The following is a 72,089-nucleotide window of genomic DNA, read 5'->3' as shown; positions in this document are numbered from 1 at the left end:
CATTTTATATAATTTATTTATTATAACATATATACATATTATATTAACATAAAATATAATATATATACATGTCATAAATGTTCATTATGACCATCCACTTTAAATGAAACAAGGGCATAATTGCTTCTTTAGTCCTTTTAATTTATTTCAATCTATAATTCAACTTTTAACCCTTATGCAATTTAGTCCTATACCTTAATAACTCCTAATTTGACGAAATTTACTAATCCAAAAATTTAATTAACTAATAAGCTAGCTTCGTAAATATTTAATAAAGATATCTATGGGTCTGGTATACGAAAATAGAGTCCCGAAAATACACTTTCCGACACTCCTGACTATCGGGTCATTACAATTCTCCCCCACTAATTAAATTTTGTCCCCAGAATTTACCTGAAAAGAGGTGGGGATATTGAGATCTCATCATCTCTTCGGGTTCCTAAGTTGCTTCCTCAACATTATTTCGCAATTCTTTCACCTCGCGAGTGAAAATTTTGACCAGTTATTCTTCATAAGACAAATCAGGTTGAATCTCAATTTCTTTTCTAGAAATAACATGAGATGGAACCAATCGATACCTTCTAAGCATTGGCACATGGAAAACGTAGTGCATTTTCTATAATTCCTCTGGTAATGCCAACCGGTTTGCAATTGGTCCCACTCTTTCAGTGATTTCATACAATCCAATAAAACGAGGACTCAACTTACTTTTTTTGCCAAATCGCAGAACTTTCTTCTACGGTAACACTTTTAGAAACACATTGTCACTAACAGCAAACTCAATATATCTACTTTCAAGTCTGCTTACGATTTTTGTCTATCAAAAACTATTTTCAATTTATCTCGGATCATCTTAACAATGTCTTCCATTTCTTAAATAAATTCTGGCCCAACAACTTTTTTTTAACACAATTCCATCCAACAAACAAGTGTTTGACACCTACGACCATATACGGGGCCATTTGAATACTCAATTGGAAACTATTGTTGTATACGAATTAGACCAAAGGAAAATAACGTTCCCAACCTGATTCAAAATCAATTACACAAGTGCAAAGCATATCTTCCAAAATCTGAATAACACGTTCAGATTGTCCGTCTGTTTACGGGTGAAAGGCTGTGCTGAAATTGAGTATTGTAGCAAGAGATTCATGCAACTACTTCCAAAATATCAAAGTGAATCACGGATCTCGATAAGAGATAATCGACATGCAACCTCACAACTTCCTAAATATACACTTCAACAAGTTTTTGAAGTGACCAATCTGTCTTGACTGTAATGAAATGGGCCGATTTCGTAAGTTGATCAACGATCACCCACACAGTATTTTTCTTGCTTAGAGATAAAGGTAATCCCGTTACAAAATCCATTGTGATGCGTTCCCATTTCCACCCAGGAATAGAAATAGGCTGAACTAATCCTATGGGAACTTGATGTTTTGCCTTAACTTATTGACAAGTTAAGCATTTAACTACTATTTAAGTCTCATATGATAATACCATTGACATCACTTCTCCTTAAAGATGTGGTGTCTTATTTGAAGTAAATTGTTCCAATGCATTAGCAATCTCACCAAGTTATTCACCCTCAAATTTATTTTGTTCATCAATGACACTTCATTGAGTATTTTTTCTTTTATGTTTAGATGTTCCAGATGAAGATACTTTTGTTCTTACTTCTTCAACCTCTTCATTATCATAGTCTACAGGCACTAAATCTTAGTTACTATCATCCAAGTCTATGTCAGCAAATATTCTAGCAAAACTCTCTATTGTCATATCTTTGCCAACAACCAATGCCATTTCATCATAATGATAAATGCTTTTGTTCAAAAATGGTTCATACTTTTTTTATGTCTGTTGGATATTATAAACAATTAGAATAACAAGTAAAAAAAAAACTAAAATATATTTGACATATATATGCATATATTACCATTATTACTGCATCATATGTCACTCCATCACATGTGATCATTTTCATGTTATCACCCTATACAAAACCATTTTCGGCCCGAATTATGCATATAATTTGCCATCGAATTTTTACAGTCCTTAGATGATTTTCCACATGCTTAGCATCATATTGAACTTGGAATCTTCCAAAAATAGCTATAGCGACTCGATTAATAGAAACTGCTTTGAAAGAGTTAGAAAGCTTATTTCCTTTCTGGGCCTCATTTGCTAGAATTTCGAGAAAAAGATGTTCCATCAGTTTTGTCCACCTGAATTGTTTTATTTGTCCCTTCTTTGTTGCCCTTACCCATTCTACATTAATAATTTTCACTGCCAATAATTTCAATATCCAACAAACTTAAAACATAATAATTTCAATATCCAACAAACTAATTTCAATATAATCCAATCAACCTTTAAAAAACTAATAATTTTAATACTAAAACATATATAACATAGAATCAATCTACATAGTTTACACAATTTCCTCTCTTATAATAGACCATTCTCTTGCTTCTTCTATTTCTTCTCACTCCGTAAGAGTTGGTATTATCAAATCAGATTTAGGCTCCTCATACAATCATTGGTTAAGTAAATTATTAGGATCAACTCCCATATATGATTATGAATGATCCAACAAGCCAACACTATATCTACTTGAGTTTGAAAATTCCAAATTGGTCCAGCATCTAACTCACGAAACATTTTCTTCAAAATCCCAAAAACACGTTCAACAGTGATTCGCAATAATAAATGACGAAGATTAAAGAGTTCTTTTACATTTTCGAGCCTTGATCACTAAACTCCTTTAAATGATATTGGACACCACAATATGAAGTAATATATCCATTTTAAATGCCATATCCAGCATCAGCAAGATAATATTTACATACAATTTTACAAACATAATTATTACTAATAAATTATGAGCTTACTTGAACTATTTGGTATTTAATGTTAATTCTTACATTCCAGAATTCTTAATCCTCTTGGGAGTGAAAATGTATGACTCAAAATATGGAATCATGTGCGCTATCTTCCCAACTACCTATAATATAGGAAAATTTCAAAGCAAATGTAATGGCAACCAATACATTTTGTGTCGTCCCCCCTTTACGGCTATGAAATCTTTCTTGAATGCTAAGTGGAACGGATGCATGAACATGAGTTCCATCTAATGCTCCAATACAATCTTTAAGATGAGGACAAAAACTTGGATTGTTTCTAATTTTGCTAGGAGTTGATTCATCAGGTAATCTAATAACTAGTTTATACAAATTCAAAATAGCTTTCAATACAACCCTTAAGTAATGTTGAATTGTCTCAATTGATCTAAAATATCTTGATCCAATCACTTAAAACCTTACATTATGAACAATTATATGTAAAAATATAACTACTTGCTCCCTAATATTCACTGATTTAGTTTATTGTAACAAATTGTTCCTACTAAGAATGTCATACAAATTAAAAAAAAACAATCAGTCTCATCCTTATCATATCAATACAATGCTGGTCACTTCTATATAAAATACTATTAATATAATTTTCTCTTTCATAATCTCAATTCATACAAGGGTAAGAAGCGATTTCCTTCCTAATTTTAATTTTTTAATCCAAAGAGCCTCAAAAGCTAAAAGTGAAGCCACAACTCCAACAATTGTATTATGATCTTTATTATGATCCATCTACACAAAATAATGTCACACAAATATTTGATCACTACAAAAAATAATTTCAAGTTGTGTTTGAGCTCAAGAACTAACAAAGCCAACATCAACAATAAATAATACAAACCAAGCAAATTTTTAAGCTCTGTAACAAGTTAAAACTTCAGAAAAACATAAGTGAGCAATTTATATTTCAATCATATGATGATATAACCTTCCTAACATGAATAAATCCATAAAAAATTTAATATATTTAATTATCTCTACATCTAATCCTCTCATCCAAATATGAGTAAATTAGATTGTATCTTCAAATTAACTCATCATGTCCAAGACTAACAAATTAAAATAAAATATAAAAGACCAAGAGCTCTTTATCATCACATATATGAAACCATAAGGGCATAAAATATATGGCAATCCAAAGATATCTTCAAGGAAAAAGGTAAAAGTATAAGCTATCCACTAATTAACTAGACAGTAACAACTAGCCTTCATCTTTACCACATTCAATGCTACCCCAAGACCCTACTTTTGTTTATGGTCCATAAGACATTATTATAGCCACAAGGGACCTTACAACTTCATGGATGGAAACAAACAATTAACATAAAAGTACATTCTTCTTTTTTTCATATTTTCTTTATGGATTGCATTTCATCACTCCAAAAGGGGCATTACTATAATCTAGCAAGTGAGTTTTCTTCCTTAATTGATGTAGTGAAATGAGGGCATGAAATGAATAAACAAAGCATGAACGAAATTGATTGCATTTCAACTCAAAAAATTAACTTTTTTCAATCGGTTTCAAAAGGAAAAAAAAGAATGCCAAAACCCAAAAAAACATGAGAACACAACACCATAAATACGCAAGGGAAACCCCACTTTGAACATACAATGGAAAAAAAATTTATTGTCTTTCCTTGAAAGCATTTCCTTGGGAACTTAAAGAAATAAAATAAGAAGAGCATATGATAAAGTGAAATTACCAAGTGTAGCAAAGTAACAACTAGTATCAGTAAAGGAAATGCTGAAATGGGTTAGCTTTGTAAAAAAATCACCAAAAATAAAAATAGACAAAACTCAAAAAATCACCAAAAACATGCTCTCTAGCAGTATCACACGAGCATGACTCATAAGCACCTTAAAAGAAACAACTCCAAACATCTAATCAAACCAAGATCAATCAAAAGCCAACACCCTTAATGTCCCAAAACACTAACAATAGCATAAAACGGTTTAAAGGTGAACAAAACTAACCTGTAAAAGATTCAGGTAAAGTCAACACCCCCTTTTTTTTTACAAAAGATTTTTAAGCTTTACAATGGGAGGTAACACTGTCTTCTATCCCATTAAGCCTACCTCACATGTCCCAGGATTTCAAGCCTATATTTCCAAAATGATCTATGAAGTTTAAACAATTGTAATAACTTAAAATCACTAAACAAAAAGCTCCTACCATCATATTCAAAATGCAAACGAACTTAGTACTTCCAATATCAAATTCTAGTTTTCAATTAGATTGTTCTCTGATTAATGCATTTTCCAATTTGATTAAATTTTAAGTAATGTCATAATAAGTTTACAACCAATCAACACAATTTTAAATCTTGGACTTCTGATAATGAGAAATTGTACTTTCAACTCAGTCACTAATTGCTTAGCTTTTGTTTTCTTTATATTCGATCCTAAGCCCCTTAGGTTAAAATGTAAACCTTATTCAATACAAAAAAAACTTTAGTACACCAATAGAGAAAAATTTGGAACAAAAGTAATAGAAGCAAATATTAATAAACTGAATAAGAAACCAACTAAGTGAATCAAAGCAACAAAGTCGACCAAAACGCCACCCAAAGCACTAAGAATAGAAAGAAGGAAGCTGTACAAGATATATTGGCAAGCATTTACTTTAATTTATTTACGCAGATTAGTTTAGCCAAAAGTAAAAAAAAAGAAAAATAATAATAAATTCACTTGAAAATAAACAAACCCATTTCGGATGAAGTAAATAGCTTCCATTTCAATTAAAAAAAAAGTTAAAATGTAAAACCTTGATAAGAAAAAGATAGTGATATATCTTAATAGGACCGAAAAGATTGTTTTTGTTTCTTAGGATTTCTTTGAAATAAAGACTTGGTAAGGATGACGACCAAACGACAAAGATGACAAGACAGAGATGAGGAGGTGAGGCCAATAGACAAAGATGAGGAGGAGAGGCAGAGGTCGACGGACAGAGATGACGAGGAAGGAGGAAAGACCGTTATTCATGTTAGTGATGAGAGTGGAGGAAAAGGGAAAATGTCTTATAGGATAAAAATCGGTAAAACATTTTCCTTAAGAATGCATTGGTTTTACCCTGTTTGGAAGAATATTTTCCTTTGGGAATTCATTTTCCACCAAGCAAACACTATAAAACAATGAAATATTTTACGAAAAATATTTTACTAGCATACAAACGACCCTAAGTGTTGTTTTCCCCAGGAGAAGTTAATGTTTTCAGATTTGATGTTGTTGCTTAAGATGCTTCTAGAGCAAGTTTTATTATCGTGATATTTAGTTTACTTTATAACCAGTACAATACCCAATAGATTTGTATTAGGCCTTGGGTTTTTATTTTAATAACAATCCAACTTATATTAAAAAAAAAAGAGATTGTTAGTATCAAAAGATGGAATTATATGAAAAAGAATCGAGTATTAAAGCAATAGTTTTTCCAAAATGCAATATCTAATCATATTTGAACAATATGACGTTGAAGACTGATTGAACATTATTTTAATTGATAATAAAGTAATATGGTATTATGGTATTTTTTTAAAAAAATTCTATAAGTTGTTTATATTGTGTGAATCAAACACTTTCAAAATAGTTTCTTTTTTTTTAATAAAATATTGAGCAGTTGCCATTAATTCTTTAAAGAAAAGAACAAAACTGCATGATCAACATGTGTCCTGAATAGTCAATCACCATATTGGTGGCAGAACTCTAATTAACGAAAAAATAGTAACCATAACTCATTCCCAAGAGACTTTAATCGTAAAAATTAAAAAAACATATTTCCTATTAACTGAAACCCTAAAAACTATCTATCATCATAAAACATTAACAAGAAGAAAAATCCAACTTAAACTATCATATAATTTGAAAAAAAAAACCTCGCAGTTCAAATTGTCTGGCATCCCAACCCTTGTTTCTACTGCCATAGTTCTATCTTCAGTTGCTCTATATTATTGTTGCCCTCGATGGAGATTTCATAGAAATAGAAACCATCGGAGTCCCTTTGTTTTATTTCCTCCAACTCATTTCAAAGGTCACTCAAAGATCTTTTATCCTTTTCGGCTGCTGATTCTATTTTTGGAGGATCCTCCTCGATCCAAATCCTTGATTCTATCTATTGTTTTCCTTCCTACGCCATCGTATACGCTGCATGATTTACCTTTCGTCTCACAAAATAGCAACTAAAGCTTTCAAATCTTTGTGCCCTTTCTTTTATTTCTCGTACAATCGTCACGATACTTGATTTGTTCTCATCTCTTGTTTGGATTTTTTTGATAACTATTAAGGTGTCCCTTTTATCATCAGTTTATGAAACCCCATTTCTTCAGCCACTGTCACTGCTTGTAGACATGTTTTCGCCTCTATCGTGGTTGCATTGGCTATAAAATTGTTCTATTATATGCCATATCGAAATTGTAACCCCTTAAACCCAGCCTAAACGTTATGGTCGAATCTTGAAGATCACATTGGCCATATTGATGGCGCAAAAAATCATTTAGCTATTTTCTCTTAAAAATCGTCGTTTCTAAAAACGTCCTTGTTGAGAAAATTGAATTTTGTTTGAAATTGTTTATTTTAGAAAACTCAAGTTCTGATATTTTTTTCAGAAAGTGCCGTACTTGAATTAAAACAAATAATATCCATATCTAAAACTCATTTGTCATTTTCAAAATGTATATTTAATATATATCTCATAAAATATCAATTTTGTGAGCAGATAGTGTTGAGTTTTGAAAATAAAGTATTGAATTTTGAAAACACCCTTGTTGGGCATTGTTTGACTTAGTTATGAAAAATCCATCATAAATTGTCAATTTCACATTCTTTTAAATGATAATTTTAAAACCTAAATCATGCAGGAAAATCCAAAATCAAAATAATCTAAACTCCAAAAGAAAATCCCAAGCAAAAGTCCACAATAATAAAAAAACACATCCCCAAAATATCAAGTACCAAAATAATATACCTTTCTAAAAATGACTGAGAGCACCTCCGTAAGCTGAGCCCGACCTAACCTCAATTATTATATGAAAAGCCAAAATTCCAAAAAAGAAAAAGAAAAAAGGGTGAGCTTTAAAAGCCCAGTGTGAGATCAACACAAATATAATCACATGTATATCAAAATATCAATCTCATCATATCAATCATCATAATAATCACGAGTTCTAATACTGATACTTATGCATGAACATGTCAATGCATGTTTTAAAACAATGCACATTTTATAAAATTTCATACCCATCTCTGCTACACACCAATATCGAGTTCTCTAGAAGTCATCCATCCAAAACAGCATTTGTAAACATAAACTACCACTGATTTGTAGATAAATTGATACTGATAACACTGATGTGGACAAGCCACCACTGAATTTCAGATATACTGCCTCTATTGCCACTTTTTACAAAATCCTACCCCATTCATGTGATATGGTGATTTTCACTTATAACACATATAGATCATTTATACACTTATGCATGTAAACATGCCCTCATAATGTTTAACACATAATATTCACTTTAAACATGTTTAACATGATTTTCACATTAGATCATAGATCTTGATTCATCATACACATATACATAAATCGCACTTGTTTAAAGTATCACATATAACACATAAGCCATATGTCACATATCACGAGCATGAGATCTACACATACATCATAATAAAAAATATAAACATATCGATTTTCATGCGTTTCATAGAACCACTTGTTGGTATCCATCTCGATAAGTTATACAACTCTTCACGAATATTTAGAGTATTTATATTTTTAATATAATTAAATTATTAATAATAAAATATCAATTTCACTCAAATAAATAATATCAATCCCACACCTTAGATTGTAGATTTGATTTGCCGTAACTCTTATTAACGGGTTCACTTGATTTATCTCGCAAGACGATCAATTACATAAGTACCATGTATTAGTGTGGATCTTAGAAAATGTTTTGTCACTTAAGAGATCTATCACATATAGTCTTAACATCACTTACCCCATGGTCTAAAATTCTCGAAAGGAGAATAATTTCTGATGCGAAGTCAAGGGTTTCCCCTAAGATTATTATTTGGCCCTTCAAAGTGATACGCAGTAGTGTTAGTACCATAGTACATAAATAAATAAAAAAATATCACTATGACTAATGGAACTATACCATTCAACCATGTTAAGAAAACAATAGGAGAAGGGTTTTTACGACCTAAAATGATCTTTACTTACACTTTATTAATTCAAATGGATCAATGAATCGAGAATGAGTATTATCAAAAAATCGATTGATCTAGAAAGGACCATTACAATGGAAGAAAGAGTTTCATTAAATTAAAAAGAGAAACAACTTAAGAAGAGGGAAAGGAAAATAAAAGAAAGATTTTTTGTCACCAGCAGTAGTGGCTCGACGATAGTCCGGCAGTGGAGGATCTATGTCTGACGGTGGCTAAGCGGTAGTCCAACGGTGGTAGAGTTATGTGGTTTGACTAAGGAGAGGGGAAGAAAAATAGAATAAAAGTGGAGGAGAAGGACTTGCGATGATACACGGCATTGACCACAATAGTGATGGGAGGAGAGAGATAAGAAGAGTGAAAGTGCAATGACCACGAGAGGTCGTGATCGGTGGAAGGAGTTTTGGGTCACGATGGAGGAAGAAAAAGATGATTACATGAGTGGTGGTGATGGTTGGCCAAAATGGAGAGAAAAGAAATGAAAAATAGAAGAAAATGAGATGGAGAAGGAGTATGGATGGAAATGGAATGGTGGAATGCTTGGTCAACCTTGGTCAGGTTCAATGTATCTTGCAAATAGGTAATATGTGAGGTTGTGGCAATGTAAGGGACATTGAGTAAAAAAGGGATTATGCACCCTTTAACTATGGCAAGTTTGACTTATATTGGAGGAAAGGAATCCTCCTATTTATGGTGAAAATAGGGTGGACAACAAGCACTAAAAGCACATGGAAATAAATGTTTAAAAATTAAATAGAAGAGTATGAACATTAAGACTTAAACCTTAGACCATTATGATAGCTAAGGAGTTAATAAACCACTAAACTAATCACTTCCTTGTTCTCAAACATGCTCAAATAATAATAAAAATATAGGATGACCTTTGCTAAGGGTTTAAAACAAATTTGCACCAAAAAGAAATTAATGAAAGGGAAGGGGTTCAAATTGATATCATCAAAGACAGCTCCACCACTACTCAATCACTATAATTTATATTTATTTATCAAATGAGCAAAATATTATCTAAATAAAAATTCAATCGTGACCACTCTCGATTCATTAACCCAATTTCTACTAACTCGATTTTTGGGATGTGACAGAAATTGCATTTTACTTCATTTTCTCTCGGTGGTTTTCAAATAGAATCTTCTGTCATATATTTTTTGATGTTTCTAATACTATGTGGTTACTCTCTACCTGAAATGTTTTGACAAGTGCAATTAACTCAACTGTACTTTGTTTTTCGCCTTGATGGTAAAATTTATTTCTTTGGTGCCATACTGCCCATAGAGATATTTCCAGGCAATTGCATTGTTCTTCTTCCATACTGACAAATAGATTTTCTAACCATAATTTCCAATTTTGGCCTTGGAGACTAGGAGAGGCATCGATCCCTACCCCATGCAAGATATTTGTCATACAGCCCTAGAATATATGGTTCACTGAATCTTTCGTTGAGTGGCAAGCTGGGAAATTGTTCATCACCCTTAGCTTCCTAGATTGAAGGTTGTTAAGAGTAGAAATATAGTTATTTATTACTTTACATATTTTAATTTTGACCTTGCTTTCAATTTGCAATTTCCATAGTTTGGTGTAGGAGTTCTATAAAATCGTCGGTTGTAACGTTACTTCCTTTTGCATTTGTGTTGTATCTTCTTTAAGCAACCACTTGTATCTGCTTTTTGCTGAATACACTCATGTATTATCACCCTTCCAAACCCTAATGTCCTTGACGTCGACTTCAACAATTGGGATGGTCTAAATTATGTTTACTTCTCCTCGTCAAAAAGCTTTCTTAGAACTTCTAACTTCCAGGTGATGTTCAGAATTAATTAAACATGATACTATTGTAAAGTTGATATTAATATTCTGACCTATTATTTTTCGTTGTCTAGACCCTAGAAGCCAAGATTCTTTCCATAAATTGATTGATTTGCCATTTTCTACCCTCCATCCCACGTTTACCTTCAAAAGTCCTCTCACGCACCATATGCTCCTCCAGGTAAATGATGGGTGAGATCCTAAACTTGTATTCAAAAACTCATTATTTAGGTAATATTTTGCTTTCATAACACGAGTAAATAAGCAGTTTGGATTCATAATAAATTTTCACCCCTGTTTTGCAAGCAAAGCAATATTAAATTTAGTCGAATCTCTAAAACCTAATCCTCCTTACGCTTTCAGTTTGCACACTTCCCTCACTCACACCAATGGATCCCCTTATCTGTTTTGGAATTTCTCCACCAAAATTTGCTAATAAGCAATAAGAAACATTGCATCGTATAAACTGACTTAATAAAGACATTTTACCTCTAAACGATAATTACAAAATACTCCAGTTTTCAATGCGTCTCAAGAATCTATCTTTAAAATTTGCAAACGCTTCTTTTTTTGTCTTCCTATCATGGTTGGAAGACCTAAATATTTTTCCAGATTACTCGAAATTCTACTCCAAGAGATGCTCCAATCTGTTCCTTACAATCGCTCTGTACATTATTATTAAAATAAATCAGTGACTTATCAAAATTGATTAGTTGGCCCTGAAACCCCTTCATATTCAATATTGATTTAAAAATGTTTGCCCCCTCTAAACTTGCTTCCCCAAACAGAATGCTATCATCTGCGGAAAAATAAATGGGTTAATGATAGTCCACTTCTCCCTACTCTTACCCATTTGATAATTCTCTCATTTTTTTGTCAATTTTGGCAGTGATGAAAAGCCTTCCGCCTAGAACAAAAATAGATATGAACTTAGGGGATCGCCTTGTATCAATCCCCTTGACGGTTTAAATTTTTCTTCACAAACCCCATTAAACAAGATTGAATATTCCACCGTTTGCACACATCTCATTACTAGATTCAGCCATTCTTTAGAAAAGCCCATTCGTCTCATTACTTGTTCTATGAACTTCCATTCCACCCTATCATAAGATTTACTCATGTCCAATTTCAACGCAAATTGTCTCCATGTTCCTTCTTTCTTTTCCTTTAAAGATTGTAGAATCTCATAAGCAATAAGTGCATTACCCGTGATCTGTCTCCCAAGAACAAAAGTCGCTTGTGCTTCATCAATACATATATCTAGTATTGTTTTAAATCCGTTAACCATAGCTTTAGAGATGATTTTATACTCGACATTGCAAAGACTAATCGGTCTAAACTGTGTCATACAGTTTGGTGAATTCACTTTTGGAGTAAATACTATACTAGTATTATTAATATCTCCAAACTCTTTTTTCCTATTTAAAATGTCTAAACAATACCTAGAAATCTCATCTCCCACAATATGCCATTATTTTTTATAAAACAGTGCAGGATAACCATTCATACCTAATGCTTTTAAAGGCTCTATATTCTTTACTACCGTTGTCATTTCCTCTACTCTAAATTCTTCTACTAATGCCATGTTCATGTTTACTTGAATGCACTTTTTAATACCTGATAACACTTTATCATCATTCCACATATCCGACGCCGAAAATAGTTTATTGAAATATTTTATTGCCACCATTATCTTCTCTTCTTCGTGAACGATCCATTTTCCATTCGACCCTTTTAGTTTTTTCACATTGTTTCTTTTTTTTCTTTGGTTTGCAAAGTTGTGGAAAAAAAGACATATTTCAATCCCCAAAATTGAGCCAATTTGCCCTTGCTCGTTGCTCCCAAAATAGCTATTTTTATTAGCTTCCAGATTTAATGCCAATTTGACTTTTTCTATCTCTGTCGTCTGGTCAACTAAGTTCAACTCGGCTAATCTCTTATTTAGTAAAGTTGACTCCTTTCTTTTATTGGCCGTAAGTCTACCCATCTCCTTATTAATCACTTCACCTAGCACTCATAACTTTATAAGCATGTCTTCTGAGTTCCCCTCCCAAAAATCTTTGATTTGTTGTTCACACTCATTTTTTAAAACCCAATTAGCATTGAATCTAAATCCCTATTCCCTCCGAGTCTTGTATATGTTGGTATCAATCCCCAAATCTACCAATACCGAACAATCATCTTATATAACATGCGTTAAGTGTTTTAAAGAATACCATCAAAAAATCTCCCACCATGCCTGATTCACTACTCCTCTGTTGATTCTTTCACAAACATTATTTTCTGGCAACCTCCCTTTTTTCCTATGTATACCATTTTCCCCATAAGCCTACATCATTAAGATCTAAGTCCTTCAATACTTCTTGGAATCGAGCCATGTTTCTATCACTCCTTAAACGACCACCATTTTTTCGAAGGAAAATATAATCACCTTAAAAGGGTCCAAGTCTCTCTCCTTTTGTGTTTCTTTGGTACACCATAAAGCCCTGTAAGTCTCCAAAACGACATTTCTTTTTTTCCATGACTTCCACATCAATATGGTTTGCTAAGAAACTTCTCAACTGTACCATATACTCTCCTTTCCATCCAATTGAGAATCCCCCTTTATTATCTATGCGCTCTCACATCTATTCCGTTAGTAAACCACATTTCTCACAAACTTTTTCCTTTCTTTTTTCATTCAATTTTAAAAATAAAATTTGGGGTTGTACATGCCTCACCTTATTTCGAAGGCGATTAATCACCCGTGGATGCCTAATCCACGAACGTTTCAACTTATATTTTCATTTCATCCGGTCAACACGCTTACCAGCGGCCACCGATCTCTCAATAAGTTGAATCAGTGCACCCGGACTATCATTCCTATCTGAAAGTTCATTACTTATTCTTTATCTTTTCATTCATTCACAAAACTCAATTGGTTTGTTCTCTAGTATGGTTTCTTTTTGGCCCATTGACCACTCTTTTTGTACAAATTCGTCTCATTCTACTCCTACTTTGTTTCGAAAGTCTATCTCAAGACTAATAGAGTTATTACCCCTTTGGAAACCGCTCAACACATCTTCTCTTAGCCATTTACTATCGGCAGAAATCTCATTCCTTGATGGTGCTCTTAGTGATGAGTCCCATTCAAATTTAACTTCTTAGATCCCAATTGTCTTTCTAACCGGACATAAACCTTCCCCATGACCTAATTTTCCACATAGAAAGCAGAACAAACTAAGCGTCTCATATTGAAATTAGGCATATCCATATCATCTTTGTCCCAAAGCCAATTTTTACTTTCTTGTCAAAGCTAGTCTTACGTCAATTTTCACCCTAAATTGTATGTACCTTCATTCCCCTCTTGAGATCAACACAACTTCATATTGTGTGAATTACCCTATAAAATCCCCTAGTTTCCTTGCTAACCCCTTCGATATTACCCCGAACAACAAATTATGGACTTGAATAAAAAAAATAAGTATAATTTAAAGGAATTTGCTTTGGATCTTCCCCGTTAACTAATTGATGAAAAACTATATGATGCCTGTTGAATGACCATGGCATGCCATCCATCACCCTCTTTATATCCACCTCGTAGAAAAATCAAAATAGATATCGCTTTCCCCTAAATCTAAGATTATTACTCCCCCTAATGAATGCCATAGATCAACCAAAGTTCTTTTGTGAGAAGGAAAGTGAACTACACAATTAGTTAGTGCTTTTCCTACTAAACAAAATCGATGTTTATCATCTTCCATACTCAAATCTTTTTCACATGGAACTGGTTCCTCCTCCTCATCCTCCAGGTTTAGATTTGCGATTTCTACCTCTATTGACTATCAAATCCTTATTAGAACTCACACTTTGTCCAAAATAGCCAAACCTTAGATTATGCCGCCTTGAAACTCAGCAAATGAAATAAAGAAAAGGCTTGCTAAAAAATTCTAGCAGACAAAAGAACTTATTTCCATTGTTTCTTTTCTTTTTTTTGTAATTGTGAATATCTTTCGTACTTATCATAGAGTATTATTATAATTGTTGCATGTTACTTTATCTAATTATTTCCTTTATCAAATTAACATTATAGTTACTTTCTTATGTAGTTTTAAATTTATATATAAGTTAAAAACTAAAAATATCATTATCAACTATAATTAAAAATATTTATTTAAAATTAGTATTAATAATTTTCTAAACATTAAAATGATAGTAACGGTAAAAATGTGATAAATCGAAAATTAAAAAATAGAAAACAAAATGTGGATAAAAGAGCGTGGAGGGCATGATTTGATGGTGCGCGGGCAGAGAAACAACAAAGAGAGGTTGGGCTATTCAAGAACTCAAAGTCCACTGGAACACCTCCAAGAAAAACCCAAACCCAAAGCTGCAATACAAAAAAGAAGAAAATAAAATGGTTCCAAATTCCTTTCCCACGAGAAATCTTTTCCTTTCCACATTTGTTTTTGTCGACTTTGTCTGCTCTCCACATCCCAGTCTTCAAACTCAAGTTCTTCTCCCCTTTCCCCCTTTCTCCCTTTCTTTCCCTCTCCTAAACTAACGTTTCAAACCACACTCCCTTTACCTCAAAAGCTCTCTCCTTTTCTTGTTTTTGCGGAAAGAAAATGAATCCCGCTGATAACACTGACCACCCTCAGCTTCCAACTATCAAGATCCACCACCCATCATCCCCTCACCACCCTACCTCTGCTGCTACCCCCACCCCAACATCCGGTGCCCGACGTAAGATCGGGGTAGCCGTCGACCTCTCCGATGAGTCTGCTTTTGCCGTTCGTTGGGCTGTCCAGAACTACCTCAGGCCCGGTGACGCCGTCATCCTTCTCCACGTGTCCCCCACTTCAGTACTCTTTGGAGCTGACTGGGGTCCACTCTCTCAAACCCCGCAAAACCCGGAAACCCCACAGTCCCAGAAGCAACTGGAAGACGATTTCGATGCCTTCACGGCTTCAAAGGCGGCGGATTTGGCCAAACCCTTGAAGGAAGCTGGGATTCACTTCAAGATTCATATAGTCAAAGATCATGATATGAGGGAAAGATTGTGTCTTGAGGTGGAGAGGTTGGGGTTGAGTGCTGTTATAATGGGGAGTAGGGGGTTTGGAGCTGAGAAAAGAGGGAGTGATGGGAGGTTGGGAAGTGTTAGTGATTATTGCGTGCATCATTGTGTTTGTCCTGTCATTGTTGTTAGGTACCCTGAAGATAAAGACGGCGGGGATGCCGCCCCTGTCGTCAATGTTAAGGAGACCGAGGTGGTGGAAAAAGATGGCAAAGGTTATTTCTTTTTTGTTGTTTCAATTTGATTCAGGATATCTGTACTTGTTTGCAATGATTAATTTGTGTGAATTAAGCAGTTCATTTAGCAAAGTTGCATCATATGATCTATATAGCTGATCCTGCATACTGGTTTAATTTGATTTTGGTTTTTAATGACTGAAATTTGGTTACTTGGCAGTGTTTAGATGTTTAATGAGGATGGTCTTAGTGTTTACTTTCTTGATTAATGTGTTTAAAATGTTTTAGATGATGATTAGGTGCACAGCAGCGTAATGTGATTTATATGGCTGATGACATTTAGCTGGAAAGGGCTTAAATTGTTGGTGTTATGGTGGATACAATATTTAAGTTAGCGTAGGTTGGTTTTTCTTGGTATTAATTAGGTTTTCTTGTTAAATTTTAGCATATTATCATCCCAGTAGATAACCACATATTGGGAAAAGTTGTATTTTTTAAAATCAAAATTTGGTTTCTTGGCAAGTGTATTGTTACTTAATTTGGAAGGTTTCAGTAGTTTTTCATCACATTAGCGGATAAAATGCTGCATGGTAATATAACAGGATATTTATTTTACACTTCCCAGGTAGTGTGGGAAATGCTTAGTTTCGTGTTATTTGTGTAGCTTTTATATTGTTTAGTCTAATTCTTACTATTAGACAGGCGGATAAGATTAGTTCTGCCCTCTTGAATTATGTTGCTGGTTACAACTTAATTGAGAAGGAGATGCAAGATGGGTGATTGACAACAGAGCTAATGAGTTAATAAGGAAGGCATGTGGTGTGTGGTGTTCTTGGTGTATAAACAGGTTGTGCATGTTATTGCTAACTTGGTATAATAACAAGTGAGTCGTCCATGAATGTTCATATCAAGTAAGCAAATGTGCATAAAGAATTGATAGGAATAGTTTTCCTTGCTTTGAGTTTCGTTATGGATGTTATGTTGTTAAATTTGGAGCTGACTGAAATATGAATCAGTGATTGGAAATGATGATTTGATTAAGGAGGACGATATCTAGTAGTGTGGTGTGCTTGATGTTGGTACTATGACTTGGTGTATAAGAAAGACATGCAGATAGTGATTACAATTATTTGTTAACCTGTTTAGTCTGTGGACATCCAAGCATGAATATATGATATATGGTTATGAGTGACTGCAAAACTGGAAAGTTTGGTCCGCTCATGAAGTTTTCAGTTCATTGTGTTTTGAGCAGTTTTTTGTCTACTTAGGGGTTAAGATGAATCAAGATGATGCTTGAAGGAGTTGGTATTTCTAGTTTTGGAAATTAAGATGATAAACAGACTATCAGAAGCTTTTGTTATGGGAGGCACAAATAGTCACATGATTAATAGTTACTTTAGCTGGGAGAATATGGAAAGTTAAATTGCTTCAGTGTGATTTCCTCTCTCGATTTCATATATTTTACTTCACTACATACCATTAAGTGTTTTATCTGCCATGGTGGGTAAGGTAGAAAATATTTGGATTCCAATTTGGGAAGTTAATTTGGGAGGGAAAAGATAACTACAGATGCTACATGATATGCCTTGATCACGCACAATTTCCTTGTCTTTATTTGCTTATTTAGGCCATTGATTGTGAAACACGGTTGAACTACATATGAGCTTGCTTGTTATGAAATCCATCACATGTTCTAGTAGCAATGCTTTCTGAGTTTTTTCATGTACTTCAGTTTAATATGAATTTTGTTTGAGTTGCTGAATTATTGAACTTACCACATCTTGTAATTTAACAACTGTTAAATGCTTCTTTCATTGCAGATGCTTAGTAAGTTCCTGGTAATTTCAGATTATACTATCAGTACCAGGTTATTGATGTTGAAATATCTTAAACAATAAGTCACATTTGTTATTCATTTTTTCAGTACTCTAATCTAATCGATTTTGTCTTGCTTTTCTTGTGTTGTAGATAGCATAGAGAAGGCTCTCATTCGTGAGGGATTCACCGGCACGAAGATAAGTCATTGAAATGCTTGGTTAAAAGATGTTGGGTTTTTTTCCCCTGCTTTCATCTCTTCTTTGTATAAGTCTATGTATTGATGATGTTTATTGTATGGTTGGTGAGGTTCTTGATTTCGATTTTAATGGTGCTCGAGGCTTTACTGCAATGTGATATACTGTCAGATGACATTGGTGTCGACATTTGGTTTCGGTTTTATGAGGTATTCATGTTTTCTTTGATACCATAGTGCAGGGCATAAAATATTAACATTTTCCATGAACTTCTCTTTCGAGTGTTCATATTCAACATTTGTCTATATGATACACATTCGGACATGGATACGAGTGTAACACGCCAAATATTTAACCCGTATTCAAAATCCATGCCCGGCACTTGCATTTAAGTCTGGGTCTGTGAAAGCTGACCTAATTGACTTGCATTGTCAAAATAGATACAAGCATAAAGTGGAAGAGGCCATTTCAAGGTCTGGAGATGTGAGTGGCGCTGACCTAACGATCTCTCCAAAACCAAGATTTGGCCGAAACCAAGGCTTGGGTGAAAGAAGTAGGCTTGTAGAGAGGAGAGTTTTCCTAGAAACCTATAGGTGTGTTTGGTTGGGTGAAAAAGTGGAGGATGGAAGGAAGGAGTGGAAAAGTGAAATAAAAAAAAAAAGAAAAACAAATTTTGAATGTGCTTGGTTGAGAGGAAAGTAAATAGAAGAAATCATCATTTTCCATTTTAATTTTAATGTAAAAAAACTTATCTTTTCAAATTAGAATAACGAGACAAGAGAAAATGACAGAAATGTACTTTAGTTTAAAATTATGTATATTTTAAATGTTTTATTTTCTTTCTTTTTATTTTTCTTCTGATGAAAAGAAAATTACTTTTTCTTTTCTATTTTCTTATCTAGCACGCCTATAAAAAATTTAGGTTTTTCATCATTCTAATTTTCTACCTCTTTAATTTTTCATCGTTTCAGTTTTTTTTTACTCTATAGCTTAAAAGAAAATTTGAAGTCCTCAAAAGATAGTAAATATGTTTCAATTGAAAAAAAAAATTCTAAATGAGGCAAGCAAAAGCAACTTGTAAAAGTCAATAGCTTTTTTTCTTTTATCTTGCTTCTGGCATTCCAATGGTGAAATCATTAGATGTTAAGAGTTTGTGGGCGTTTGATGAAGACGACGTACATTCAACAAAATCCCTTTCAGTGAAAAAACCTGGTTGTTTGGGGTTTGGGAAGTTATCTTCTAGACTTTGTTGCACGAACAAGCCAACATGGATTGATCTCATTGTTTCAGATGGAATGCAAGTTCCCCTAATTGTTGATGCTACCAACTTCATGGATTTTCCTTCACCAAACAGTCTCCATGCCTACATATTCACCAAACAAACACTTGAATACATTTTATCAAACATGGTTTGAGAAAGACATACATGGCCAAGAAGAATAAGATGATGATCTGGATGACAGAAACCTCTGTTACGCTTTCCTGTTATGATTTCAAGCGCCAATACTCTATAGTTGAAGACTTCGAATTTAATGGGGTATAGACCATCAATTGCATACTCAGGAGCCATATAACCACCGCATATAATTATGAATTTTATGTCAAACCTCCAATAGCATGAACCTAATTGAATTAAAACTTGGTTGTTTCGGATTTTTACTCATTATGTTCCTACCGCTTTGTTTGTGTTTGCCTCAGTTTCCTTTTCTCCAAAACTCCTAGCCAGTTTAAAGTCTGAAATTTTAGGGTTCATTTCATTGTCTAATAGAACATTACCAGCTTTCAAATCTCTATGTATTATGTTGGATATTTGAATGGAGACAATAGAATTGGAGACTTATATGGAAATAAACAGTACACTTCGAGGTGCGGGTGACGCTTTCTAAAGAGAACTATTTTCCTCCACACAAAGTTGCTAGAGGGTTAAGACAAAAGTCCTCTCGGGATATAACGAAGTTTTGAATTTCCTTTTATTAGCAAAATAGAAGAATTTCCTAATTTTTACTCTATCTTTTGAAAATAAAATTGATTGTAATTGTATATTTGTGAGCACCATAATGCCTTTATTTATATGCACTCAATGAATACAATTTGAAGAGCCACAAACTGTCATATTGGACATACTCCTTGGCAGAAACATGTCCCATGGAAATGAATTCATTGGATGATAAATCATCACTTTTAATTTGAATAGTGCTTATGAATAACTAAATTTGTAAAATGATAAATCATCACTTTTAATTTGAATAGTGCTCATATTAATTTGCAATCTATACTTTCCATCAATCCCATATAGATTGTTAATTCCAGAAAATAAGTACGCAACAATTATGCATAAAGAAGGGTGTCCGCATATTGAACCTTCCTTTATGTAAACTCTCAAATTATCAACAAAGTGAATGGTGGCTAGTCACTTGAATCATCACTCCTAAAGTTAATACCGGAAAAATTTCACACATAATCGTAAAGTATTAGAATAAGCATTTAATTTGCTTTAGCACCATTATGGCCATGTGCTCATCTCGTTTCATGAACATGTACAAGAGAAAACCATAAAGAAAATCTCGTTGAAGCGGCATCACTTTATGTCCATATAAGTGAATTTCATGACAATTAATGTCCATCCATTAAGAGTAAAACTCATCCTTTTAAAACATAAACACTGAATCCTGATCCCTAGTGTATGATGTCATTCGATAACTTGTTATTACCCTTTGAACCTTGGAACTAACTTTTGGCTAAAATAAGGCAGGGTTTCCATTATCAATTACGCGATTAGAATGGTTTTAATCCCATCTTAGTGGTTGTACTCTTAACCAAATCTCTTGACAAACCTTTTGTCAATGGATCCGTTAAATTGTCAATTGACTTAACATAGGTAACAGTTATCACACCGTCCCTAATCAATTGTCTCACATACTCATGTCTCAAATTTATATGTCTAGACTTTCTATTGTACACCTTATTGTACGCTCGAGACATGGTAAATTCACTATCACAATATACCAAAATGATGAACTTACGTTGTGGCCACAACTTTATATCTAGCAAGAGATCTCTAAGCCATTTCACTTCCTTGTCAGTAGCTGCTAAGGCTATAAATTCAGCCTCCATAGTTGAATGTGAAATGCATGTTTGTTTCTTGGAGGCCCAACTAATGGCTCCACCTCCGATTGTAAAAATCCATCCCGATGTGGACTTATTGTCACTTAGACTTGTAATCCAACTTGCATCCAAGTAACCTTCTAGTACTACGGGATAATTACTATAGAATAATCCCAAAATTTTTGTTTTCTTAAGATAGCCAAAAATTCTACAAATTCCTTTCCAATTATCAATACTAGGACACCTTGTAAATCTCGCCAATTTGTACACAACAAATGTGATGTCGGGTCTAGTGCAATGCATTGCATACATTAGACTTCTGATCGCGCTAGTGTACTTAATTTGCGCTATAACCATGCCATTATTCTCACTTAACTTGAAGTTCGAATCGTATGGATTCAAGTGTTTAAACTTTTCCAATACTTTCTCAATGTAGTGAGATTGACTTAGTGCAAAGCCATTTTCATGCTTTTCCACCTTTATTCCTAGAATTGTATCTACCTCATTGAGATCCTTTATTTTAAATTTTAAAGCTAGATACTCTTTGGTCTCACGAACACCTTCTATGTTCGTACAAAAAATGAACAAATCCTCTACATAGAGACAAATAATTACACTCGATCAATTTACACACCTTATGTTCATTCCCAAGAAGCACAAAACCTTCTGGTTGATCTATGTAGACTTCCTCTTCAAGATCACCATTCAAAAAAGTCGTCTTAACATCTATTTGATGTATATGTAACTTATGGATAGATGCAAATGCTATAAGAATTCGAATGGAGGTCATCCTAGGCACTGGTACATAAGTGTCAAAATAATCTAGGCTTTCTTTTTGCCTAAATCTTTTAGCCACCAACCTAGCCTTAAAGGTTGGAGAACCCTTTATTGGAGTATTCTTCCTTTTAAACACCCATTTAAACACGATAGGCTTTAATCTATGAGGAAGATCAACTAGAATCCAAATATTGTTGGATAATATTGAATCCATTTCATCATTGATCGCCTTTTTTTTCCAAAATGTTGCATCTCTAGAAGTCATTGCTTCACCATAGGATTGTGGATCATCATTCATATAAACATTATGGGGATCTTCTTAATTACGGATTCTTTATTTCCCTTAATAAGGAATGCCAAAGATTGCGAGGAAATGAAATTAGGACCAAAGTCCTTTACTTCTCTCACTTTGACTTTTCCTCGGCTCCATATCCTTATTATCATAAAGACTTCTTTTGGTTTGATCACTTAAGATCATTGGTTGATATTCTTTTTCTGAATCTGTTGAATCATTAAAAACCTTTTTTTCAATGAATACAACATCTCTTGTTTCAATTATCTTATTTGACATTAAGTCAAAAAACACGATAAGCCTTAGAGTGTTGAGCATATCCAACGAATGCACCATTGATGGCTCTTGGACCTAACTTTGTTCTCTGTTGGTCGGGAACTCTATAGTAAGCCAAACACCCCCACACTTTGAAATAATCTGAGTTTGACATTTGACCCTTCCATAACTCATATGAAGATACTTTGAATTTTATCGATGGTATTCTGTTAAAAATATAATACGCAATCAATAATGTTTCACCCTATAGATTATATGGAAGTTTAGCATTTAAAAACATCAAGTTAACTATATATACTAAAGTACAGTTCTTTCTTTCTGCCAAACCATTTTGTTACGGAGTATAAGGCGCGGAACACTTATGTACCACACCTTGTTCCTCACAAAATATATTAAATTCATTTGAAAAATATTCACCACCTCTATCACTATGAAGCATTTTGATTTTCTTACTAAACAAATTCTCAACCTCAATTTTAAAACGTATAAACTTATCAAAAGCCTCGTCTTTACTTCTCACACACATAAGTAAATATAGAGAAGTCGTCTATAAAAGTGATAAAATATCGTTTTCCACCTCATGTTAATGCTCCATTTAATTTACAAACATTCGAATGAATTGAATCTAACACTTGCGAATTCCTTTTACTTTTATTAGGAAACGACTTCTTAGTCATTTTTGATTGAATACAAATTTCACATTTATCCACAAACTCATTAATTCTTAGACTTATATAAACATTCTTTTGCATATATTGTAAAGTTTTAAAATTAAAATGTGCTAAATCCGCATGCCACAAATGATAAGATTCAACAATATAAGTAGAAGAATTAATTTTATTCATATTAATGCTCAACTTGAACATACCCTTGTTACAATATCCTTTTCCTACATTTATATCACCTTTAAGCAAGACAAACTTATCGGATTCCAAGATAATCTTGAATCCTTTGTTACACAGAATACTTGCAGACACTAAATTCTTTCTCACATTGGAAACATGCAACACATTGGTCAAAGCCAGTTTCTTTCCAGATGTGAAGTTGAGTTTCACCATCCCTTGATCAAGCACCTTAACCGATTGATAGTTTCCTATAAGCACTTCACAGTTTGCCACTAGTTCATAACTCTTGAATTGTTGTCGGTTATTACACACATGGACAGTAGCTCCAGAGTCGAGCCACCAATTATAAGACTTATCAGTCATAGCTATATTGAATTCAACAATCATGCCAATCATCAAACTCTCGATTCCTTCTGTAACCATGGCCACTAAGTCTATTTCTTCCATCATATTGGCTTTGGAAGTTGTGACATCTTGTTTCTTTTTGAGAAGTCTGCAATTTTTAATATAGTGTCCTTTCTTATTGCAATTATAACAATTGCGAGATTTTTTCTTCTTGTCTTGCACATCCCTGGTCTCAGATGTATCCTTTCATTTACCATTTTGAGAGTTCTTAGACTCGCTCACATGGTTCACTTTAGAACTTTGAGAAAGATACACCGCATCACGCTTCTAAGTTTCCTCTTCAATTTGCAAATGCCTAAGTATTTTCTCCACAGTGAAATCCTTTGCCATATGAAAAAGTTTCTTCCGATAATTGTTTCAAGACAAGGGCAACTTTGAGATGATATCTCGACTTGTAACAATTCCAGAATAACAACTTTTAAGTTACAAAGTCTGCTTATAAGGACTTGTAGTTCATGGACTTGATCCATGATCGGGATACTATTGAGCATATTAAATTCGAAATACTTTATCATTAAAAATTTATCAGTACCTTCTTTCTTGGTTTTATATTTCTCTTCAAGAGCTTTCCATATTTCCACCGAGGACTGCATCGACATGTAAAGATCATACAATCGATCAGACAAGGCTCAACATGTGAAATTGTCTTTTTCGCATTTCTTCTTGAGTTCAGCCACTTTCGCAATTTCATCGGAGTTTACATTGAGAGCAAGATCTTTCACGGGTTGTAGGTTTGGATCTAGAACGTATACCACATTTAAAATAGTAAGAAGGAACAACATTTTATCCTTCCAACGATTGAAGTTTGAACCATTGAATCGGTCAAGTTTCATAAATTTTTGGTTCATCACTTTGAATGCAATGTTAGCCTCCGTCGTTATCTTCAAAAATAGTTCACTTTGATTGTTGGGTATTTGAGTAGAGACAATAGAATCAGAGACTTATATGGAAATAAACAGTACACTTCAAGGCGTGGATGACACTTTCCAAAGGGAACTATTTGCCCCCATACAAAGTTGCCAGAGGGTTAAGACAAAGTTCTATCCGGGATACAACGAAGTTCTGAATTTCCTTTTATTAGCAAAATCAAGGAATTTTCTAATTCTTACTCTATCTTCTAAAAATAAAATTGATTATAATTGTATATCTGTGAGCACCATAATGCCTCTATTTATATGCACTCAATGAATACAATTTGAAGAGCCACAACCCGTCATATTGGACATATTCCTTGGGAGAAACATGTCTCATGGAAATGTATTCATTGAATGATAAATCATTACTTTTAATTTGAATAGTGCTTATGAATAATTAAATTTGTAAGATGATAAATCATCACTTTTAATTTGAATAGTGCTCATGTTAATTTGCAATCTATACTTTCTATCATATTATTCTTTGTCTTGAATCTTGATAGAGATAAAGTAGCCCACGAGCAATCCCATTGATAATGTTATATCGTGTAGGCCAATCCAATAGCTTGATTTGAGTTTCATCTGTTTTGATATTTTTTCATTCAAAGTTAGCCATAAATTTTACTACATTTATAGTGATTACAAACGTAAAGAATGTTATTACCATAAATAAGAATTGATTTTATGAGCTGTTGGAATCAGAAACACGTATAGAAAATAAAAACATCGATATTTTTGTTAGACATAAATTAATATACCAAGATCTTTACATCAGCCTGTATGCAACATCTCAAAAGCTTCATTAAGTTTTGATGTTGAAGTTTTGCAATGTGTATCATTTCATTCTTGAACTCATCAAGTCCTCCTCCAGATCTCTCCATTGTAATTTCTCGCCCATCCTTCAACACCCCCTGCAAAGTTATACAAACTATGTTCATCCTTGTAAGTTATTTATATTTAACACTAAGTAATATAGATACTATGGAGTTTAAACAAGAGTGTTACCTTATAGACTGTTCCAAAACCGCCTTGTCCGAGTTTGTTCTTGAGTGTCAATTGCGAAAACAATTGTGGCTAAATCAAATGATGGTAAGTCTAACTCTTCCTTCTGATCTTTAGCACTGAAACTACTTTTAGGGATAAATATCTCCAATTCTGCGAAGTAAGACTCGGATAAAATATACAAGGATACAACCAATATTGATTGAAAATGCCAGTTAGTTACCTTGAATATACAAATCCATAGCCCAAGAAGGTTTTGTACTAGGTAATGGTACTCGGATTCGAATATATATATATTTAAAACTAGTTACATGATGGTCTTTGAAAGGGTTATACTCGTATCTGATTTTGAGTCGAATATTTGTGTGGGAACTGTTGTCACAAGGCTAGACCTTTCATCCTGCAATCCATGCTGCCTTAGGCGATCCGCTTGTCCAAACTCGCCTAAGTTAGCCTTTACACCTAAAAATAAGGATTCCTTAAGAATTTCTCCAATGCATCAATTTGTATAGCGGAAGCGATTATGCCAAAAGAAGCTACAAATAAGCAAAAAAAAGCTAAAGAAAGAATGCACACAAGGTGTTTGAGTACATGCCTAAGAATTCTATTACTCTAAAGAATTCAACATACAATGAATGATTTACAAATGAGGTGGAGGCTCTCTATTTATAGTTGAGTTCTCCAAAACCGATAGTCAAGATATGTTTACATCGACGGACGAGATTAACGATATCCTATGATTTAAGGGATTTACAAAATATACCTTATCAAATCTAATCTAATCTTTACAAGATATGATTCCCTTTATCTTTTAAGATTAGTTACCCAAAATAGCCTAAGTTGCTATATCTTTATTATCGGGCCAACCAGGCTTCAATCTGACAGACTTCTCTAACAATTTCTAGAATCGGGCCAGTTTTCATGGGCTAAATGATCCCTATCTGATCAATCGACCTCCATGGGACGCATCTTGTGTCATGGTCATGGACTTTGAACTTTCTCCCGTGACATTCTCCCGTACTTATTATCGTAACGCCCTCGTTGTGACTTCTAAATGACACTGGCTTGATTCACCTTGAAACTCTCTCGTTGTCTTGGCCTCTCCCTGACTTGTCTTGTGATGGGGTCGTCCCTTACTTTGAAACCTTTACCTCGACTTTCATCACCTCTTAACTTGAACCGTTGCACTCGCTGGTACATCTCGTTGGCAAGAAGTCTCTGCTCTAACTTTCCTCAATTTTGACTTGTTCCCATTGGAATCCCCTTGATTCTCACATTTTGGCTTCGTTCCGCCCACAGTCCCTTTGCCTTCTTGCTTAAGAACTTTGAAAGGGCCCCTACGACCTTACCAAGCCAGCAAGTTGGAATTCAAAACATTATCAAGGTCATTGCAATGTACCTTACTCGCAGTATTTACTCGTTACGACCGCTTTTGCATCACTTCTTTCCCCTCAAAGTCCGATGCACAATCCACCTTCCCCAAAGGTGGCATCTTCACAGTTGACTCCACAGGTCTCATGTCAGACTCACGCTCCACTAACTTTCTAAAGGGGCTTTCGTAGCATTCTGTTCTATCTAGTTAATGTTTCTCTCATACGAAACATCTTCGACTAGTTGGATTGATGACAACACCTTGGTCCCAACCTTCATATCCTGATGCACTGGCACAAAAATCTTCGATAAAGGACCAGTGACAATATAGATTTTATCGGCCCATGAAAACAGAACCGTCTGAATCCTATCAGGGAAGTTTAAACCAAGTATATAATCGTAATCATCTAATTGGGTTACCTCAAAGTCTTTCTTGCCTTTCCATTCACCGATTTGTAGCTCCACACTACGAGCTACTCCCACAGTTGGGGCCTCCTCGGAATTTACTGTCTTGATCTTCTTATTCAATTTCCTAATCGACAGACCAAGCTTCTTGGCAGCCTTTTCCTATATGAACAAGTCTGATGCTCCCGTATCAATAAGAGCACTCCACTTCTGACCCGCAATGTTGATGTCCACAAACATCAACCTTTCTCTACTATTTCTTTTGTTAGGAATAAGTACCATCGAACTGACCCTCGATGTATTTCCCTTAATAGACTCCGCCTCTTCCTTCGGCTTATCATTTTTTTGGATAGCCGACATCATCAATCTCTTTGGACATTTTCACAGCATGTGTGGTCCTTGACAAAGGAAGCATTTTATCTTCTTCCCTTTGTCTCTTGGGTTACTAGATCCCCGCTTCCCATCTTGTGGTTTCCCATTGCAACTTGTGCTATCGGTTTCCTGCTTTGTATCTCTTGGCTTCTCATTGTCACTTGTGCTATCAGTACTGTGGCCATCATCGTTATGTCCCTCTTCATCTTCCTCATAGTTTTTCTCACCATTGCCCTTTCTATTGGGCTGAGACAATTCGAACTTGTTTTTCGTTGGACCAAGTTCAACAAAGGAATCTGGTTCGGCCATGGCTACAGTAAGTTCGATGATCCCTTGCCTACGCAACTCATGTTTTGCCCACGGCTTTAACCCATCATTGAACCAATATAATGCTTCTTTCTCACTCAAATCGAAGATTTCAAGCATCAACTCACTAAATACCCTAATATACTCCTGAACAGTGTCATGTTGAGTGAAACGATGCAGCTTAGCCCGAGCCTTCTTCTCGGCATACTGTGGGTAAAACTGCTTCTTCAATTCTCTTTGGAACTCCTCTCAAGTTCCAATTACGTTCCCACACGTTTCTCATCTGTGGACCTATGACGCCACCATAAGAGAGCCACATCAAAAAAATAGATTGAAGTAGTGTTTACCTTAATTGCATCATCCTCGAGGCCCATCGCTCGGAAGTATTGCTCCATCTCCCACAAGAAGTTGTCCATATCTCTTGCGGACCTTGCACCCTTAAACTTATTCGGTTTGGGAACATCCATTGCTTGTTGCTTCAGCCTTAAAGACAACATTCCATTACTCAATGTAGCTTTGTAAATCGTGAGTTCCTCCTTGAGCTCTTCAATTTCTTTCTTCATGGCTAACACCATCTCTTCGATATTCGCATCCCTCTCTGCCAGCTTTTTCGTAGTTGAATTGACTAATTCACTCATCTTTTCTGCATTGGGACCAAGAGAATCCAACACAAAATCTCTGAGCTGCTCTTCTATTAAGTCAAACCCATCTGTGTGTCCCTCTACCAACTCAAGCATCTCTTTCATGTTCCCTATAGACTCCTCGAGCTTAACCACTCGATTTTCCAAAGCTGTCAACATGTCCCTCGAGCGACTTGCTTTTCTAGCCCTCTCACGAGCTTGCATTGACTCATTTTGATCAACAAATTCTTTCAACATCCCAATAGTGCTTTCAAACCAATAGCTTGGATACCACTTGTCACGGGGCTAGACCTTTCATCTCGCAATCTTTGCGGCCTTAGATGATCTGCTCGTCTAAACTCGCCTAAGTCAACCTTTACACCTAAAAATGAGGATTCCTTATGAATTCTTCCAAGGCACCAATTTGTATAGCGGAAGCGATTGTGCCAAAAGAAGCTACAAATAAGTAAAAGAAAGCCAAAGAAAGAATGCACACAAGGTGTTTGAGTAAATGCCCAAGAATTCTATTACTCTGAAGAATTCAACATACAATGGATGATTTACAAATGAGGGGAAGGCTATCTATTTATAGTTGAGCTCCCCCAAAATCGACGGTCAAGATATATTTGCATCGACAGACGAGATTAACGATATCCCATGATTTAAGGGATTTACAAGATATGCCTTATCAAATCAAATCTAATCTTTACAAGATATGATTCCCTCTATCTTCTAAAATTAGTTACCCAAAATAGCCTAAGTTGTCATATCTTCATTATCGGGCCAACCAGGCTTCAATCTGACAGGCTTCTCCAACAATTCTTGGAATCGGGCCAGTTCTCGTGGACTAAATGTTCCCATCTAATTGATCGACCTCCACGGGGCGCATCTTGTGTCATGGTCACGGGCTTTGAACTTTGGCCCGTGACATTAGATTCAACATGAAATTTTCTGCCATGATCTGATGAATAATTAAAAGAATAAATAAATAAACAAATGGAAGTGTTAAATAGCTGTGATGTATACCAATTTTTTCATGAGGTCTCTTCCTCTAAATATATAAGATCAAGGATAAGCCACGGATCAATACTGCTGCAGATAACACTGAGATGAATGCAATTCTAATTCTTTCCTTCTTGGACTTTGTACTCCCTATTTCATCCAAATCACACCAGGAATCTTCAAGTCAGACATTATTATATGAATACAAATTTAATCTATATATCTATATATTACTATCCTGCTATAATTCCGAAACTTAATTTGTTCGTTCATGTAATCATAGGCAGGATCTAAGCCTCATAGGATTAAGGAGAAAAGAAAATTTCATACCTAGTTCTGATGCGGCCAACCTTACGTATAAATCTTGTCCATTAGCGCTAAATTGTTGAATATCAATCAGATCAACAAACCAAAGCATGCACCCACTTCCTCCATTTCTTATATCCAAGTTGGAATATGCAGTACAAAAGCAATTTCTTGCACACAGATTCTTGCACTCATCAAGATTCATGCTGTAATTAAACCACGACTGTCTCGAATTTGGTAATTTCACATTCGAATACTTCAAAAACCTATCACTCTTGCATTTCAACAGAGTTATTCTCACACAACCATGAGACCTGTTGTCAGTGTCCCTAACGTTCTGAGATTTTGGCACGAACCCTTTCAGACATCCGCATTTAAGGTCGGTCGCATTGCAACTTCGGTATGAACAACATTGTGCATAACTGTCACAAGGGTCCATTTGAACTGTCACAAAAACTAACCAACTTTGGGTTCCATCAGTCCATGTTTGTCGCTCCCATAGTCCATCATGGGTCAACACCATCCTCAAAAGAACCAAGCTATCATGAAGCACATAGGTGTCATATACTTCCTTCTCATTGATCACCACAGAAACTGTGAAGAACTTGTTTGGTTTTAGTTCATGTGTGCCGCTAAACCGGATACCGTTCCAAGGTCCAGGTCGAAACCTAATCACCGAACTATTTCGAAGTACAAGTTCCGGAAATCCACCCATGTCGAACCGATAAGTAAAATTACCAAGAGAAGGATCATCAAGAGTTTTCCAGGACGAAAGACATCAACCCAGGCCTGTGACTAAGTTCCTTCCAAGCTTCATCCCTTCAAGTAATGTATCACATGGATAATCAAAGCTTTGCACAAGAAATTTTCGGGATCATTACTTTCATTTTCGTCTTTCACGACCGAGTTTCCCGAATCGAGGAGCGTCGCCGATAGATTTCGAGGCGACCTGGATGTGTCTGAACGCCAAATGGTGCTTCCGTTATGAATCTGGAGGATTAAAATCCCTTGTTTGGTGAGTTTCAAAATGGTTGATGAACCATTGAGGGGTGATTCTCGGTTGGCTACCCATACTGTAGTTTTGATTGGCATTCGTTTGTACCAGATTCCCAGGTACTTCTTGGTGGTTGAATCTTCCATTTGCTGAAACTATTGTCTCACCATCTTTAAGTAATTGAGTTGCATTCAAGGTGTCCACTGCAGTGGATATTGTCAGATTAGCAAACAGAAAGGAGCAAAAAATAAGTATGGCAGAGGCTTCCATTGATACACGATGAACAACTACACTTGTAATTAAATATTTTCCTTAGCTAATGAATAAAATTCTAGAAACTAAAACTCCTGTTCAGAAATTTTCTTTCTTGTAAATATTGAATTCCCATTCTTAAATCCATTGAATGTTAGCTTTTTGATGTTATTGAAGAAAAAGAAATATTAAATACTGATATTGTTATACTAGGAAACAAGGTTTTTCTTTTTTCTTTCACCAAGCTTTCTGATATAGAAGAAAACTCCATACTCAAAATTGTGGGGCATCACCGGAAAATAAATTAAAATTTTTATATATCTTTTTTGTTCTCCTATCACATGGCATAATTGGATATTAATTAATTAATTAATAATTAAAATAAATTATTTAAACTATTATTTGAGTTTCTTGTACACCAAAACAGTTCTAAAATTATTAAAATATATTTTAATATTTAAAATAAATTATATTATGATATGAGTGATTTTTATATTTTAAATAAAATTATTAAAATTTTGCAATGTCATATTATCAAGTATCAACATTTACAAAATTTGACCTTTATCACTTTAATTAATATTCTTTTGTAAATTTAAATTAATTTCTAATAAAAATATTAAAGTTGAAAATGAGTGGACAAAATGTTTCTATACACTGGACGTAGTCAACTGTGCACACTTGCTTTCTTCCTTTACGTTTGCTTGATACATTGGTTGCTTATGTTATTTTGTGAAGTGCAGTCAAAGCACGACGACCCTTCTAATGCTGCATTAATTAACGCTGCCATTGATTTTTTTTCCACCAAACCTATACAAGAGATTATCCTACTTATCACTAGCTAATACATAAATTAAACTATTAGGGGAGTCCTATCTGACTAAAGAAATTTATAGTTTGGAGGATCTTTAGTTGTAGAAATGTCAAATTGGAAGTTGATTTTAATATGATTTTTTTTTCGAAACATATATTTGAGTGATTTAAATATCGTATTAAGGAGTACTTTATACTAAACAATCAAAGATGATAAATAAATATTAGAGATTTTGTCGGTTGACATAAAACACATAATGGTAGTGACATTCACTTCAATCTCTAAATGAGTCTATTTAAATCCCAAGCCAAATCTAAACAATCTCTCAAAGCCCAAAGTTCAGCCTCAACACCAAGTCCGTTTTTGACATTTTTAAGGTCTTAGGCAAAACAATAAAAATAAAATTTTAAGTTCTTTAAAATTTGGAAAACAAATTGAGGCCCATTACAAATTAGAAAACAATATTTTGAACCCTTCAACCTTAAGCTCTGAATAGCCACACCTACAAATGATTCCTAGGGTCGGACTTGCTCAACACATGTAATTTTTGAGATATGTTGATAAGGTCCAATTATCCGAATGGTTCTTTATATTGGCTCCTATCCCGCTTTTTCAAAATTTTCGATTGAAAATCTATCAATATTAAATTTAAACTTGTCAATCGAAAGTAGTTTCCAAGACACAAGAGCAAAGCCGGGTAAATATTTCCTATTAACGAAAAAAAAGTGTACGGCAGAATTATAAATTCTCTTCAAAATTTACTCTTTAGCAATCATTTCCAAAAACAAGTAGTTTACGAGTGAGCCAAAATTGCCGTAATTTAACCGACCAAGCATTTTCAAAAAGGTTACTATAGATTTAATTTAGCCAGTCAACAATAGTACTGAATGGAACTTTAGTATTGAATCCCATACATTTTGAGTAACCTGGCAATCCTTGAATAGATGTAAACCTTATGAAGCATTTAAGCACAAAGGGCATGATGTCGGAGGTAAGACTTGGTGGGAACTATTTTAAGTCCACACTTTCAAATGAATATTTTTATTTTCGAGGTAGCCTAAATAGATGACCACAAATGAGAGCTTTGTTTCGCCCCTGATGCTAAAGAATATGCACTCACAAACAAGAATAAGCCCTTTATTTTTATGGTATAACTTATATGAGGGTTTTTTTTTATATAATAAATCAATAAAAAAATTTGATTATAATAAAATTTTAACTCAAGACATCAATTTAATAAACAATCGATTTTATCATTCTAACCAAAACATCAATTAGTTTGTATATGTATTTCTACTGAATATATTTGCTCTATAATTCTTATTTACTCATATTATGAGTGTGCCATAAATTCAATTTTTTTTAATGTTTTTTCGCTTTATATTTATATATTCATTGGATTAGTTTATAAGGACTTGACACAATTGGTAAAAGTGGAAGTCTTTAGTCCTAAGTACCCAAGTTTGAAACCCACACAATATACAATTATATGTATAAATCTCCAATTTCACCATATAATATTATTATATATGAATTTTAATTTAATTACTAATTCTAATATGAAAATTCGTTGGATTATTATTTGAGAAAACATTTTATTCATCGTCTTAGTCAACTACGACAAAACTTGAAATAATAGAATTTTTTTTAAATACGAGATCAAACTTTTTAAATATAATTATAAACAAATTATAATTTATTTTACCCTCCCTATATTCTATTTTACTTGTATTAACGGTGTATGAAATTTATGTATAAACATCAAATATTATCGTTAAATTACGGAACAAAGTTTTTTTTTTCAAAATTACTGAAATAGACCGATTTTTTTTAAATAAAAGAAATGAGCCGATTTCGCTAAAATGCATCCAACTGGAAGCATTTTTCTCCTTTGACTAGTAAAGTACTTCCAGCTCAGCGCGCTAAGCAAAAACATTTCCAGTTCAACGTTTTTCCTCTTCCCCATCGATCACTTTCAACGACTACTTTAAATAATCATCCCCCCTCCCCAACGGTAAAAAAAAAAAAAAAAACTTTAAATCTCCTACCTACTAATTTCTCACGTTTCTCATGTTTCTCTCTTAAATCTCTCAAATTTCTCAATCAACTCTAAAAAATCTCTCAAATTACTTCTTAAATTTGTTACAAAATTCTATTTCTATCCAAATTCTATTTTTATTATATTTTTATTAATATTTTCAAGAATTTTTTATTAAAAATTTTCTGTTTTCTATATAAATTAGTAATGGTCGAGTCTCTATTCCGTCTTGATAACAAACACATCTCTGTCAAACAACTGCAAATGGTAAGAATAAATTTTAATCTTATTTAATTTTTTATTTCATTGTTATTTTTAACTTTAACATTTTTTTATAATTTTTACATAAATAAACAGAAGATCGAATTTTATAATATCATATTTGTAATCTACTCAGTTTATAAGAGTGAATATATATTTTACATTTTTATATAAAGTTTAAAAATACATACTTAATAAAATTTAAAACTAAAATAACACAACTTTTTCATTTTAATTAAACTCTCTTTATTTATTTTACATCAATTTTGATAAATATTTTCTTACATAATTTTATTTACTTACATTATGAGTTGCCAAAATAAATTTGAGATTAATAATTTAATTTTTTTATAAAAGATAGAGATAATTATTGTTAAAATTAGTATCAATTTCTTCAATTAAATAATATCTCTTTTATTCTTCATCTTATTAATATTTTTCTTGCCGCTGTTTTTCCGATTACAACAATTCGATTCCAATCCTATCAGCTGCCTTGAGGTCTTGAGGTGACTAAGTTAATCAGTTAAATATCAAGTTAAGTTTAAGTATGATATTAACATATATTATATTATTTTAATATTTAATAATTTTATATTAAAATTTTTATATGATTATCTTAATATTATTTTAATATTTATATTAGAGTAGTATTATATATTTAGAATAAATTTATTTTTTAATATATTTTAAATTATATAATATGAAATATTATAAATTTAAAAATAAGTCGAGCCAGTAATGTTCAAATCTAAACTTAGTCTATATTTTAAATAAGTGTAATTTTTTTTTCTCAAACTCATTTTTCGATTCTAATATTTTTACTTAATCCCATATTTTTACTCTTTTATCAGACTGGCCTTCCAACAGGTTTAGTTATAACGCAACATTACCGGCGTCATTTTACGATTTCAATTCTCTTTTTGGCATGGATATTCATGAGACCGAAAACGAATCCACCAGCTTCCGAGAAAAAGGTGAGGTATGAAGCCAAAAGATGCGGTCAACATCTTTGAAATATTCCTATCAGAAACTCCAACGCCGGCCGGATGAGGATATTGGTCTGTAAGAGAAAAGGCCAACTTTGACCACTATCTCATTATCCCTATGAATCCTTTCTAATCTATGCTAAACCTGTCCATCGCAAGTTGCAGAGTTTTTTTTGTCAACCAAACGCCGACTTCAAAGTGAATCACCAAAAGGCCGTTAACGCTAGAACTGGAAATCAAAATTAAAATTTGTAAGACAAAAAATAAAAAGTTGTTGTCGTGGGACCTTCCTTTGAGAAACCTCCGTTCACTGTCAATTTTCAACTTGCCTCATTAATAAAGTGTTTTATATTTTAACATATTCCTATATTTATATTTATATTTTATTTTATTTTATTTTGTCGTTTTTAAATTTATGAAAATATAATTTTTGAACTTTTATAGTGGTCCTAAGTATTTATTTTCTTTGTCTACACCCAGACTGTAGGTTTTAATTATAAATTCATTTAAAAATTAAAAAAGGATAAATTACACCAACAGTCACCCAACTTTGGGGCAGCTAACAAAACAGTCACCTAGGTTTCATTTCAGTCACACAACTTTCGAAAAGTTACAAAACAGTCACTAACGTTATAAAAAAGTGACAAAATAATCACTGATTAACAGTTACCGTTAGAGGGTTAACAAAATTGCTGACGTGGCAAGTTAACTAGCTGGTGTGGCAAGTTAACTTGCCACGTTGGATGAGTAGTCAAAGGTCAAACAAGAAAAGAAAAGATGATTGATCATAATGATTTTTCTTCTTTTTCTTCTCATCTCTCTTCTTCTTCTTCTCCCTCAACCTCTTTCTCTTTATACTTCTTTTATTTTTTCTTGTTCTTCTCTCTTTTCTCTTCATCTTCTTTCTCCCACAACAAAACAATGGCTACAAATCAGGAGCCACAACAACAGTTGCTAAACAACCCCAAGCCACCCGCATCTCTGAAAAACCTTGGGATCACTATGAACCAGTGGATGAAGGATAATGACTAGAATGAGACCATGAAGGCACTGGAAAATCTGACCCACTTGCCTGACTTTGATTAGACGGCTGCCTGAAAATGTCCAATTGTTGATGCTCACCAAAAACCATAGGAAAAGAAGCAGAGGAAGAAGATGATGATGAAGCAGCAGAAGGAGGAGCTACAAATGAAGAAGGAAAAGGTGACAATTATTTTTAAATCGGCATGAGAGCCAACTGTTTTCACTGCAAGCAGATAACTAGACAGTCCTATGGTCCTCAAACTCGAGTTCCTCCTAGTTCTTTGCACCAAAACCACAAGGGCTTAGCCTTATTGATGCCGTGTCTGCAAACTGGCTTCTCGACTCTAATCTCCTCTTTCTTCTAGCTGTACCAGAAGGAGCTTAATACATCAGAGAAAAATGCAAACATCAATTATTACAGAATCTAACTTGCCAAAAATCACTGAATTCGCATTATGAGTCTTGATAGGATTCTATCAATCATGAACCAGTTTTATAGTCATATGAATGAAACTATCTGCGTAAGTGTGCATGTGTAGAGTTGCGGACAAGGTATCGTTTGTTCTGCTTTCATTGCATCCTTGAGATTGCTCAATGTAAGAATAGAACCACCCTCATGATACCCATCCAATTCTTCATGCGAACTCGCATTTGGAAGAGTTGAGCAACAAGTTGACTCACCTATTATTGATCCCATAAATTATATCTCATTCACAAGTTGTTAAAATTTTAAAAATCCTACAAGTAGCAGCAATCCATACATGCTGTTTTGTTTTACCAGAATCTTTAGCAATTCTTCTCCTCCTATCAGGAGACTCGACCAATAACTCTGGCTTCTCCCTTTCCTCTGAAAATAAAATGAAAGAAGAAAGAAGCAAAACAAGAGACATTGTTTGCAAGTGGTAATGCTAGCTCGTTGCAACTTGAGTTCTAAAATTAGATGAGAGCCAACTGTTTTTAAATCGGCATGAGAGCCTCTAAAATCAGCAAAACTTCTTTGAACCCTTGGTGCAGCAGACTCAACCAATTGAGCACTAGTCTCATCTCCTTCCATTTTATCTTATTCTTCTTCTCCTTCTCCTCTTCTTCTTCTTCTTTTTCTCCTCCTCTTCTTTTTCTTCTCTGTTTCTTCTCTTGTTCTTTTTTTCTCTTCTTCTTCTACTGCCTAGGGGTGTTTAGGGTTAAAAATGACTGTTAAAATGATAGCTAACCACCGTTAAATGCCATGTCATCTTTTCCGTCACGTCTGTAACGAAAAATGGTTAAAAGGACTGTTTTGTAACTTTTCGAAAGTTGGGTGACTGAAATGAAATCTAAGTGACTGTTTTGTCAGCTACCTTAAAGTTGAGTGATTGTTGGTGTAATTTACCCATTAAAAAAATATTTATGTATATTATAATTAATTTTATACAAACTATAATTACCATTAATAATCAATACCAAATTAAAAATTTATATATTATTTGGTATTTGGTATTTGAATTTATACTGATATCTCAAATAAAAAATTAATACCCATATAAATCAAAAGTGGGGAGGAGGATGACTTCCAAAAGCCAAAAAGGCAATTGAGAAACTACGCTATTCCTTCCAGAAAATGACAATTATAACCCTATGCAACCTTCCTGGAAGGTAGAAAGGAGGAAGCAGTTCCTGAGCCCTGGACCGAACCATTTGATTTCCCATCTCACGACCACATTACCTGTATCTTAGTTGTCTTTCCCTCTTTCTCCGAAACCTCTACGCTTCTCCTTTCACCCTTCCCTATATATTCCCTTCGACTCCGCCAACATTCTCACTCCCCCTGTTTCCGCCAACATCTTCCACATGGCTAAACCTTCGGCTTCAGCATCTGCAAATCCTTCAACGGGTTTCGAGGATTTCTTGCCTATCATGGCTAACAAGCTTGGAGGGGAAGGTCTCATTGGTGAACTCTGCAATGGGTTTAATTTGTTGATGGACAGTGAAAAAGGGGTGATCACCTTCGACAGCCTGAAGAAGAATTCGGCATTGTTGGGTTTACAGGATTTGAGTGATGATGATTTGAGGTGTATGGTGAAAGAAGGAGATTTCGATGGCGATGGTGCGCTTAACCAGATGGAGTTTTGTGTTCTGATGTTTAGGTTAAGCCCAGAGTTAATGGAAGCGTCTGGGTTTTTCTTGGAAGAAGCTTTTGCAACATGATTTCAAGGATTTTATTTAATCCCCTTCATTTTGCTCTTTCTTTCTTGTAATGAAATTGTAGAATTTGAGATCAGAAATTTGCTTTTTGTCATTGCTTCTCTCATTTTTTTATTCATTCTGGCAAATATAATTATAGCTGAAAATTAAAATGGAAACTGTATAATAATTTCATTTCATTCACATGTTCTACATGTTGTCTATAGCATCTTTCACAAAGCATGCTTCTAAAAAACAAGGATATTCAATTGTTCTATTTTATTCTTTTCGGACTCATTTATAATACACACAATGCAATATTAAACTTCAAATATTTCATTTGCTTTTGCGAATTACCTTAAGCAATTTTAATTTTTTTTATACATGATTTATTTAATTATAATGTTGGAACTAAATAAAATGCTAAAAAAAATTACAAATATGGATCTATTAGTTAAAAATATGAGGTTGAAAAAGAGAAAATATTTTGAAAATAATATTCAAAAAGAACCAATCCTAAGAGATTGGGGCTGGTAAAGTGGAAATTGAAGCAGCAGCATAAATTCCAGGAATTTGTTTTCTTTAGAAATGAAATTTCCATGCAAGTGATGGTAAAATGACGAAATCAAGGTGGAGCCATGTATGTGTATATTTTTATAATTGCAAAATTCTTCTCTTTTAACCGCTTCTATAGTTGCTCAAACTCCAACATTATTAGTATTTCAACATGGTATTTTGGTGGAGCCATTACCAGAAAGGAATGGACAATGAAAACATACTAGTTTGTGGTCAGAGATAAATCAAGGATTTGGTTTCAAGAGGAACAAAATGTAAATATAATCCAATAAGATTATTTCTTAAATTTCAATATACTCTACTTACAAAGAAAACATATATAGAAGTAACTTGAGATATATTTCTTAAAGTTGGGTTTCCTAAGCTGTACTCTTCGAATTTTCATTAAATTAAAGTCATCAATGAAAAAATCGGTTGAAAATTGTAGGGCTACGTCTTTCTCGATGTTTGCTATCAAGTAAATTGTTAGAATTAAGTGACCCAAAATTCTTATTTAAATAAAATACGATGGAAAATAAATGCTGTAAAATAAAAGTAAAATCCATATAGAACTAGACTTCTTTTATTTTATTTTAGAATAAGGTTTTTAAACCTTATTAAACTCCATCTATTTTATATTGATTAGGATAAGGTGTTTCAATCCTACTAGAATATGGCTTTGCAAGCCTATAAATAGACATAGTCTATTCCTCTTGTATTTGAGTAAAATTTTTCGACATAGTAAATTTCCTTCTCCTCCGCCTGTGGTTTTTTTCCGAAAGGGTTTCACGTAAAATTTATGTGTTCTTTATTTTTATTTATTTTATTCTATTTTATTTTTTCACAATTTGGTATCGAGCTTCCGGGTTATTCATCTCGATCACGGTAATGGCGTCTTTGAAGTATGAAATTCATTGTTGGATCGCAACACCGATTTGCGTTGTGGCAAATTAAGATGCAAGCGCTTCTTGCAGATGGATCTAGAGGATGCCCTGCTAGGATAGATAAGATGCCTTCGACATTAACAGATGAAGAGAAGAAGCGTAAGGATCGAAAGGCATTAACACAATTACATCTGCATTTGTCCAACGAAATTTTGCGGGATGTGATGAAAGAGAAAACTGCCATTGCATTATGGAAGAGGCTAGAACAAATATGTATGTCGAAAACTCTAACAAGCAAGTTGCATATGAAGCGGCGTCTTTATGCTCATCGTTTGGAGGAAGGTGCGTCGTACACGAACACTTAATGTTGTTTAAAGAAATTCTCTCAAACTTGGAGGCCATGGAGGTTCAAGATGATAAGGAAGATCTAGGGTTGATTCTACTTTGTTCGTTGCCCGTCTTATTCAACCTTTAGAGACACGATTTTATATAGCCGCGAGTCTCTCACGCTTGATGAGGTTTATGATTCTTTAACCTCGTATGATAAGATGAAGCATCTTGTGGTTAAACCCAACTCTCGGGAGAGGGTCTCATTGTTCGTGGGAGACAAAACCGGAATGTTGATGATGATCGTGGTAGAACACGAGAACGGAATCCTCGTGGTAAATCTAAGGGTAGATCGAAATCTTCAAGCAGAGGTAAAACTTGCAACTTCGCAAGAAGAAAGGGCACATTAAATCTGAGTGCTATAAGCTACAAAATAAGATTAAAAAGGAGGTCATGAATCAAAAGGGAAAACAAATGAAAAATTCGGTGAAGGCGATGTTGTAGAAGACTACAAATGATGGTGAACTTCTAGTTGCTTCATCAATGATTCTAAAGTAAGCGAGGAGTGGATACTTGATTCAGTGCACCTTCCACATGAGTCTCAATCGGATTGGTTTACAACTTATGAAACAAAGATGTCAAGGTGTTGTTTTGATGGGAAATAATGCTTCATGTAAAATCGCAGTGTTGGAACAATTAAAGTTAAGATGTTTGATGGAGTTGTCGAACACTTAGTGACGTGCGGCATGTTCCGAATTGAAAAGAAATTTAATTTCGTTGAGTACTCTTGATTCAAAAGGGTGCAGATACACAAATGAAAGTGGGGTTTTAAAGATTTCCAAAGGGTCCCTTGTTGTGATGAAAGGGCAAAGAAAGATTGCCAAGTTATATGTTTTACTGAGGTTCTCTTATTCTTGGTGATGCAAATTGTCGCTTCCTCTTCCTTGTCGGATGATGATATTACTAAACTTTGGCATATCGCCTAGGGCATATGAGTGAGAATGGCATGGCGAAATTAAGCAAAGAGGACTTCTTAATGGGCAAGGAATTTGCAAACCGAATTTCGTGAGCACTGTGTTTTGGGAAGCAAAGAGAGTTCGATTCACTAGAGGAATCCATAACACGAAGGAAACGTTGGAGTATATCCATTCGATCTGTGGGGCCGTCCAGAGTGCCTTCGAGAGGTGGAGCTAATTATATGCTAACCTTTATTGATGATTTTTCCAGAAAAGTTTGGGCGTTCTTCCTGAAGCAGAAAAGCGATGTGTTTTCCACATTTAAGTCTTGGAAAATTATGATTGAAAAACAGACGGGAAAACAGATAAAATACCTCCGTACAGACAATGGCTTAGAGTTCTGTTCTGATGAGTTTAATAGATTGTGCAAGTCAGAAGGGATCATGAGACACTTGACAGTTCGTCATACTCCACAGCAAAACGGCGTTGCAGAACGAATGAACAGAACGATCATGGAGAAGGTTCGATGTATGTTGTCAAATGCCAACTTACCGAAGTCATTTTGGGCAGAAGCAGCCTCTACTGCATGTTTTTTGATCAACCGATCTCCATCCGTTGCCATTGAGAAAAAGACTCCACAAGAGGTATGGTCTGGTAATCCTGCTAATTATTCTGATTTAAAGATTTTTGGGTGTCCTGCGTATGCTCATGTTGATAATGGAAAATTGGAACCAAGATCCATTAAATGCGTTTTTCTTGGTTATAAAGTGGTGTAAAAGGCTATAAGTTATGGTGTCCTCGAAAATAGAAAAGTTGTGATTAGCGAGATGTTGTTTTTGATGAAACTGCTATGCTACCTAACTTATCTCTTAAAGACTCTTCCAATAAAGAAAACCAAAAGCGGTGGAGCATCGATTAATACGAAATCAACTCCTCAAGCCGATACAAAATTGAGAATAGAGTTGCTTCTTCACCGCAATACTCTATCGCCAAAAACAGGACAAGAAGAGAAATTAAACCTCCAAAGAAGTATGCCGAGGTTGATCTAGTTGCTTATGCTTTAAATGTGGCTGAAGATATAGATGCGAATCAAGAGCCATTTAATTATTCTGAGGCGATTAGTCGTGAAGACTCGAGAAAAGTGGATGTTTGCTATGCAAGAGGAGATGGAATCACTCCACAAAAAGCGAACATAGGATCTTGTAAAACTTACTAAAGGTAAAAAGGCATTCGTTGTAAATGGGTGTTTAAAAAGAAAGAAGGGACTCGGGAGTTGAAGAACCCGGATATAAAGCAAGGCTTGTTGCAAAGGGTGACGATCAGTGCCATCTTTCTTACAAAAGATCAAATGTTTCATGAGAGAACAAAACACATTGATATTCGGTATCATTTTGTTCGTGATATTATTGCTCGTGGTGATATTGTTGTGAGCAAAATTAGCACTCATGAAAATCCTGCAGATATGATGACTAAGTCACTTCCTATAACCAAGTTTGAGCATTGCTTAGACTTGGTTGGTGTTCATTGTTGAAGTTAAACCCTTAAGGGGTTTTTGGAAGAGGTGAAGAACTTGTTTATTGAAAGTTCGCGATGAAGAACTTGTTCATTGAGAATTTGTGTCAAGGTGGAGATTGTTAGAATTAAGTGACCCAAAATTCTTATTTAAATAAAATACGATGGAAAATAAAATAAAAGTAAAATCCATATAGAACTAGACTTCTTTTATTTTATTTTAGAATAAGGTTTTAAACCTTATTAAACTCCATCTATTTTATATTGATTAGGATAAGGTGTTTCAATCCTACTAGAATATGGCTTTGCAAGCCTATAAATAGACATAGTCTATTCCTCTTGTATTTGAGTAAAATTTTTTCGACATAGTGAATTTTCTTCTCCTCTTGCGTGGTTTTTTCCGAAAGGGTTTCCACGTAAAATTTATGTGTTCTTTATTTTTATTTATTTAATTCTATTTTATTTTTTTCACATAAATCGAAAGAAAAATAATCATTTATTTTATTCTGGAGTCTCATCTTCATGATTTTCATGGATAAGAATATTCGTTCTATTGTTACAGTAGAGGCCAAAAGACTTAGCACAAAATGAATTTTGTCAACTTTGAGTTCTAATGAGCATCAAGTTCAAAGTGGTCCAATTGAATCTTTAGATGTTACTTTTCCAGCTCCATGAAATCATTTAAATAAAAATTATTCACTAGACAATATCTTCAATCCGAAAAAAAAAATTCATCTCACAGGTCCAAAGCAAAGCTAAGTGCCATCAACTTCATTGCATTATCACTGAAGCGTGAATTCATTTCATATGGCAATGAATCTATAATAGAAATAAATATATCAAATCAATAATGATGCTTAATTGTAATATTATCTCTTTGATTACGGGGCCAACTTCAACCAACTTTATGTTGAGAATTTAAATCAGGAACTTCTATATCATGGTCTTCACTAAATGATTTCACCTTCTCAAATAGAGCATCCCATCCACATTCTCTTGGTTTTTCAATGACACGAATTGCATCGCATTAAGTATTCCTAAGATTTGTGTTGTAAAGCTTGACATAAATCATCAATAGTTTCAAGCATCTCAATCATAAGATGTAATTGAAAACAAACTCGAAAGATGCTATTGGATCGTATACTCCATCAAGTTCACTCCTTTGAGTAAGATTCCTTGATTTGAAAGTATCTCGTAGCACAACATAAATTGAATTGAACATATTTATCAAACTATTGAGAGAAGTTAAATGAGAGTCCCATCAAGTATCTCCAAGATGTTAGAGATTGCTAACTTAATTTTTTCCCTTGCCAGTTTCAAGCTCACCATTGTCAATCAATTTTGATATATGAGATGTAACACCTAGTTTTGGCGGGTCCTAAGTTCTGGTAAGTAGGCTAAGAGTAATCCGTGAGACGCAGCTTTATTCGCCCAATTGTTTTTTTTTTTTTTGGCATATAGATCGAACGCATAGCATACGTTAGAATATTATGTAAGGATTGAATTCAGAATGAGTTGAGTTGTAAAGAATAAGAGTTTGGTAAGAGTATTAAGAGTTTTGTAAGCTGGAGTTATCACTGAAGGTATTGTACGTCAAGTTCATTACGTTATTGTGTTAGTTACGTTATTAATGATTTGGTTAGAAATGGATAGAACCGAATAACCAAGTATATAAATTTATTGAATTTTCATTTAAGTTCTCTTTACAACTGTAAACCATTTATAAAGGCAATTTTGAAAGTTTGTGACACATGTCAAGTTCCAATAGGCACTTAAGTTATATTTATAGATATTTAGGCTAAAGAAAGAGGGAGCTTTTCTTCTTCCTTCTTCAAAAGTGCTACCATTTGAATCTTAAGGAGCCAACAATATTTCTTTCTCCTTAAACTAGAGTTGTAGATCTGGATTTTTGTTCGTGACTACTCTATGTTAAGGTAAATATTGCGACTCTAGATGTTAAGGTTATGAAAGAGTAAGTCTATTAGAGCTGCATGAACAATAAGATAAAGAAATAAGGTTTTTTATGAGGGTTATCTTTGTTTAAGATGATGATAAGTAGTATGCTAATGAGTTTTAATGGTGTTCTTATGTTTTGTAAGTAGCGATTACTACCGTTGTAGTGTTGGATGTTTGGATTTGGAGCTTTGAATTGTAGTAGGTGAGAATCAGGTGAGTTTTATACTGACTCCTATATGTGTATTGTTCATAATGTGAGTCATCTATAGAAAATTGATTGAACTATGGATCCGAAGTCATGAAAAGTATAGTATGTGAAGATTGGTGTACGAGTACTGAAATATTGAAGTATGAATGTGTATGTATATGTCTGAAATGTATGCTATGAGATGTGTGTCCTGTTTGGGTGTATGTTAGTGAAGTAAAAAGGTTGAATTTAGATTGTGTAAATGCATGAAGAGTTTGTTAAGTGAATCGATCTGTGTTTGTTTTTCGCGGAGTTGTCGAAAAAGGGCCCGTCGATACTTTAAACATGAATTCTGAAATAAAACTCTAAAGGAAAAGTCCATGGCCATGACACATTCTGAAAGGGATTAAAGGATGGTGATTACTCAATGGGGTTCTCTTTATGTCCCAGGACGATGATAGGCAAATCTTACGTATTGTAAGTTTAGGAAATCCATGTCGTAAACACGTCAAGAAAGAATAGCCTTTGTGGAAAATTTTGAATGGATTGCTTTAGTGGCGTATTCTATCTAAATGTCTATACGGTGTTAGGCTAAACCTATTTGGCATGAACTGACAGGAATATCTGGTAAGCTGTGAATTTGAATGTTTGTCTTTATGATAAGGTATTGAGATGCTCTGAAATAAGAGTTGAATAAAGTCATAAGGGTTCCGTGGAAAAAGAAATGTACATATATTTGTCAAGAAGGGTATCTGCCATAGTGAAATGTAAATATGGAAAGTGAGAAGTATGACATCTTCTACTAAAATTATTCTGAGCAAGAGAAAATGCTATTTTTGAGATACGAGATATTGTTATAACATGATATGAAGTTCATCTAAACATTATACATTGTGAATTATCAATACAGATATGCATACAAAACTGGATTAATATATGTCTGTGTGTGAACCAATAGTATGAGATTCTGTGTAAGTATCAGCCAAGAAAATGCCAATAAGTAATTATTTGAGAGAAGAGTATGGGATAAAATAAGGATTGTTAGAAGTGGTTTATAAGTGTACATTTTGTTATGAAAGTATTATAGGATAAGAGAATTACAAAACGATGGAAAAAATTCTTTAGTTAATTAAATGTAAAAGACTAAGTATAGTAGGGGTATAATAATTGACATATACGGGAGTGATAAGATTGTATGGTATCAATTGTAGTAAATGATGTGGAGTAGAAATAGACTCATAAAGATTCCTACAAGATTACAAAGCATCCATCAAGGTAAGGTTCATGAGCTCACTAAGTACTCTTGTACTTACAAGGTTTGTTATTTCTTTTCAAGTATTATGTGAAGAGATTTTGCCTAGAGGGACAATGTTAGGAGTATTCCCAGATGGTTGTGAAGTGGGCTGTTATGCATATAGCAGATTATGGCACAGTCTTGAATACGCCCTTCAAGTTTGTCTTGAAAATGATTTTTTCTATCTTGTAAAGACCTGTAACAAATTTGATGTAATAAGTTATCTATCATACATTTTTTTCTAAATCCCCAAACGTTAAGTTTTTCCTTTTTAAATTTCTAATAACGGGTTGAAATAAATGAGAAAATCTATACTGTTTTTTTATAAACATTTTGTATTGTTTTGTAACACCTGAGATTTGGGCCTAGTGAATCGAGTCGGGTTAAGGGTGTTACATGAGATGCTTTAACATCTATTAATTGATCATGTCATTTACTTGAAAAACTAGTCAAATTATTATACGAGTCAAAATGAAAAAAAATGACCCACAAGAATAACCTCTTTGGATGCAACAACCAAAATTAATTGGAGATAATGAGTAAGAGAATGAACATAATAGATAAAATGGACACCTTATAGAGATTAAAGCTTACAATCCACCCCATTCACCTTGCATATTACTTGCACCATCAAACCCTTGGCCTTGAATATCTTCCATATTAAGACAATGGCGTTGAATAACCTTACAAATTGCTTTCTTTAAAGCCAAAGACATGGTCTCTTTTACATAGACTAAATCAAAGAACTGTGCATGTATGAAACCTTCCGTACCAATAAATCTTAACACAATCGCTATTTGTTTTCCCTTTGATTTATTACGAGCTCCATCCATTATTATGTAAAACTTAGGATCTCAAATATCTTTATGAATAAATCTTTGAATCTTATTTGCCAAAACAAAGAAAATGTCTTTTTAAACACTCGAGCTAATATAATTTATGGGCATTTTCTAAGACAATTATCCATATTTCCTTATTATAAGAAGCCAAAAACTTAATTAGTTTGAGAAAGTTATCTCGATTTCTTGAAGCTTTTTGCTTCATTATGTCGCCTAAAAACATAGCCCTAAAATGCAAGCCATTTGACAACATTTATAGACACCTTAGGTTATAGTTGGTTTCTTGCAAATACTTGCTGAGAAGTTTGCTTCTTGATAACCCTCTCAATATTTTGTAAGGAAATCTAAAGATCGTGATAGCTTTTCATTACTTTCTTGTACAAAGGATTTGCATATCTATTTACATGAGTTATAAAAGGGCAATTAGAGTCTTCATTGACTTGATTTCATTATCAAAATTCCTTACTTGTTAAAGTACCAACTTGTAACGCCCTCAACCCGACCCTATTCTCCAGGCTCGAATCTTAGCTGCTACTTCACACAATACTTAACAAATTAATAAAGCAATTTAAAAATTCTTATTTCTTTAAATATTTTAATTATCATTTTAATTGAAAGACTTAATATCTAAAAACAAATGAAGTATTTAATGTAACTTATTACATCAGACATGATACAGATTGTACAATAAAGAAATTTGTTAACTACAAACACTTAAGGCGTATTGTAAAACTACGCCACATTTCTATTGTATGCATAATATCCCATTTTGTTGCTACTCTAGTGTACTCCTAACATTGTCCCTCCTAGCTCCCTCTATTCCTCAAATACCTGAAAACCATAACAGCGCAATCTATTCCTCAAATACCTGAAAACCATAACAAACCTTATAAGTTCAAAAGAACTTAGTGAGCATTATTACAAATTACCTTGGCAGATACTTTATATTCTTTGAAGAACATTTATGCGTCACTCTTCCTTTCGAACTACTTATATCAAGCGGATACCACTACAGTTTTGATACACACATATACGCTGACTATCATACTCTTAATATACCACTTCTTTCTTATCTAACTAACAGAAAATTCTTTCAAACATTTCTTAATTCTCTTTGTTACATATATACTTCTCAGCAAGACATACCTTCAGAATCTGTTTCATACAGACAATATCCTAATACTTACACTTATATCAAAATAGTTGTTCACCAACATTTCTCACGGGCAGATATATACACATATGGCGAAAACTTATACAGATCTAAGTACCATCAAACTATCAATCAAATAATACCCTGATTCAATACCACACAAACCATACTAATAGTGTACTACGTAGATCAATTAGATGACTTCCTCACCATTTTATTCCAATACCTCTGATACTCGAAATAATCAATATCAAGATTTCATATAATTTCTGGCGAAGTCACTATACAACTAAGATGTGAAAGATTCCAGATAACGCTGATTCAACCATTTCATAACACAAACGAATCTATATTAACAATTTCTTAGGTCGCTCATAGCTATGAATATATCCGTAAACAATATTATCAGATCACGACAGATACATTTATTAACATACAGATACAAAGTTCTTTTCAATGACATCCTAAAAAATTATTCAATTATTTCACAGATCTTACTTAACCCTTAATCCCTAAGCATATCAATACCTTATTTTAGTCATGCTTATTGCAAAACTAACAAAACTTATCCATAACTTACCATAAAGACATATATACACACCTCACCAAACATACATGACAGATCACGCCAAAAGGGCCAAACAGTACACACCATAAAGGCATCATACAGAATCTCGTGTTTACTTACCCAACAGACTTCATAGAAAGTTCCATAGGTTTCTTCCCCATGAACTTATACATAATTTCATGTATTATGATCTACCATTTCTATTGATATGTTATTGAAGGCTACACTATGAACATATATATATACATATCATATCATGTCATGGGTCCTAACCACATGGTCTTACAAACATTCATGTATCAGGTTCTACCATTCTAGTTTCATCTTACTAGAGGATACACCATGAATGGTTTCAAATTATACAAAGCTACCAAGGGTCTCTACCTCATGGTTTTACACTCGTTTTCAATATGTGATATGCTAATCTGGTTAGTCATATAGCTGCCTTACTAGATGCTTCATGATGGAATATTAACTCAACATTTACTTACCCATATATTCACCTTCTTATTAACTCATACACCTCGTATGCCAGACCTTACCTGCATGCTTATCAAACATCATTCTTTTAATAGAATTTTATACATGTTATTACAACACATCTATTATCTTTACTATACTCATACCCTTACCATTTTCCATAGACATCATCATCCAATTCATGTATACGTTTATACATATACATACTTTTTATTTGAATAGTTCATATAAAAAAAGTCAGGATGGAGACTCATATGATTCTCACCTAGTTCTAAGCTCCAGACTCAGACATCCCTCTCAAACTAGCAACAACAACTGCTTAGAAACATAATTTCACTATTACAACTCTTATACATACAATTTACTTATCATCTCAATCATTGACAACCTCATGCAAAACCTTGTACTAAATAATTTATTATTCATATAACTCTTACCATCTTACTTTTTTAGAACTTAACATGCAGAGCTGAAATACTTACACAAAGATGGAATAACCATTTATTAAACCCAGAATCATAGCTTCCAACTTAAGGAGGAAAAGATACCATTTGATTTAAGAAAAAAAAATCAGATAACAATATTTTAAGGAAGAATAAGAACCTTTTTCAGAACCTATCTCACACGTATATATATGAACTAACCTACTTAATGGAAATTAACAAGTGTCACATGTTTCAGAATTTGGCTTTTTAATAATCTACAATTTCTGATAGAAACATAATTAAGCACCTTGCATTCAAAATTATCATGCTAGGCTATCCATTTTATTTCTATTCAGATTACTTATAATCTAACTTGTAACACCCCTAACCCGTATCCGTTGCCAGAACAGGGTTTCGGAGCATTACTACCATTTACAGATCACTAAAAAAATTTAAATACTTACCGATTCAATGCATCATATAAATAAATATATTACCATTCAATCAGCAGTTTGACACTTGTATAAGCATCAAACAGCAACATTGTTAGTATACTTGCACATATTTCATATAAATTCAACATTGATAGATCTATTTTCTCGACATATCGTACTTGAGTTTAATATAGTCTCAACTTACATAATTTCCTTGTATCAACATATCAAAGATAATCATATATGTACATGTCATGAAACATATCATGCTCTTACCGTTTCTTCATAAGCATATATCATTCATTTCATTATATCAATATTTCATGCTCTATCATTTCCATATATTTTATGTATATTTATTCCGCAATAGCTTATATCAAACTTAACATAAATTATATTCTATGTACTTGTACTTATTTCATTTATCTATCTTCATAATTATTTCATATAACCATTCGTCATCTGATACATATTACCTAAATATCAATTGTTTAACAGATGTTAGAGCGTCTCCCATCCACGGTCTTATTTATCTTTGACATGATGCCATAGTGTCTTTCAACTATGGTCTTACTCATTTTCTGTCATGTTGCCATGGTATCTTTCAACCATGGTCTTGTTCATTTCATAACACGTTGCCATGGTATCTTTCAACCATAGTCTTACACATTTCATATCAGGTTGACATGGTATCTTTCAACCATGGTCTTACACATTTCATATCAGGCTGCCATGGTATCTTTCAACCATGGTCTTACACATTTCATATCAAGCTGCCATGGTATCTTTCAACCATGGTCTTACATATTTCATATCAGGCTGCCATGGTATCTTTCAACCATGGTCTTACACATTTCATATCAGAGAGCACACTCCCGCGAACCTCATCCTTACAGTGGGATTACCAGTCCAGGCTAAATCCCCTGTAATATAAACTCATAGAGTATTGTCGGGATTACCAGTCCAGGCTAAATCCCCTACAACGACAATTACTCTAATGAGCTTGGATCTGAATTACCAGTTCAAGCTAAATTCAGACCCTAATTCGGATTACACGTCTGGGCTAAATCCATTTTACACGTATTCTTCGGGAGGGCTATATCAGAATAGGATCACCCGTTCGCGCTAGATCCTTTTTACCTTCAATTCCTTTTCAGAGATCCATCGAATTTTCCTTTCATTCAATTGGGATTTATTTTCAATTTATATCGAGTATTATCAATATTTCATTAAACATCATGAATTGAACATTCAAATCATATTTTCATCACATAACCACATATTTCAAGTATTTAAAATACAATTCAAGTTACACAAACTTACCTCATTACTTGTTTGTGTTTATAATTTCATTAATCCGATTTCTTTTCTTTTTCATGATCAAGTCTCATATTTGAGTCATCCGGATCTTTATAAATAAATTTGATCATCATTTTCATTCATTTCATCTTCTAATGCATTTAACTAATGCTCTAGGCAAAATTACCATTTTGCCCCTAAACTTTTAATTAACGACGATTTCGTCCTTAAGGTCAGGAAAATAAAATTCTTGCAATTTAATCCTTATTTCCAGCTATTATTCTCATATATATTGATAACAGTCCATGAATTCTATAAAATATCAGAATTTTCCATAATTTCAACACTTTTCAATTTAATCCCTAAAACATGTTTTCCCCCAATCTTGAACTAAATTAATAATTTCATTCAATTTTGTAATTTAAATAATAAAATAATCCATTTCATGCAATTTGGTCATTTCTAACACTTTTACAAAATTGCCCATAAAGTTTTACTTTTATTCAATTTAGTCTCTAAGCCTAAAATATGCAAATTAGCCAAGCTTAATGAATATTCATATATGTTTTCCTCCTCCTCCTCTCCATTCCACATCCTTGATGTATGTAGCACACTTGTAAGCAACATTATCTATAATCTTTATTATTTACTTTTATGAATATTCAAGCTGTCCATCTGTGTCATAGTCACTAAATTATTTATATCTGGAGATATAGGACTCCAAATTAAGATCCACTAATTTTCTCTGAAACTAGACTCATATATATTCTTACCATAAAATTTTAAGAATTTTTTATTTAGTCAATAAGTACAGTTTATTCTTTAAAGTTACCCCTATTCTGTTGTCTGACAGTTGTGACCCTTCTTTACTAAAAATTAATTATCTCCTTGTAAAGAATTCGAATGATGTTCATGTTTGTTTCTATTGAAAGTAGACTCATTCAGAATTCTAAATATATAAATTTAAGCCCCTAATTGTTTTTATCCAATTTTTTATTATTTTACAAATTCAGAACAGGGGAACCCGAAATTATTCTGACCTTGTATCACAAAATTCATCATATCTCATTATTTCGAATTCCATTGCATACATAATTTCTTCTATAAGAAACTAGACTTAATAAGATTTAATTTCATATTTTATTCATCCTATAATTAGATTTCTACAATTTTTGATGATTTTTCAAAGTTAGACTACTGCTACTGTCCAGAACTGTTTTAGTACAAGATATTAATTACCATGTTATAACATCCTTATTTTCTTTTTCTACACCATTTCTCATCACTTTCTCTTATTTTTTTTTCACTAACATATCAAGAACATAGGACCTTATGTAAGAAAACTCTACTATAACATTATTTCCATGCTTTATCAATAATAACAAACTTAAAAACATATTGAAATCTTGATGTACTTACCTTTTCTTATTGACTTCAATCTTTAACTTGATTTTTCTCTCTCCTCCAGCTTGATTTCTTGAATCCAACTTGATATTCTTGCTCCCCATCATCTCCTTGCTATCTTTCTCTCTTGATGGCTATGGAAATTCTTTCAATTTTAGGTGAAAATAATGAATTTTTGGTGGAAGGACTAAATTGTAAAGAAAGCAAACTTCTTTTCTTCTTCTTATCTTACGTTAGTTTGCATAGGAAAGGAAATGTGTTGATAATTCTTCATCTTTCCTTCCTTTTATACTAAATAAATAATAATATAATAATAATAAACATCTCATAAAATATTAATAAAATAATATTTATCTAATTAATTAATTTAAAATATCATCAACATAATCATTACATTCTAGAATTCTCTCTCTTACTAATTGACCATTTTGCCCTTCATGATCTTTTAGAATTCCATCCTTGAGTCATCACTTAATTTGGTAAAATTATGATTTAGTCCCTCATAATTTTTTACCTATTCAATTTGGTCCTAATTCATCAATTTTTCTTGGTTTCTAGATCATTCCACCCTTAAAATATTTGCACCATTAGTCCTTCAACTTTTTTATATTTACACTTCAACCCCTTAAATTTTGAGTATTTATTCTTGTGCAACAAGACTTTTCTCATCTTTGCAATTTAGTCCTTTCTTGAATTAATATATCATAATATACTTCTCAATATTGACATAACTCAAAAATTTCCTTTTTGTCATTTTATTTCCTTATTTTACTATATCACGGATAATATTTTACTGTAAAAATTTTCGGGGTATTACATAACTTGTAACACCCCCTTAACCTTGTCCCGTCGCCGGAACAAGATTACGGAGCATTACCAGTCTTTACAATACTTTTATGCATTAAACAGGGATAATTATGATACATAAATTAAAATTATGTCATTTTGTATCTTAAATGGGCCTATATTGATTACTATAAACATTTGAATCCAACCGGGGTTCGATCGGAAGCTTATAAAAAAAATTTCATGAAAACTTAAAAATTTCCTTTTATAAACAATGTCACACGCCCGTGTGACCTTCTTACACGTCTGTGTGGGAACACCGTGTTATTTTTCTTTAGAATCTGTTAATGTCGCACGGCCAAAGCACACGCCCGTGTAGTATTTCCAGTATACTAATTGGAGAACATTTTGGGTACAGGGGACACACGGCCTAACGACACGCCCATGTGCGAGCCGTGTGTCTCACACGATCTGATCACACGCCTGTGTGACCTAGCCATGTGAACCTATGATAAGCTTCGTTTTGCAAGTTACTAACCTTGTAAAAACTTAAGCTTTAAGATAACATTTTTACCGATTTTTAACATGATTAGAACTCGATTAAACATATTTAATGCTAACCCAACTTGACAATAAAACATTCAACCAATGTACTCTCAGTGGTACCATACATAGCTCAATACATAAAACGTAAATTTAGAGACCCAAAGACAACTTACTTATATTAACTTTCAAGCATGCATATTTCATTTTATGACCTAACATCTTTAAACCATTCTTGAACATTTTTTACTCTATTAACTTAATAGCCTAGGTACATGTTATTTTCAACAATTAACATATTTTACCTTGTCGAGTTCGGGATCGGCTTAGGATGCTGATTCGACGATCTTTCTTTAATTTAACCTACGCACGGAAACAACCGTACGCTGAGTATAAACTCAGTGGTATTTCTATAAACTTAATGCTTAATAGTACATAAAAAAAATATAACATTTGCTTAAAATCATGCAACTTTTACAGTGATTTCATAAATCAATAAAACAATAATATTTGTCATGCATATATGTAGTCGAGCTTTAGCTTTTAGCTTTACAGTCTTTATAATTCAATCACTTAACTTCACTTCATAACTTATAAATTTTACCATTTAATTCGGTCTACATTCGTTATCCATTAATACATAACAGTCAACAGTCAATATTTATCAACCAATTTATCGGTTTCATACAGAACATTCAGTCATTCATCAACAATTAATTATATTGTTATAATCCTTTCTTCAGTAGCATTCAGTTACTCTATAACAGTCAGTTATACAATAACAATCATTTATTCCGTAGCAAACAATCTTTAATACTTTTAATTACCCCTATTAACATGACTCGGACCTGAACGGATACACGGATCCAATTCCAACCCACACACCAGGGATAAAATACAGTGTTTCATCGGCCGAAGCCGGAATACACCGCAACGATAACAATAACAGTAACAGTCACAGTAACGGTACACAAAGTACCTCATCGGAATGAATCCGGAACAGTCACAGTCTGGCGACACATAAAGTGTCTCATCGACACAGAGTCGGAATATCCCTAACTCCACTGATCTTATGGCATGCCACCTATATCCGACTAGCCCGACATTGTTAATAAGGTATCCAGTCAATTTTCAATTTCCACTTTCCATTCTTAATTTACTTTCTCTTCATTTCAATACCTTTCCATATCAATTCACATGTAATTCAATTTCAATACAATATACATTTTTCAATTTTCCATTCAATATTCATATATTCTATTCAATATCAATAATCACTAATAATTTATGAATTTTATTCAATTCAATTCAATACCATAATAATAATAATACTTACTATTCATATAAATAATAAATTCAACAAATAATTATTAGATTCAGTTTATAGAAATACAAACCGTGGTTTCCGAGCTAATTTTCGTTGTCTTCGCCTTATCCTCGCTTAACCGAGATTTTTCGAGACATCATTAGCTACGGGAATTAATTAAATATTATTAATACACTATCATTAAATTTTTCACATTGAATATTTCAATTTCTATCCAACTTTTACCTTAATTCCAATTTAGTCCCTAAACCGAGACTAACTTTTATCCTTCATATTTAATTCAATATTTTCATTCAATTTTCAATTTAAACTAATTTCAGCTCTCTAATTTCAGCATAAAACCATAATTTCAAAATTCTTTCAATTTAGTCCCTACTATTCAAAACTCATGAATTACTTTACAATTCAATCTTTTAATCAATTCTAACTTGAATTTCTATTAATTTAATCCTTAATTCATCTTCTTGTTCAACATGAACAATGTCTAATAATCTAATAACTTTCAAAATATCAACTTAACTTCATTAAAACCTTGTTCTAAAGTTTCTAAAACATCAAAATCAAGTAAAAAGGGCTAAATTGACATACCTACTTAACTTTCAAGCCTTGAAATCCCAATTTTTCCCTTTTTCCTTCTTTTTTTCTTCCTTCCTTCTTTCTTCCCCCTGCTCTCTGTTTCATTTCATTCTCTTTTCTTTTCTTTATTTCTTTTGTTTCATTTACTTCATATTTTAATTATATTATAATATAATATTATTCTTAAAAAATAAGTATAGTATACATGTATATTACAAGTGTATATATATCATTGGTACACATATAAATTATTATTACCACACACTTGTCTTTATTTTATTTATTTATTTATTTATTTAATATAAAATAATATTAATATAATAAACTTTAATTATTATTATTTTATTTATATAATAAGTAAATACACATGTATAATACATGTGTACCATTTATATTTGTACACATTTAACTTATTTTAACCATACATTTTCACCCTTTTGACTTATTTGCCTATTTAATCCCTTCACTTTTCTTTATTCTATAATTAAACTTTTACACTATATTCAATTTAGTCCTTATACCTAATTAACCTTAATTTAAACTAATTCACTTAATTAAACTTTAATTATCCACTCACTTAACTTCATAAATATTTTTAATAAATATTTACGAATCTATTTTTCATAAACGGAGACCCGAAACTACACTTTTCCAGTATCGGTAAAATTCGGGTCATTACATAACTAGCACAGTATCCCAAACAAATGAGGCGTACTATACCTTTTGTGATAACTCACACCTTACTTCCCTTTTAACGTTTAACATAATATTCTCCTTAATATAACAAAATATCATGAAATAAAATCCTTACTTACTTATGTGGTGGATACTATACACCCATACGTATGAGCCAAAATAAGAAATTAGGTAGATTACACATCGTTAGGCAAATTATTCTATTACAATACACCAAACCCTTAGACCCGCTAGACCTGGGGTGTTACAGTACATGATGTTCAAGTGGTATTTTTGAAGAGAAAACAAGTAAAACAAAAAGTGTCATTCTTACTTGGTGAAAACTCCAACTAATCTACCAATTGTCCGTACCAAGATAAAAGAAACCAACGTCCATTATTATCAATATATTTAGGAGATTGTGGAGTAAGTTGATATGGCCCAAATTCAATGTAACCTCGAAGACTTCATCTTGTTGATTAGGAGGGTAATCCCATATTGATTTTCAAAGTCCTAAATCACGCTCTTTGAAAGAAGCATTAAAGTCTTTTTTTTTCTTAATATTCTAGGAGCCTTACAAGGACATTAAAAATCTTGGGAAGAATTAAGATGAGATTGTTCATCGCTGGTCGCAAAAGGTTTCTATACCAATAGTTCATTATCACTCTCGAACTCCCTTTTCTTGAAAAAGATTTAATCTTTTTTACTACTCGTGATCATATAATCTAAAATAATAAATTAAGCAAAATCATTCTACAATTCTATAAAAATTGCATCAATTATTCAATAAAGCTAACATAAAAAAATTTGATGTGTCACGAAACTAACCAAAAATTTGACTAAGACAAGTGCACCTATTAATTAATAGTATAACTATGGTGAGCAAAGATATTGTTCCCATGAAAACTAAAAGTACTAGTAATTACCTTCTTTTTATTATTTAACCGAATAATTCAAGTGATTGATTAAAAACTAAAATTAACTAATTTAATTAACTAACTAACACGACAAAGAAAAAAACACAAAAATAATTTATTAACAACCAAGAAGCGAAACAATATCCAAGAAAGAATTCGCGTAGATTTCATCTGTTGCTATCAATCTAAATTACGCAATTTCTTTACTTAACACCTTGATCTATAGAAATTCCTAAATTATCTTGATATCTTTTTGAGTATAAAAGCAATTGACTTTAGATTAATTAATTGAAATTTCTTTCTAATTAAAACCCTATTATAGTATTAACTGTTAGAATTAAGTGACCCAAATTCTTATTTAAATAAAATACGATGGAAAATGAAATAAAAGTAAAATCCATATAGAACTAGACTTCTTTTATTTTATTTTAGAATAAGGTTTTAAACCTTATTAAACTCCATCTATTTTATATTGATTAGATAAGGTGTTTCAATCCTACTAGAATATGGCTTTGCAAGCCTATAAATAGACATAGTCTATTCCTCTTGTATTTGAGTAAAAAATTTTCGACATAGTGAATTTTCTTCTCCTCTGCCTGTGGTTTTTTTCCGAAAGGGTTTCACGTAAAATTTATGTGTTCTTTATTTTTATTTATTTTATTCTATTTTATTTTTCACAAATTGGTATCGAGCTTAGGGTTATTCATCTCGATCACGGTAATGGCGTCTTTGAAGTATGAAATTCATTGTTGGATCGCAACACCGATTTGCGTTGTGGCAAATTAAGATGCAAGCGCTTCTTGCAGATGGATCTAGAGGATGCCCCGCTAGGATAAATAAGATGCCTTCGACATTAACGATGAAGAGAAGAAGCGTAAGGATCGAAAGGAATTAACACAATTACATCGCATTTGTCCAACGAAATTTTGCAGGATGTGATGAAAGAGAAAACCGCCATTGCATTATGGAAGAGGCTAGAACAAATATGTATGTCGAAAACTCTAACAAGCAAGTTGCATATGAAGCGGCGTCTTTATGCTCATCGTTTGGAGGAAGGTGCGTCGTACACGAACACTTAATAGTGTTTAAAGAAATTCTCTCAAACTTGGAGGCCATGGAGGTTCGGTATGATAAGGAAGATCTAGGGTTGATTCTACTTTGTTCGTTGCCCTGTCTTATTCAACCTTTAGAGACACGATTTTATATAGCCATGAGTCTCTCACGGTTGATGAGGTTTATGATTCTTTAACCTCGTATGATAAGATGAAGCATCTTGTGGTTAAACCCAACTCTCGGGAGAGGGTCTCATTGTTCGTGGGAGACAAGACCGGAATGTTGATGATAATCGTGGTAGAACACGAGAACGGAATCCTCGTGGTAAATCTAAGGGTAGATCGAAATCTTCAAGCAGAGGTAAAACTTGCAACTTCGCAAGAAGAAAGGGCACATTAAATCTGAGTGCTATAAGCTACAAAATAAGATTAAAAGGAGGTGCGAATCAAAAGGAAAACAACGGAAAATTCGGTGAAGGCGATGTTGTAGAAGACTACGCGATGGTGAACTTCTAGTCGCTTCATCAATGATTCTAAAGTAAGCGAGCGAGTGGATACTTGATTCAGTGCACCTACCACATGAGTCCCAATCGGGATTGGTTTACAACTTATGAAACGATGATCTGAAGGTGTTGTTTTGATGGGAAATAATGCTTCATGTAAAATCGCAGTGTTGGAACAATTAAAGTTAAGATGTTTGATGGAGTTGTCGAACACTTAGTGACGTGCGGCATGTTCTAGAATTGAAAAGAAATTTAATTTCGTTGAGTACTCTTGATTCAAAAGGGCAGATACACGGTGAAAGTGGGGTTTTAAAGATTTCAAAGGGTCCTTGTTGTGATGAAAGGGCAAAGAAAGATTGCCAAGTTATATGTTTCTGAGGTTCTCTTTATTCTTGGTGATGCAATTGCCGCTTCCTCTTCCTTGTCGATGATGATATTACTAAACTTTGGCATATCGCCTAGGGCATATGAGTGAGAATGGCATGGCGAATTAAGCAAAGAGGACTTCTTAATGGGCAAGGAATTTGCAAACCGAATTTCTGTGAGCACCGTGTTTTGGAAAGCAAAGAGAGTTCGATTCACTAGAGGAATCCATAACACGAAGGAAGCGTTGGAGTATATCCATTACGATCCGTGGGGGCCGTCGAGTGCCTTCGAGAGGTGGAGCTAATTATATACTAACCTTTATTGATGATTTTTCCGAAAAAGTTTGGGCGTTCTTCCGAAGCGAAAAGCGATGTGTTTTCCACATTTAAGTCTTGGAAAATTATGATTGAAAAAGCAGACGGAAAAGCAGATAAAATACCTCCGCATGCACAATGGCTTAGAGTTACGTTCGATGAGTTTAATAGATTGTGCAAGTCGGAAGGATCATGAGACACTTGACGATTCATCATACTCCACGACAAAAGCGGCGTTGCGAGCGAATGAACGAGCGATCATGGAGAAGGTTCGATGTATGTTGTCAAATGCCAACTTACCAAGTCATTTTGGGCGAAGCGACCTCTCTTGCATGTTTTTGATCAACCGATCTCCATCCGTTGCCATTGAGAAAAGACTCCACAAGAGGTATGGTCGGTAATCCCGCTAATTATTCGATTTAAAGATTTTGGGTGTCCTGCGTATGCTCATGTTGATAATGGAAAATTGGAACCGAGATCCATTAAATGCGTTTTCTTGGTTATAAAGTGGTGTAAAAGGCTATAAGTTATGGTGTCCTGAAAATAGAAAAGTTGTGATTAGCGAGAGATGTTGTTTTGATGAAACGCTATGCTACCTAACTTATCTCTTAAAGACTCTTCCAATAAAGAAAACCAAAAGCGGTGGAGCATCGATTAATACGAATCAACTCCTCAAGCCAAGACAAAATTGAGAATAGAGTTGCTTCTTCACCGCAATACTCTATCGCCAAAAACAGGACAAGAAGAGAAATTAAACCTCCAAAGAAGTATGCCGAGGTTGATCTAGTTGCTTATGCTTTAAATGTGGTGAAGATATAGATGCGAATCAAGAGCCATTTAATTATTCGAGGCGATTAGTGTGAAGACTCGAAAAGTGGATGTTTGCTATGCAAGAGGAGATGGAATCACTCCACAAAAAGCGAACATGGGATCTTGTAAAACTTCCTAAAGGTAAAAAGGTCATTCGTTGTAAATGGGTGTTTAAAAGAAAGAAGGGACTCCGGGAGTTGAAGAACCCGGATATAAAGCAAGGCTTGTTGCAAAGGTTTACATCAAATTCGAGTGGACTTCACAGATGTGTTCTCTCCGGTTGTTAAGCATAGTTCGATTCGAGCTTTGCTTGGTATTGTGGCCATGCATGATTTGGAGCTTGAGCGATTAGATGTAAAAACGCATTTTGCATGGAGAACTTGAGGAAGATATTTACATGCAACAACCGAGAGGGTTTTATAGTCTCGAAAAAGAGGACTATGTTTGCTTGTTGAAAAGTCCCTTTACGGTTTGAAACAGTCACCAAGACAAGTGGTACAAGAGGTTTGATTCCTTTATGACTTCTCATGATTTCAAAAGAAGTAGTTTTGACAGTTGTGTCTACTTTAAGAAAAAAGTGATGGTTCTTTTGTGTATCTACTTCTTTATGTTGATGACATGTTGATAGCGACAAAAGATAAAGAGAGATAAGAAAGGTTAAAGCCCAACTAAGTGAAGAATTTGAGATGAAAGATCTAGGACCAGCAAAGAAGATACTTGGTATGGAGATTCTCGAGATAGAAAAGCAAGTAAATTGTACCTAAGTCGGAAGGGTACATTGAGAAAGTTCTTTGCGAGTTCAATATGCAGAGTGCTAAGCTTTGTAGTACTCCTTTAGCGACCATTTCAGACTTTCATCGGCCTTATCTCCTCAATCGATAATGAGATTGAGTACATGTCACATGTTCCATACTCTAGTGCGAGGGATCTCTCATGTATGCTATGGTTTGTTCACGTCCGGTTATCATATGCGATCGGTCAGCTTAGCGATACATGGCGAATCACGTAAAGAACACTGGAAAGCGATTCGATGGATTTTAAGATACTTACGAGGCACTACTAATGTTTGCTTACAGTTTGGAAGAACTAAAGATGGAGTTATAGGGTATGTTGATGCTGATTTTGCTGGAGACCTTGATAGAAAAAGATCTCTCACGAGTTACGTCTTTACAATCGGAGGTTGTGCAATTAGTTGGAAAGCCACTTTGCAAACTACGATCGCTTTGTCTACCAAAGGCTGAGTACATGGCGATTCTTGAGGCTTGTAAAGAAGCTATTTGGTTGAAGGACTATTTAGTGAACTCAATGAAGACCTTCAAATCAGCCACGATTTTGTGACGATCAGTGCCATCTTTCTTACAAAAGATCAAATGTTTCATGAGAGAACAAAACACATTGATATTCGGTATCATTTTGTTCGTGATATTATTGCTCGTGGTGATATTGTTGTGAGCAAAATTAGCACTCATGAAAATCCTGCAGATATGATGACTAAGTCACTTCCTATAACCAAGTTTGAGCATTGCTTAGACTTGGTTGGTGTTCATTGTTGAAGTTAAACCCTTAAGGGGTTTTTGGAAGAGGTGAAGAACTTGTTTATTGAAAGTTCGCGATGAAGAACTTGTTCATTGAGAATTTGTGTCAAGGTGGAGATTGTTAGAATTAAGTGACCCAAATTCTTATTTAAATAAAATACGATGGAAAATAAAATAAAAGTAAAATCCATATAGAACTAGACTTCTTTTATTTTATTTTAGAATAAGGTTTTAAACCTTATTAAACTCCATCTATTTTATATTGATTAGGATAAGGTGTTTCAATCCTACTAGAATATGGCTTTGCAAGCCTATAAATAGACATAGTCTATTCCTCTTGTATTTGAGTAAAAAATTTTTCGACATAGTGAATTTTCTTCTCCTCTGCCCGTGGTTTTTTTCCCGAAAGGGTTTCCACGTAAAATTTATGTGTTCTTTATTTTTATTTATTTTATTCTATTTTATTTTTCACATTAACTTATGCTATGGGTTTCCCTATTAGATTTGACTCTAATATGGTGGATTTATGTTGTCCTATTTTTAAGATTGTATGCAACTCTACTCAATTACATAATGTCTAATCTTAAACAGGTTCTATTTAACCACTGATTTAAGCACATCAAATATGGATCAATAATCTAGAAGTATCAAACCCAAAATTAAACACACATGATTGAGAGTAAGAAACTAAGTAATTATTGCGTAAAATAAAAATCAAACGACAAAATCCATCATAGGGTTCATCTCTCCTAGGTATTTAGAAAATTAGTTCATACTTGAAAATAAAAACATTCAAGAGATAGTATAATCGAAAGAAATAAAGAAACTAATGATAACTTCCTAAGAAATTAATTGGGAATCTTCAATCTTGATGGAAATCTGCTTCAAGTTCATCTTTAATGGTGCTTTTCGAGTTGTTTTCTTGAATATTCTCTTATTGACTCAATCATATATTCTTATTTTGTTAGATATATGTCTTAGATTGCCTGAAAGACATAAAAATCGTGATTTTCTACTGTTCAGTGCACAATCTTGTGAAATCGACACGGTCTACCACACGTCTATGTGGTATGACCGTATGGCTCCTGTAGCTTGCTCCAATATTCTGGTTTTCGCTCATTTTTCACTCTTTTTGCTCCCAAATAATCTATTAAGTATTAAAACATGAATTTAAAGGATTAGGAACATAAAATTCACAATTAACATCAAATAATCACCCCAAAACACATTAAGAATGATGTTAAAACATGTTACTTTTAGCACTTATTAGTTTTGTATAAGAATCTATCAAGATAAATATTAAAACTATACATGAACTTTGGTTTAATGTATAATTTTATACATGAAATCTTGATTTGATCCAATTCTTACAAATTATTAACACAATTATTGATATAGTATATTTTATATTTATAAGTTGCATACACATATAATTATATTTAACCAATGTAAAAATGCATTGATGTATTTATTTCTTTAAATGTGTATGACTGAATCAAAATTACACCAAATCAAAGTTCATGTATAATTTTGAGATTTATGCCTAATCTATCAAAAACTTAATAATCTATTAAACATTATGTAATAAGCTGTTTTACAATACACAGGATATGCCCTCACAAAGATCAAACAAACAAAAACCACAGTTCACACTAAATTTAAGTGATAGATTACAAAACACTTGTGTAAAAATCCTTTAAGATGATGACTTCACTTTAATTGTTATTTTTGTACCTATAGCCCCCACTTGTTAATTAATATCCTTTCTTTTCTTTTTTTAATTATTTTGGGGGGTTGGGGAGAGAGATTAGAGAGTTAAGCCATCGATGATAGATTCTTATCCTTAGCTTAAAGAGAAAGAAACGGAAAGATTAAACAACTGGTGCATTAAGAACTTTGTTAATAACTTTTTTTAACCAAAAAATGAGTTTTTTTGAATTGATGCATTAAGATTTAGACTACCTAATACTTCTACCAAACATGTAAATCTGCTAGTTTGATGCTAGTTGAGAAATATTTTATTTTACTATGAACTGTTACATCCCAAAAATCGGGTTAGTAAAAATTGGGTTAATGAACCGAGAGTGGTCACGCCTGATTATTTTTAGCGATTAAGTAGTGGTGGAGTTGTCCTTGTTGATTAATGTTCTAATTTCTTCTCTCTCATTATTTTCTATGTGGTGCAATTTTGTTTCCAACCTTAGCAAAGGTCACATATCATGTTTTAAATATTTTCTGTTAAATTAAATACAAGAAAATGAAATGTCTTAGTGGTTAAAAGCTTTAAAATTTTCCTAATGGTCCTAGGTTCAAGTCAACGCAGTAGCATATTTTTATTTAAATTTTTGCAATATTTTACATGTGCTTATTTACCATTGCCATCCAACCTTCCTTACCATACTAAGGGAAGATTCTTTCCTTTCCTTTTAGTCAACATACCATACTTATGATGACATGATCCCCTTTTCACTCTCTTGTTTCCCTAACTTGTCATTCTCTTCACCATTATCATAAGTGATGTTCATTGAACCTAGATATGTTTGACAACACCACTTTTCATCCATCTTTTCATTCACCCCTTCTCATTCTCGCATCTCCCTAAAACTCCTCATCATTCTCTCATTTTCTTTGTTTTGTTTAGCTATTAACCACTCATCTTTTCCCTATTTCCTCCTCTCCTCCACCATTCCTTGGTTTGAACCACCATCACTACCACCGAACCTCCTTTACACCGCTACTTCTCTTCTTCTTTTTGTTCCACCGCCGCCTTAACACCGTCCTCCACAATCGTAACAACCACCACAAAACATCGCTCATTTTTTCTTTATTTTTCCTCTTCTCTTTTCTCTTTCTTTTATCAAGAGACTGAAACCTATCTTCTTTTCTTTCTCCTCCGTCGAACTACCGCCTCCATTGTCAGACCACGGTCGTCACCGCTGTAGCATAACCGTTGACAGTTGTGTTTCCTCATCTTTTATTCATCATTTTTTCAACCTACATCATTCCTTTTTGTAAACAAAATTTTGCACTTTTTATTTTACTTAGTTTCTTAAATTCTAGGTCTTTATATCGTAAGCTTACTTTTAATCAACCATTTCTTTAGATCGTTCATTTTTCCCGGATCAAAATCAAGATAAAACATCGACTTTTCCATTTCAACCGATATAGTGTAAGTAAAAGGGTTGATTGAGAACCACTCTTCCCTCATGGTTTCTCTCATGACTGAATATTCATAAGGGTCATACTGTATTTATCTCTCCTGTATTAACATTTAGTTACGATATCTTTTTGAAGGGTTGACGGACATCAACCCAGGAAATCGTTAAACTTGGAAAAAGAATCTCGATTCTTAACATTCATAAGGGTAAGTGTCAACTGGGAGATTTTTTTAATTAACTTATCTCTTATGATGATCATGACAAACTTTAACGAATGACTACCATTTGTGTGATTAGGTAATCCATTGAATAGATCCAAGTGTAGGCATTTTAGAGAGTTGTAACACATTGGATCCACAACCAGGATTTACACTAATTAAAAATATGAAAATATGTTTCATGTTGTTAAAATTTATTAGTATTATTAAGATTGTGCTTATCAAAAATACTCTATATATTCGAAAAGAGAAGTAAAAACCCATCGAAATGGAATATCCAAGTAAGTGAATCTAAACAGTTGTTGTTATGACATGTATGATGTATGATATTGATTATTATTGATTGAAACAAAGTGTATGATAGTCTCATTTTCATGTTATGTGATGTTATGACATATGTGAAGTTCGCATGGATTATAAAATTAGAAATATTGATATGATATGTATATATGTGATTTGCATGTTAAGCATGCCTATGTGATTTTAAGTAATAAGTGATATAATGAGCATGTCTCACATGCCAAAGTGAAAAAATGATTTTAAAGTGAAAAAGTTATTTTTATAGCCACATCATATGCATGGGGTGGGATATGTGAAAGGAGGAAGAAATGACAGATTATCTACAAAAGTGGTGGCTTGTCCACAATATTATTAAGTGACAATTTATCTGCAAAAGTGGTGGCTTGCTCACAATATTATTAAGTGACAATTTATCTGCATTACTGTGACACTATTTACAAATTGGAGTGTTTGAATGGACGAGTTTTGAGAAACTTGATTGTGGTGTGTAGCGGTGATGGGTAAAATGTTTTAAATAACTCTGCATAAATGTTTTTTAAAAACCGCATTGCCATAATCATGTGCATAAGGTGAAATATTTACTTGATTGATGATTATGTGTTTATTTATTTTTATTTGTAAAATACCCACATTGGGCTTTAAAAACTCACCCCTTTAGTGTTATAATCTTTCAGGTAATACTCAGACATAAGACTTGGATTCAATATTTGGTGGAGCCTCTCGGATGGGTTATCTTATGGATTTTTAATAATGAATTTTAAAATTATTTGGATTTTGTTTGTGGACTTTAGACTTGAGACATTTCTTTTTTATTTTGGGTTGTGATTTATTTTTATAAACTTTAGAACGGTCATACATGCATTGCAAAATTTATGAGATTTAAGTATTTTAAATTATAAAATTTATTTACACTATTTACGATTTTACTGGGTTTTAAACAAACTTATAATTCATAATTTTCTAAATAGTATTATGAAAGTTGGCTGCGAAATATTTTTACTCAAAAACATTTTTTCATAAATAATTGAAGTGCAAATTCTTTATTTTCAAATAATTTAAAATGACATTACAATATAATGTCGTCCTTTCCTTTTAAAAGTTTGTATTTTTTTTAGTATTTCTCAAAGCAACAAAATTATTAAATATCCAAATTCTTTTAGTTTTCACAAAATAACTCAAACCTAGTTATTTTTAATAAGTAAATAATTTTGAGCATTGTTAAAATAACTTTCAAGATTCGACCATAACGTCTAGTTCGGGTTTGAGACAATACATGAACTTTGTTGATTAGCAGGTTTGGTTGGCAAAGGAGTTGGTCGGTTCATCCCGTTTAGGACAAGGGGCAGAGAGCCGATGGTGGTGAGTAGAGTATGGTGAAAAGTGGGTTCGTTCATAGAGAGCTTGGGAGGAAAAAGAAGAAGAAGAAGCCTCTTTCCCGTTTCCTTATATTTTTTGTATATGGGCACCTGATAATGATAACATAAATATTTAGGATATTATATGGTATGAAGGATGTGACCGATAATCCTTTGATGAAACTTGATATTTTATATGTATAACAAACGCCTAATTTTTTTAACACCTGCTTTTAAATAGTGTTTAGTGTACAAGCGTTAAATATGATTATATTTCTTATATGAATGTATTAATTATTTTCGTTTTTTATGTATTTGGAAGGTCGTGAATGATTGTATTCATAAATAGATATTTTTAAAAAATAAAGAGTTGGAGCCACGTGAAAATAAGATGTTCTGATGTTAGGAATATTTTGGGGGAGCACCTACCACCGGTGTGCAGCATTAAAGGCACCTGTTAACGCGCATTCTTGAATTTCTACTTAATAGACTCCTTCTATAGGTCCCTTTGCCACAAAGTCATCCAGGCTTCTGTCATCAATCTCCTGAGTCATAGGTTGCCCATGATTGATGGTCTAGATTATCCCCATTTGTACTGTAAATGGGCATAAGAAGATGTTTTATGAGCTGGCACAATAAATGTTGAAAATAAAAAGGCTTTCTTGTTTGATTTGCTGAATGATTTCAACTCGGTATGTTCAAAGTAAGGGGTTTGTAACATTGCTCAATGCTTGTAACTTATTATGTTGTCACCATGGCATCAACCTGTTTTCACCAGTTCAAGCGATTGTACTGGCTTTTTCAACAATTATGACGCTCAAAACTTAGAAACGTACTTGTCTCTGCATCTTTTTGAATTAATCACAGGTTGACTGCAATAACTCAGCTTGTTTCCATTAGATACAATTTTTTTTTTTATATTCTTCATATTGATTTTACTGTTTATATTCACAATTTGTGATTATCTCTCTTAATAATATTATTTTTAACTTTTAAATTCAATTTTTTCTTTAAAAATATAATACCTTACAATTATACCTAACACTTATTGTATTTAACATATGTATATATTACAACTTAATTTAATTCATTCATACAACTATTTTTAAGAGCTATCATCACGGCTTAAATGTAGTTCAGATCTATGCTCTGTTCAATCCTTTAGCAATCTGATGAAACTGTTGGAGGTGGGGGCAGGAAGGCTTAAATTATGATTCTGTCCATTAATTCTTTTTTTTCAAAAATTATTTTCTTATGTACTAAACATCATTTTTTTTAAAATTTTTTGAATGACACTCAGCGTTCATTATTCATATTACAAAATGGCATATAATGGGAATAATTAAAATATGAAAAGTTAAAAATAATAAATAGAAAGAGTTATTTTGATGATTAAAAATTAGTAATTAAAAGATATGGTTGTTGTATAAAGAAAACGATTATGGTAGTTTTTAAATAAATTTATTTTAAATTAAAATAGTGATATATAAAGAGTATTTTGGTGGTAAAAAATTTGTGATTAAAAATGTTCTTGGTTTTAAATAATTTTTAAAATTTTAATTAAAAATAATAAAAGACTTAATATCTTAATAACTTCCTATGTTTTTATTTTATAAATTAGATTTTTTTCATTTCTCTAGTTTAATTTGTGATATAAATTCAGTCGAAAATTTTAGGCATAATGATAAATTTAGCCTTTTAACATTTATTTATTTTGTTATTTTTGTCTTTATTCTTTTTTTCCGAATGTTATTTTGACTTTTAACTTTTAAATTTTAGTCAAATTACTTGCGTTTAGACGGAAAAACTAACTTAACTATTAAAATTTTATTGGCATTGATTCGTAACTAGTGTTGTAGTCCACATATAATTCATAAAATTCAAAAATAAAAATATTTAAAATCAACAAATCTAAAAAAATCATACAAACCTTTAGAAAATTTATCCATGTTAGCAATGAAGTAAATATAAAATGTCATTTGAACTGTCACATAAATGACATTAAAATTTTAATAGTTTAGTCAATTTTTTCGAAAAAAACAATCAATTTGACTAAATTTTAAAGGTTGAGAGCCAAAATGACCCCCGAAAAAGAATAAGGGCCAAAATGATAAAATAAGTAGAGATTAAGAACAAAAATTATGTTTTTGCCAAAAAATTATAGTATAAATGGATAAGATTTTTAATTTATTTATTATTTAATTCATACTTTTAACTGATGATAATAATTAAACTATGGATAAAAATAATAATGAATGTCAAAACTTGATGACAAGCTCAAATAACCTTGAATTATTATTTATAATAATAAAAACATTTAAGTTTAATTATTTTTAAATATTTTCTTTTTAGTAATACTTTGGGTCTCACACTTGAAATTTTTCAACAGATTTAAAAATTCTCAAATTACAGTTTGATCTAATTTGTGAATAAATCTAATGGATATTTTTTAATTTGCAGGACCTTTTAAAGTTGCATGAGGGAAGAGTTAATTGGGTTTGTCTTTTTGGATTACTTACTTAGTGCATCTGAAAGAACCACAATCTATTTATTTTTTTAAGACATAACTTGGAGTCTGAGCGAGATAATCAAAGTATCGAATGGTTAGGCCAAACAGTACCTTTTGCCTTTAGAGATGAGTCGAATTGCTACCATGAATTTTCTTTTGGGAAACCAACAACAGGGAACTTGGGTTCATATAAATATTGATGGTGTTGTTCAATTAGATTTGGGGCTTGCTGTTGTTGGTGGAGTAGTGTGTGATGAAAATAGGGGTTGGGTATTTGGGTATAACCGATATCTGGGGAAATGTTCAATTTTTTATGTTGAACTTTGGGGCATTCTGGATGGTCTCAAGCTCATCCAACGTAGAGGACATGACAAGGTGATAATCCAATCTCATGGTTTAGAGGTAGTTAGAACAATTCATGGAAGCATATTGAATATTTCAAACTCTGCTTTGATAAAAAAAAAAAAACCAACATATTTTGTCTCAAGAAGGTTACTAGCTTTTAAGGTACATTCCTAGGGAGTATAACTAAGCTGCGGATTGCTTAACCAAAATGACTTTTAGTAGAAAGGAAGACTTATAGGTGTTTGACACTCCTACTAGGGGGATCCAAGTAATTCTAGAAGTAGACAAAGTAGGGAGTGTTTCTTTTTAGTTTAATTATATGTAACCCAGTTGGGTAATTTTTAATTTTCACAAAAAATAAAAATAAAAAAATACATTTAAGAACACAATCTTAAACAAGGGATTATTTTGCTTCTTTTTGTTACATGCAATACTAGTTTGCTCATTTGACTAAAATGAAATTATGAGTATAGTAAAAAGATTTTTATGGTACTTTCACGCATAATATATAAATATAAATATAAATATAATTTATTTTAGGAAAGTTATTTCATACAATGTGGACTCCATAAGCAGGTTAAGGATATGACAAATGTATTATAAGGTGGGAATAATATTTAGTAGGGTAAATTACATCAACAGTCACTCAACTTTAAGGTAGCTGACAAAACAGTCACCTAGGTTTCATTTCAATCACTTAACTTTCGAAAAGTTACAAAACAATCTTTTTAACCATTTCCCGTTACAGACGTGACGGAAAGATGACATGGTATTTAACGGTGGTTAACTATCATTTTAACAGTCATTTTTAACCCTAAACACCCCTGGGCAGTAGAAGAAGAAGAGAAAAAAAGAACAAGAGAAGAAACAGGAGATCAGAGTCGAGAAGGCAGTTTGCAGACACGGCATCAATAAGGCCAAGCCCTCGTGGTTTTGGTGCAAAGAACTAGGAGGAACTCGAGTTTGAGGACCATAGGACTGTCTAGTTATTTGCTTGCAGTGAAAACAGTTGGCTCTCATGCCGATTTAAAAATAATTGTCACCTTTTCCTTCTTCATTTGTAGCTCCTCCTTCTACTGCTTCATCATCATCTTCTTCCTCTGCTTCTTTTCTTCTGGTTTTTGGTGAGCATCAACAATTGGACGTTTCAGCACCCTCTAATCAAAGTCGCAAGTGGGTCGATTTTCCAAAGTGCCTTCATGGTCTCATCCTAGTCATTATCCTTCATCCACCGGTTCATAGTAATTCCAAGGTTTTTCGAGATGCTTGGTGGCTTGGGGTTGTTCAGCAACTGTTGTTGTGGCTCCTGATTTGTAGCCATTGTTTTATTGTGGGAGAAAGAAGATAAAGAGAAAAGAGAGAAGAACAAGAAAAAATAAAAGAAGCATAAAGAGAAAGAGGTTAAGGGAGAAGAAGAAGAAGAGAAAGATGAGAAGAAAAAGAAGAAAAATCATTATGACCAATCATCTTTTCTTTTCTTGTTTGACCTTTGACTACTCATCCAACGTGGCAAGTTAACTTGCCACATCAGCTAGTTAACTTGCCACATCAGCAATTCTGTTAACCCTATAACGGTAACTGTTAATCAGTGACTATTTTGTCACTTTTTTATAACATTAGTGACTGTTTTGTAACTTTTCGAAAGTTGAGTGACTAAAATGAAACCTAGGTGACTGTTTTGTCAGCTGCCCCAAAGTTGGGTGACTGTTGGTGTAATTTACCCTATTTAGTATTGTCAATGAAATTTTTAGACTCCATAAGTAAGATTAGAGTAAAAAAATAAACATTATAAAAAAGGCACATGG

The 72,089-nt window shown here is 33.1% G+C and overlaps 2 protein-coding genes and 1 pseudogene across 2 annotated transcripts; 2 read left to right on the top strand and 1 right to left on the bottom strand.

The window, feature by feature from the left end:
* Positions 1–15,224: 15,224 nt before the first annotated feature.
* On the top strand, positions 15,225–18,424 carry LOC108464385 (universal stress protein PHOS32-like). Its single transcript, XM_017764665.2, has 3 exons — positions 15,225–16,223; positions 18,005–18,051; positions 18,153–18,424. Exons 1-2 carry the CDS (start codon positions 15,560–15,562, stop codon positions 18,010–18,012), a joined length of 672 nt encoding a protein of 223 aa, XP_017620154.1. The 5' UTR covers positions 15,225–15,559; the 3' UTR covers positions 18,013–18,051; positions 18,153–18,424.
* Positions 18,425–19,298: 874 nt separating this feature from the next.
* On the bottom strand, positions 19,299–37,616 carry LOC108462675 (G-type lectin S-receptor-like serine/threonine-protein kinase At4g27290; annotated as a pseudogene).
* A 646-nt stretch (positions 37,617–38,262) lies between these two features.
* On the top strand, positions 38,263–38,837 carry LOC108463148 (calcium-binding protein KRP1-like). The gene has a single exon (XM_017763093.2). It carries the CDS (start codon positions 38,390–38,392, stop codon positions 38,744–38,746), a length of 357 nt encoding a protein of 118 aa, XP_017618582.1. The 5' UTR covers positions 38,263–38,389; the 3' UTR covers positions 38,747–38,837.
* Positions 38,838–72,089: the final 33,252 nt, after the last annotated feature.

The sequence above is a fragment of the Gossypium arboreum genome, chromosome 13 (genome assembly GCF_025698485.1).
Source record: "Gossypium arboreum isolate Shixiya-1 chromosome 13, ASM2569848v2, whole genome shotgun sequence".
Classification (NCBI taxonomy): domain Eukaryota; kingdom Viridiplantae; phylum Streptophyta; class Magnoliopsida; order Malvales; family Malvaceae; genus Gossypium; species Gossypium arboreum.
This window is presented reverse-complemented; position numbering and strand designations above follow the sequence as displayed.

Coding starts and splice junctions, on each gene's coding strand:
- LOC108464385 (XM_017764665.2), top strand. CDS start 15,560: ATGAATCCCGCTGATAACACTGACCACCCTCAGCTTCCAACTATCAAG.
- LOC108463148 (XM_017763093.2), top strand. CDS start 38,390: ATGGCTAAACCTTCGGCTTCAGCATCTGCAAATCCTTCAACGGGTTTC.